At 46.0% G+C, this 71,106-nt stretch overlaps 4 protein-coding genes across 4 annotated transcripts; 2 read left to right on the top strand and 2 right to left on the bottom strand.

Annotated features, from left to right (window-relative positions):
- The first annotated feature begins 10,964 nt into the window (after positions 1-10,964).
- Positions 10,965-14,099, top strand: LOC127306432 (diacylglycerol O-acyltransferase 2D). Its single transcript, XM_051337068.2, has 9 exons — positions 10,965-11,522; positions 11,626-11,700; positions 11,794-11,879; positions 12,026-12,132; positions 12,254-12,409; positions 12,542-12,628; positions 12,885-12,982; positions 13,127-13,214; positions 13,645-14,099. Exons 1-9 carry the CDS (start codon positions 11,326-11,328, stop codon positions 13,744-13,746), a joined length of 996 nt encoding a protein of 331 aa, XP_051193028.1. The 5' UTR covers positions 10,965-11,325; the 3' UTR covers positions 13,747-14,099.
- Positions 14,100-17,541: 3,442 nt separating this feature from the next.
- On the bottom strand, positions 17,542-19,020 carry LOC127306433 (peroxidase 2). Its single transcript, XM_051337069.2, has 2 exons — positions 18,587-19,020; positions 17,542-18,475 (listed from the first exon to the last, which is right to left on the bottom strand). Exons 1-2 carry the CDS (start codon positions 18,860-18,862, stop codon positions 17,726-17,728), a joined length of 1,026 nt encoding a protein of 341 aa, XP_051193029.1. The 5' UTR covers positions 18,863-19,020; the 3' UTR covers positions 17,542-17,725.
- Positions 19,021-20,210: 1,190 nt separating this feature from the next.
- On the bottom strand, positions 20,211-24,527 carry LOC127306434 (uncharacterized). Its single transcript, XM_051337070.2, has 8 exons — positions 24,085-24,527; positions 23,837-23,960; positions 23,385-23,514; positions 22,741-22,777; positions 22,407-22,650; positions 21,418-21,535; positions 21,239-21,331; positions 20,211-21,049 (listed from the first exon to the last, which is right to left on the bottom strand). The coding sequence occupies exons 1-6, from the start codon at positions 24,328-24,330 to the stop codon at positions 21,447-21,449; spliced, it is 870 nt and encodes a 289-aa protein (XP_051193030.1). The 5' UTR covers positions 24,331-24,527; the 3' UTR covers positions 20,211-21,049; positions 21,239-21,331; positions 21,418-21,446.
- A 22,572-nt stretch (positions 24,528-47,099) lies between these two features.
- Positions 47,100-53,432, top strand: LOC127306435 (3-hydroxy-3-methylglutaryl-coenzyme A reductase 1). Its single transcript, XM_051337071.2, has 4 exons — positions 47,100-47,893; positions 51,643-51,824; positions 52,305-52,651; positions 52,903-53,432. Exons 1-4 carry the CDS (start codon positions 47,100-47,102, stop codon positions 53,143-53,145), a joined length of 1,566 nt encoding a protein of 521 aa, XP_051193031.1. The 3' UTR covers positions 53,146-53,432.
- The last annotated feature ends 17,674 nt before the right edge of the window (positions 53,433-71,106 follow it).

Below are 71,106 nucleotides of genomic sequence, written 5' to 3'. Positions count from 1 at the left end.
GTGTTGTTACTAACCATGTAGAGGAAATCAAAGAGCTCAAGGCCCAAGTCACTTCTTTGAAGAACGACTTGGTAAAGAGTCATGATGGGAAATGCAAACTTGACAAGATGTTGAGTGTGCAACAATCCCCCAATGACAAGAGTGGACTTGGATTCAAATCCAACAACAAGAACAAGTCCAACATCAACAACAACAAGAAGAAGAAGGGCCAAGTACAAGTCAAAGACCCGTCCAAGATTGTTTGCTTCAAGTTCAAAATTGAAGGGCATCATGTTAGATCGTGCCCTTTGAAGAAGAAGCAAAAAGGGAAGCGGCCTCAAGCTCAAACTCATATTCAACCTCAAGTTGAAGAAATGCCACTTCCCAAGAAGAATCAAGCCAATGCTCCATTGTGGATAAATCTAGTGAGAAGAAGGAGAGGAAAAGAACTTGCTACATATGCCGTGAGAAGGGCCACATCTCCTCCTTTTGCACTATTGGTACATCATCGAACTCTATCACCATTGATGATGTTTATTCTCTTCGTAAGGATGAGGGTGGCAATGTGTTTGCCAAATTTGTTGGTGCTCAAAGTGGTGTCAAGAAAAGAACCATTTGGGTTGCCAAGCCTATTGTGACTAACCTCTTAGGACCCAACTTAGTTGGGGACCAACAATCCAAAACTTGATCAATAGGTGCTTGTTGGAGGGCATTGGAGACTTGGCTACATCATGAAGAATTAAGGGGTCTTCATCATTTATATTATCTCAAGCCAAGTCTTTTAGTTATCTTGCTTCTATCATATATTCAATGTTCCTCCTTGCGGTAACATGTGCTCAACTCATTTATATTGAAAGTTACTCGCCCCTTTGCATGTGTTAGTTTTGTTCCTAACATGTGTTTGTATATGTTGTGCTTCCTACTTGATTTTCTTGAGAAATCAAGTCTATGTATGTTAGGTTGCACACCATGTATTTGTGTTTGTGTTGGAGCCTCTTTCCATCTTGTTGTATCTTATATGGCTCTTATGAGAGATTAATGGACTATCCCATTTTGGGGGAGTGATATTCCTTTGGGAATTTCATGATCCTAAACAATGTGTGTACATGAGGAGTATCACTTAGAATTGATATTGCGAGATTAGTCGCTATGTGGTATGTCATCTTCATGAGAAATTCAAATTCTAATGTCCACTAATATCTCTACTTGGATCTTATTTGCCTCTTGTGAAAATAAATTCCTTATCACATTATGAGGGAGTAATAAGCTTTGTGCATATTACAAGCCTAGAAAATGTGAACGTTTGAGGTTGTGTCACATAGAATTGATACCGTAAATTATCTCTCTCCTATGTGGCATGTTTGCTCAAACAAGTTCCAATTTGCTTAAATGGCTTCATTGCTAATACCTTTGTGGATCTTATTTGTGAAAGTTGTTCTTGGCATGGTCGTTCACAACTTGTCCCTCAATACATTTTTGGAAAACCATGTGCTTCAAGTCATACTATTAATTGCTTTGCATGTTGGTATGAATACTATTAATTGCTTTGCATGTTGGTATGAATACTATTAATTGCTTTGCATATTGGTATGACTAAATGAAGCTATCAAGAAACTATCTTTGCATGATGGTTAACTCTTATCTTTTACCATATGCTTTATTCGTTGTAAATATGATCTCATGAATTCTTACAAACTACCACCGGGAAATATTTCCTAATACCTCTTGTCCTAGGACAATTGGTAATCTTTATGAGGTAGATTTTTATTGATCATATTTATATTGGCTCTTGTGTTCGAATTGCCTTAGTTATTGCCATGAATTTGTTTTGCTTTGACTCCCATATGTCTTCCTTGCATCTTATGGATCTAATTTGTCTATTCAACTTTCTTGGCATTTTAGTATATATAGGTAGCGTGATGATCCTAGTTTTGTGCATTTTGTATCCATATTCTAAATCCTAGATAATGCACTAATCTTGGGGGAGCTCTCCTATATTTGTTATAATGCTTAAACTTCTCTTGATCTTTATCAAAAATTTGGTTTTGGGAGACATAAAATTTTCTTTTTGGTACTTTGTGCCATCATAAAAAGTTTCGAGGGTTTGGTTTATTTGTTGGAACCTTGCTCTCTTGGGAGTTGGTTATCTCATTCCTTTGTGTTTAGGTTTAATTAGCTTCTTATAATGAGATAATTCTTTGGAGTTAATCTTGTGTTGATTTGATTCTTTGATATAATTTGTGCAACCATTGTCTCTTGATTTATTTGGTGTTTTGTCCAAATTGTATCTTCCTTTGGTTCTTGAAAGTATTGTGCATGCATATTTAATATATGTATATCTTATGGCATGTGTTACTTTCTTTGATCCAATATATAGGGTAAACTCCATCAAATCCTAATTTGGCTAAGATGTGCATGAAATTCATTTTCATATCTATATGCACATAGAATTGTGGAATTTTTCCTATATGTTGTAGTGTGTCTAACTACTTCGGACCCAATTAGTTTGGGGACCATTTTGTACTTACCTTTGTGTTAGGTACAATGGATATGCATTGGATGCCTGTCTCACTCTTGGAAAGAAGTGGTGACTCTATGGTAACTTGAGGCAAGCTAGGATGGTCAACGAACACATATCTACTACATCCACACCAATGCTATCTTGGTAACAAGTATCTTCTCATGCATACTCTTCTTGTATCCAACCTTATGGTTGCATCTTGGCATGAATCTCTTGATTTGCAAATATTGTGCTTTTTGCAAAAGTCTTAATGAAACCTCTTTATTGTGAATGTGAGTAATTTGAGATGAGTGCATTTGTTGGGAAGTATACTAAATCATGCTCATGATTCATCCATCCCAACTATGCCTATCTAGCAATTTTATTGCATATCAATTCCTCAAGGCTCTCACATGTGCAATATCGATGAAAGTGCAAATTGAGTTATTTGTTGTGGTATCCTTTCTTTGTGATACTTGTTGCTCCTCTCAAAGTATCTCAACTATCTTCTTTCCCTTGTTGATATTTGTGATATCTTTGATGTGTTTGTGGTTGAAGTTCATGAATGTACAATAAGATAAAATTGAGCCTTTGGCAATGCTATTAAGCAAAAATTCTTATTGGTATATTGCATGACTTCATTTTGGATATCATGCTATATGTCTTGTGTGTCTATTTTGTGTGTGCATGTTTCTTTGTGGATAAATATCTTAGTGATGTTGTCCACTTAGAGAAACTTATACACATAAGAGATGATACATCTCCATTTGATATCTTATTTATTTGTTGCATGTTGATTGGTCATGCTAAGCAATATAATTCATTGAAGACTATGATGATGCTTTTTTGCTCATCCTTGTAATAGTCTTATAATATGCTTTATCATGCCTTTCATATATCCTCTTGGTTGAGCCTTTTATTATGGTGCCTCTTACTTGTTGCTCAACTATTTGTTTGTTGCAAGTGTTAAGCTTATTTTTCTATCTATGATCTATTGTAAATGATTGTGTTTTAAATGGTAATGAGGGAGTGAGGATTCCATTTTATGCATATTGTATTCAAATGCAACATTTTAATTTATGCATGTACCTTGGGGAGCTTCCTCATTTGATTTAGAGCACTATTTTATGGTGATCATTGGAGTTTGATTCACTTGGTACCTTTTGTTTTGAATGATATTATGGGGGTGATGATTCCATGTTTGTGCACTTTTTACTCCAATGCAAATTGTCTAGTTTTGTGCACAAACCTTGGGGAGCTTCCTCATATTATTTAGAGCAATCTTCTTGATCTTATCATAATATCTATCTTTCTTTTGGTATCTTCTTTGTGGTTCATTTGGTTGCTTACTTCATTTGTTGAAGCTTCTTGACTTTGTTATCTTTTTTGCAATCTTTGATCCTATCTATAGTGTGATTCCTTCCGAATATTCGTCATTGGATACGTGCATTTGATTCCTCTCAAATTATGAGAAATTCACACGCTATGGAGGAACTCTCACTATATCGGCCTTCTAAATTTTTCACCCATTTCGGCAATTGGTGCCAATGGGGGAGAAGTTTGGAGGGTTTAAGGGAATTTGGTTATATCTTTGCTTTGTGCTTAAACATGTGCCTTTATTGCATTGCATCTTGTTGCTTTGCATAGTTGAATATTTAGAGGAAACTCCACTAGGCTTTGAATGCCAATATATGCAATGAAAGTCAAGATCATTCACACATGCATATATTATGGGGGAGTTTGCTCTATATATTCAACTTGTTTGTTACTTCAATTCCTTATATAAACCCTCTCAAAGAGATTGTCATCAATTACCAAAATGGGGGAGATTGAAAGTGCATGGAGCCCCCATGTGTGGTTTTGGTAATTAATGACAATCCCTATGGACTAATGTTTGCATTGAGTTATATTTGTAGGAGTTGTCCATAGGCAATTCTTGAACCATATGTTGGCTTCAAGGTTGCAATAAGAAGAAATTGATGAAGGATATCAAGTGTCAAGTATGTCTTGAAGATGAAGATGAAGTGAGCCCTCAAGTTACTTCAAGACATCAACATGATGAAGAATGAAGAAATGAAGTGCAAGTTCAAGATGAGCCAACTCGAAGAGATCATAAGCTTGAAGCTTGCCATGGAGAAATGAAGTGCTAGTTCAAGATGAGCCATCTTGAAGAGATCCTTTGATTGACTCTTGCCATCCATATGGTGATCATGGATATGTGAAGTTGCGCCGAAGAAGAAGCTCTCCCATGGTGGTTTATGGGGGAGCAATCTACAAGATTTCGTCAAGCAAGCACAAGCAAGAAAGGCGTTCCATCTTGTTGCGGTCAAGATCGTCATCATCGAGCTCAAGTGGAATGCGCAAGTATAAGGTTTGCTCTTGATAGGGTTTCTTTCTCACCGGTCTCATAGTGTAGTTGGAGACCGGTTTATAGTTTAGTTGCCGTACTATCAAGAGGGCTCTCGAGTGAGTAACTCGATCGTATCCTTCGGAGAGCTCAAACCTTTGCATCCTTGCATCATCTTTCTTGGTTGTTATTTGTATCTTATCCATATGGTGTTTTAGAGCTTGTGCTTATTCTCATGACAAGCTCTAGTTCATCGAAAACGGATTCCGCATGAATCACTTGTTGCGTTTTCGATATTGGAGTTTTTCTCGGTTTCTCGTATTGAGAGGTTTCACTCTAAAATACATAGAAAACCTACCCCACTTGTTATTAAGATTTTCACTCTTTGTGGGGTAGCTCTTGTCATCTTCTTTACAACAAAATTGGTTTCACCTAAATCCGAGTTTCCTAACTCAAGTTGTTGCATTTTCGAGGTTGGAGGTTTTACCGGCATGTCTTTTTTAGATAGGTCAAACCTTTCATCATTTATTTCTATCCTACCTTGATGGACTGTGATGGTTCCCTGCATGATCTTGTAGAGCTTGTTACTAGCTTCGAAACGAGCCCAAGATCATCAAAATCGGAGTCCGGATGCAAAAGTTCTTGAAGTTTTCGTGAAGCAGTTTTTGGGCCGGAAGTTGGCCGGAAGTTCCGGTGGCCGGAACTTCCGCCCTACTTCCGGTGAACTTCCGGAAATGACGAATCTGCTCGCAGAAAACATACTGTAAGCTTTCCGGGGGCGCCCTACTTCACTCGGAAGTTGGCCGGAACTTCCGGGGGGCGGAAGTTCCGCCCCAAATGGCCGGAACTTCCGGTCTTGATGAGTTTTGTGCATAACGGGCAGATTTCTCTTGCCCTATTTAAGGGGTCTTCTTCCCCAAAGTTCCCCAACAGTTTTGAGCTCGTTTTTGCCTCCATTGTTGACCTTCTTTGAGCTTGCTATCTCCCTCTCCCTCCCATGAATCTTGCATCTATTTGAGAGAAAGATAGAGGAGATCTAGATCTACATCTTCACCAATCAAATCCCTCTCTTTGTGAGGGGAATCCACTAGATCTAGATCTTGGAGAAATTTGGTGTTCCTCCTCCTATTTGTTCTTCCTCTCTTATTCCCCCAATAGCTTTTGTAGCTTTGTTGGAATTTGAGAGAGAAGGACTTGAGCATCTTTGTGGTGTTCTTGCCATTGCATTTGGTGCATCGGTTTGAGTTCTCCACGGTGATTCGTGGTGGTGAAAACAAGGAAGTTGTTACTCTTGGGTTCTTGGAACCCTAGACGGATTCTAGGCCTTTGTGGCGATTTGTTGGGAGCCTCCAATTAAGTTGTGGATGTGTGCCCCAATCTTTGTGTAAGGCCCGGTTTCCGCCTCGAAGGAAATCCCTTGGTGGAACCGTGACCTAGGCCTTTGTGGCGAGGGTCACCGGAGATTTAGGTGAGGCGCCTTCGTGGCGTTCGGTGTGTGGTGTGAGTACCGCATCTTGGGGTGAGGCCTTTGTGGCGTTGGTGTGCATCGAGCAACCACACCTCAAGGTGAGCCTCTTGTGGCGTTCGGGGGCACTAAGCAACCGCACCTCTCCACCGGAGATTAGCACTCGCAAGAGTGTGAACTCCGGGATAAATCATTGTCTCCCGCGTGCCTCGGTTATCTCTATACCCGAGCTCTTTACTTATGCACTTTACCTTGTGATAGCCATCGTGCTTGAAGTTATATATATCTTGCTATCACATACTTGCTTGTATTGCTTAGCATAAGTTGTTGGTGCACATAGGTGAACTCTTGCTTAGAATAAGTTGTTGGTGCACATAGGTGAACCATAGTATATAGGCTTTGGGCTTGACAAAGTAAACGCTAGTTTTATTCCGCATTTGTTAAGCCCATCTCGTAAAAGTTTTAAATCGCCTATTCACCCCCCCCCCCCTCTAGGCGACATCCGTGTCCTTTCACCTTCTCCCCACAACAAGCAAGATCAAATGCTCAAGATGGAACCATTCAAGTTCCCCCTTCAGGACACTCGTCCGAAAATCCCAGCCATGATGCCCTCTGAGTGCCGTTCCAAGGAACGACATGATCCTGCAGCTAGCTCCAGCTACTCTAGGCGCCCCAAGCGCGGTGCCTCTCGCTTCTTCTCCAGCTTGTGACAGATGTGCAAGAATAGCAATGATGTTGCACATAAGAGTCTTGCTTTGAACCAGGAGACAAGGAGGCGCCAAAATGAGTTCATGGCTGCAAGGAATGCCCCTGTTCCTCCTTCTGGACCTGAGATGGAGCCTGTGGTTGCACCAGCTTGGGAGATGCCTCCCATTGGTGATGAGATGTTCCAGAACTTTGACCTCTCTATGTATGCTCATGGTGGTCTTCCTCCTAGACCTGCTCGTGCCCCTGCTGATGCTGATGATGATGAAGAAGAGAATGAAGGTGATGAGGATGATGATGGCGAGGATGATGATGACGAGCGTGATGGCGATAACTCTCCATCCACTGGGACCGAGTTATACTGATGGGAGCGCTAGCATCCCTACTCTTTTATTCGCCTTTTTGGTGTTCTGATGCCAAAGGGGGGGAAGAGAGTAGAGTCTAGGATCACGGGTTCTTTGGTTTGGTTGGCACAAGCCATGATTGTTACTTTATTTGCTTCTTATTTGGCTTGTGCTTATTTGCTTTGCTTTCTCAAGAACCATTTGCTACTTTGAATAATTCGTGTATGGACAAGTATTTGTATGCTTAATCACTCTATTAGGATGATCATGCTTTATGCTTATATATGTTGATATACATGTCCATACCATGCTTGTTTCCTAAAGATATTGGGGGAGCTTCTCATATTTCACAAATGGTGCACTTTGCATTCAAACGCAAATTCTCCAAGTGCACACATTATGGGGAAGTTGTCGTAATATCTTATATGGAATCAAGGTTTAGAGCTTATCATAATATCTATATGTGACCCTAGCTCGATTTGTCATCGTATACCAAAAAGGGGGAGATTGTAAGGGTATTTTACCCTTATCCATTATTTTGGTAACAATGACACCGTGCTAGAGTATTTGGCCTAATACATGTTTGTAAGGATAATCCCAGGTATTAGCCAAAGAGGCATAAATGGTGTATCAAAGGAACAAGAAGGCTAAAGGAGACCCCCACTTCGACAACAATCAAAAAGGGGTCTACAGCATCCTGCCGATCAGAGGCCCGGTCGGACCGGCCCCTGCGCCGGCCAGTTCCAGTTTGCCGCCCAGTCAACCGGGCGCAGGACCGGGCGCCCCGGCGCCAACCGGCCCCTGCGCTGATGCCATCCGTGAGGGCTACTGGAAGACACGGAGCTGCCCCGGTCAATGGTCCGATTTGGGCCGGGCACTTCCGGTCAGCCGCCCGGTCGGACCGGGTGCAGGACCGGGCGCCCCGACGCCAACCGGCTCCTGCGCTGATGCCTTACGGGAGGAGTATTGCGCGACACTTCACCGCTCCGGTCTCGGTCTGGTCTGCCGCCCGGTTTGGACCGGCCGGTCCGGTCCCTAGCCCGGTCGGACCGGGCCCTGCGCCGGACGGTCCGGTCTCTGGTCCGGTTGATCGGGAATCTCGGGGAGAAAGGTGAGGTGGCAAGTTGACAACGGCCACATTTCAAGTGACACTATATATACCCCTTCTTCTACCTCTGAAGGGGTAGGCACTACACTACAAGCTGTTCTTGAGCTCTCTCTCTCTCTCATACTCCATTGTTAGAAACACCAAAAGCCTCAGATCTCCCTCCTCCTCCACCCAAACTCAAATCCCTCCGGGGAAACGATAGAGGAGGGCCCGATCTACTGTTCTACCAAGCCAAATCTCATTCCCCCTTGTATTCATCAAGAAGCTTGCTCTCTAGGGTTCCTTGGAAACCCTAGGTGGGCAAGAGTGGTCCGGAAGCATCCGGGCTGTGGATTTGCTCCTGACAAGATTGTGAAAGTTTGGAGGCTACCTCAAAGTATACCACAAGTGAGTGAGCTATTCCTTCGTGGGATAGGCTCCGGAGAACAGGGTGAGCCTTCGTGGCGTGGGGAATCCTTCGTGGGACCTCCACCCCTCCAAACGTGACGTACCTTCTTGCAAAGGAAGGGAACACGGGAATAAACCCTCGTCTCCGCGTGCTATCGGTTATCTCTAACCGGACTCCTTACTTGTGATATAACTACCTGTGAGGGCCTTCGCATTAGGCTCACCTTTATATTCCGCAAAGCCTAATATTGCAAAGAAAAAATTAAAATCTGTAGAAACCTATTCACCCCCCTCTAGGTTTACCATCTCTGAACTTTCAAATACTCAACCCATATCATATAAAATCATGGCTATGAAATCATATGCCCTCTAGAACGCGGGGAACTAATCTCAACTCTTAAACATGAATATGATCACTGATATAATGAATACAACACAATCTAAAAATATAACTTCACCACCAAATAATCCCAAATAGCCAAGTACAATCATGCATAAATATTACACATATGACACAGGGTTCCAGCCTACCCAAATTCCAAATTGTGAGGTGGTGACGTTGATCTCAGAGATGGTGATAGTGATGGAGATGGTGAAGATGTTGCTGGAGAGATTCCCCTCCTACAGCAAGGAGGAGTTGGTGATGAGGATGGCTTCAATTTCCTCTCCAGGGCTGCTGCGGAGCAACAACATTTTCCTCTCCCGATAAGAGGACTTTCGCCTACGCCATCGCCTCAGAAAAGTCCCTAAAAATTACAACGTTCCCTTTTTCCCAAGACGAAGGACCTCGTAAAAAGGAGGGGCGAGGAATTGCACGAGGGCTAGATGGCCCCCCATGTCACGACTAGGAAGGTGGGCCACATAGTGGGGCCCACTCCCCTCTTGCCCGTCTAGTTTTCCATCTCTTGCTTCTGACGAAAATCTTTCGTTGTATTTTACCGTGAATTGTTTGAGCTTCTTAAGGTCCTTGAAATAGAAACATAAGAAAAAAGATGTTTTTTCTGCCTCCAAAAAGTAAATACCAAAACACTAGAACTTTGGAAGAAAACCTTGTAAATCATCTAAAACTTGATAAATAGCTTCATAATCATGCACATATATATAAGCGTAAACATGATCGTATGTCATATAAATGTGTGATGCAAAATGCATATATCAACTAACCATCGTTGTTGTCTATTCAGAGGGATGGAGTTCTCTCCCGTTTTTTTGGCATTATCCACCTTTAAGGACACATTTGGATGCCCGTCGCACCAACCCCCTACCAAGCATGCTCTATGCAATTTTTGTTGTTTGGTTGCCTATGCTAGGGGTCAGCCATGCCTGCGCAAAACGTGAATGGTCTTAGTCGCCCACGAGGAGTGACCTTGGTTCAGGGAAGCTCTCCTCTCCTTCTGTCCTCTATTGCTGAGGATGGAGAAGGAGGGCGGGTACCTCTTAAATAAGCTCGGCAGAGCTCAAATTCGAGGGGATCTAAAGGTTTGTCTACTTCAAACATGTTGTCACGGTAGTTGTAGCAACGGGGTGGATGGGCTTGCCTTGGTGAAGCCTGGATTTGTCCATCAACTGAAGTGCTCTGCCGAAGTTAGCCATGGCGATTGCAACCACTCCGCGCTCGGGGTGCGTTGGCGACTCGAGCTTTTTTCCTCCGGGTCCGGAGGATCTTCTATCTCGATGTTGGGCTCATTGATAGCTCTACCCTAAGTGGCCATGTCCCCGGTGGTATTGTTGTTGCTGACGTTTATAGGTATGTGGCGAAGAAGAACTAGATTGTAAGTGTATTTTTCGGTTGGGGTCATGTTTTCCAAGAGTGGGGACTTGTCTGTAATTATAGCTTATTCTAGGGTCCTTCATGAAATTGTGTACACACCGCTGTTTGAGCAATGTAGTTTCCAAAACCTTTGGGGTTTTTCCCGTAAAAAAGAAAGAGTGTTTTGTTACGGTAAATCACTAGGATGGATCGATGGACTCCACATGTTTTTGCGAGTCATTACTGTAGCTGTACCAACCAGCCTGGGCGGAGATCCGCTGGATGGAGTCCATCGGCATCGCGCGTGCCGCGTGCGGGGAAAATAAATAATAAGCCAACCGTGCCGCCCACACGACACGCCGCCGTGGGATCAAGCAAAAGGAGCCATCTTTACGCAGCAAAAAGGGTCAAACGTACAGCGGCGCACGAGCACGGCACCGGCTGCAAAGGCGGCCGCGTGGGCGGGGCGCGCCATCCGACGGCCCTCCGGCCTGCCTGCTGGCCGCGCGGCGAGGATCGGCACGGCGGCACGGCACGCGCAAGCAAGCTGCCAGGCAGGCAGGAAGGATCGAGGTGGACGACTCCGCCCGCGCGCGCGGACAAAATCTGCCGGAGAGGACGGGAGTCCAGAGAGCGCGCGACGCACGCGGGAGAACCGGGCTCCGCGCGAGAAGAAACCTCTCGCGCGCTCTCTCTCTCTCCCCCGACCCCGGCCTCGGAGCTCCCCCCCGTCGGGCGGGATGGACGCGGGGAACGGCCTGAGCAACGGCGGCGGGGCGGCCGAGGCAGCGCCCGATGGGACGACGGTGTTCCGGGCCACGGCCCACTCGCGGCTGCGCACCACGGTGGCGCTGGCGCTCTGGCTGGGGGCCATCCACTTCAACGTCCTCCTCCTCCTCGCCGCCCTCTTCCTCCTCCCACGCCGCATCGCCGCCATGTCAGTCCACCCTTCCCCTTCCCCTTCTCCTCTGCTTGCTGCCGCTGCTGCCGGTTAATCGTACTGAGCCAGCCCTCGCTCACCCTCGTGTTCGACGGTGCAGGGTCCTCGCCACGCAGCTCTTCTTCATGCTCGTGCCCGTCAGCGACAAGAGCAGGATCGGCCGCAAGATCGCCAGGTTCGCTCCCTCCCTCCTCCCTGTTCGATTCTTTCCTCAACCCGCCTGCATTGCTGGCTGGATCTCACATCCTGAGGACCGCATCTGCTGCAGGTTCGTAAGCCAAAACGTCATCGGCCACTTCCCCGTCACTCTACATGTGGAGGACTACCAAGCCTTTGACCCCAAAAGAGCCTACGGTGAGCTTTCCGTCTCCGGATGCTTGAATCGTCACATCTACCACCCTTTTTCAGTCTGCTAAACAAGTCAAGTACATAAAAGATGCGGAGAGAGATGGCAGCCTCCCCCGGATAGATTTCTGAATTCATTGTTCTGTTTCTTGCAGTGTTCGGCTATGAACCCCACTCTGTTCTGCCCATCGGCTTGGGAGCCCTTATTGACCTTGTTGGATTCATGCCATTGCCGAAAATAAAGGTTCTCGCAAGCAGCGCGGTGAGGACCCCTGATTTCCTTCCTACTCCACAAGCACATTGTCCGTGTCAAATTGAATTCTGTCTTCAAGTAAGCTGTTAGTAGCTGTGCTCTTAACTGGTGAGCGTCTGGTTGGTGTTAGGTGTTCTACACCCCGTTCTTGAGGCAGATATGGACGTGGCTGGGTCTGGTTCCTGCGTCCAGGAAGAGCTTCTACTCCTACCTTGGTGCTGGTTACACTTGCATCATTGTGCCTGGAGGTGTGCAGGAGATACTTCACATGGATCATGATTCAGAGGTCTGTGGCGCTGTTTTTTCTTTTTCTTGCGTGGTCAATGAGAATATTGCATTTTATCAAGTGTCACACTACGTGGAACCATATACATTTCCAGTGAGTGTGATAATGATGAACAAATTTTGCAATTGACAGGTTGTTTTTCTCAAATCAAGGAAAGGTTTTGTTAAGATAGCTATGGAGACAGGCTCTCCTTTAGTCCCCGTTTTCTGCTTCGGACAGGTAACGCCACCTCTTGCCACATGATACGCGATATTGTTGCTTTCATTCATGGGTGCCTAATAAATAGTGATGGGAGTGGATGGTTGCAAACTTGAAGAGGCTACCTAACTTTGGAAAGAATACGCCCTAAATTCAGTGAAATCGTTTAGCAGATCTTATGCCCTGAAGTTGATCGACTTTTGAATCTTTGTTTGCACCGTCAGTAAATTATTTCATGGTATTCAATCCGCTTATTCTTCATCCTATTGTCTATTAGGGCTCTGTGTATAAGTGGTGGAGGCCAGGTGGCAAGTTAATTGTCAAGATTGCTAGAGCAATTAAGTTTACTCCGATTATCTTCTGGGGTAAATTCGGGTATGCCAGTTCATCTACATGTCATCTTTTTTTTGTACATTACCACTGATTTGAATTTTTTATATATATGGAAAATAATTTCTGTTCAGCATTCTTATTGGCATTCAAGAGTTTGCATGGCCTAACTTGCACATTGTAACACAGGACCCCCATCCCTTTTGCCACACCGTTGCATCTGGTTGTTGGGAAACCAATTGAGGTTAAGAAAAATCCTCAGCCTACCTATGATGAGGTGAGAATCATTCTGGGTATTCTATCAATGATTGTTATTTTTCTAGCTTTCGACCAATTTTTATTTTTTGAGCAATGTGAATGTGCTTTGCCATCAAACATAACTGGAAAATGAGAGGATATGTACCAGTCATAACCCATACGTTCATTTGTGCATTCTATGGGTTAAATTCTCCGTTAATAAACAATAAAACAATGACACTGTTGGACCCCCTCATTGGTATTTTTTGTTTCTCATTTTGGACTCTATCTAAACCAAGGTCTTAATCTGTTAATCGCTGGGGACTGTTTTATATGAGTTCATCTCTTTAAAGTACTACAGTATGATATCATCATCTGACTTTCTATTGCTTCGCCACTGTGAAAACAAGTTTTGGAATCATGTACTGTATTGTTTAAGATTCTAAAGTGCAGTATGGATTGGTTTACAGATAAATGAGGTTCATGAACAGTTCGTTGTTGCGATACAAGAACTATTCGAAAAGTACAAGACGAAAGCTGGATATGACAAACTCAAATTAAGAGTACTATGACGGCTGTTCCATCATCCGACCATAAGCTCTTGCAAGCTGTGTTCACTGAAGCTGGAGTGTTTTTCATTTCAAGAGCCATCACAATGATACAGTAGCTTAGAATATGTGAAGTTCAAGCAGCTGGAATGACATATGCGCTCGTGGCTTGCTAAACACATAGGATGTAAAAAAATGTATATTTGTTTGCTCATAAAGCGCTCAGGAGTTCCTCTACTTTCAAGTACCATATGTTGGTTTCGGTGGGGAGTAGCAGAAAAGGATCAAACTTGATAGCATGTAGTAGCACCCCTTCCCTGAGCTTAATTCAGAGTTGCCTCAGCGCCTTCAGGGATTATTTTTCTCCCTTTATCTAAGCCACGTCTGTCTAGCAAGAGCTGAACACATTGAGCTTGCTCACTTTAGAGCAGAAATCACTCATATCTTTCTTACTCACAATATGCTGAAAGGCGAGAATGTCTTGTGGCGAGCAGTTCTTCGGTATTTGTTTCGTTTGTAAACATTTGGGGAAAACGGGCTGCCGCCTCTAGGAGGCTGCATCGCCTCCCTGTTGTGAGCTGCCGTGGCAATCTCCTTCGTCATGGAGGCACTTCTCCATTATACAACACATCTCTACCACATCCCACTATAATCTCTTTGCAAACATTATGATTGATGTAATATACACTACAAAAAAAAAAAACCTTACCGAGCTGAGATTTTGGACGGCACAAACCTTTGTCGCCTGCAGAAGTTTTCGCCTGGCATATACAGCTTCCGCATAAATTAAATAAGAAGGCGTATAATTATGCGTCGTGACTCGTGACTGAGTCCGTACCAACACATATTAGTGTCGTGGTTGGTATCAGAAAAGAGCGGCGCTTATTAATGTCGAGCTCGGGGAATTGAGGCATAAACATTTGAGCCGTGCATTGTAATCATTGTTAGAAGTTGGTTCCATGCTGAACAAAAACCAACTACGGGTCACGCTTTCTTTCAGACATGACTAGTTGACTGGTGTGTCCCACCACCGGCGCGCTCTTTTACTATCGAGTATTTATGGAGAGGCCACCAATACTCATCCTATCCAACAACCTCGATCTCGCATGCCACTCATCCTCTCTGACAACCTTTGTCTCGCCCGCCAGGCCTCAAATCTTCAGCCCTTGGCGGAGTCATCAACAATTGAGCCATGCATGAAAGGGAGTGTAGTGGTGGTGGTATTCGTATGCTTTCTTTTTTCATTCAATCTTTTTCCTCAAATATGTTTTCTTCAATCTAGATCCAATTGGGGTTTAATGCTTCACTAAAAAATAATTGGGTTTTTCCTCTGAGGATGACAAAGGTGCCTAGGTGGATCGAGACTGATTACTGAAATGACATCGATGAGAAGTGGCGGAAGAAGTGTGGTTGTGTCCTATTCCCGCGTCGCCTCGTGACATACGACAGCATAGATGTTGGCCACAAGTTCATGGGGTGCCACTACAAATTCCCGATGTGCACCTTCCTAGTGTTGGTCGGTAAATCAAACTGGACGCTAGTTTCTCAGGGCTTCGATGTGAAGGTTGGCCGAGGAGAAAGAAATGGAGGTGTTCGAGGAAGAGTCTCACAAGGCTCTTGAGGAAGCAAGGCAGGAAAAATGAGAACATGTCAACGCGATTAAGTCAACCTGGAAGTTGTGGCCAAGGCGCTTCCGACAATTTAGGAACACCTCGATGCCCTTAATCCATCTGATAATGAAGATTAAGGTCTTGTAAAATTTAATTATCAATTCTATGTTTTCTTTATTTTGTTTATTTGAATTACTTTATCTAAAAAAATGTATAATTCTCCTAGAGACTTCGATCTCGTGTTAGACATACTTGTATCTTTGTTGTTTTTCGTGAAATTAGTTGTTGCGTGGTATGGGTCAGTTATTGACCCTTTGAGAAATTGCTGTCCATACAAAACACCCATTCCTTAACACCCATACAAAACACCCACGGCTCTCGCGTATGCCTGAATTACAGCTACAAGGGTACCCGCTTGAAGAAATATCTTCTCGGCCTAGGCATTTTGATGTTGCAAAATTAGGAGCTAAATTGGCACGAATCTAAGCTAAACCGGCATGTTTCTACGCTAAACCATTAAAAGGAGGGGTGAAAGTAGGTTGCTCGAGCTTACAGTCTTTTTTGAAGCCGACCGCATCTTCCCGAAGCCGGAGACGAAGGGGATGGAGGCAGGGACGGGTGGCCGCTCCAGGAGATCTAGAACTCGCAAACCAGCTAGACAACGCGTCGGGGAGGTTGCAGGAGACGGTCCCGGAGATCTCTGCCGCAGATCTAGCTCGCCGCCGTCGTTGCAGATCCAGATCACCACTGCCACCACTGTCGCCTTCTTCGGTAAAGGGAATCTCGTTTTCGCTGGAGGTTGAACGAGTATGGCGGGCGGTGAGGCTACTTTGCGCCTAAATAGGGAGCTCTCGCCTTTTCCACCATGTTTCCCCCGCGCACGAATCCGACCGATTTGTGCTCGCCAGCGCCTGTCGCAGAAAAACGGACGAATCGAGCGTTCCTCGCGGACTAACTTCTGGTCCGCTTTAAAGTTCGTGCGATGCAATTTTTTCGTGCGACCTAGCCAACCAAACGAGCGATTTTTGGCCCACTAAAAACAAGAAACACCCTTTCGAGCAACCAAATAGGCCCCATAGTCTACCGTGGATTACAAAGTGATTGTATATTAAATACACAGGATGTTTTTAAAAAATAAGAAAAATGTAAGGAAAACCCCTATAGTGATTTGAAAAAAAGAACTTAAATCTATGTCTCTAGAGATTTGAATCTAGGTTGCTAGATTTAAATCTGAGCGGCTGAGTTGTACATCTGTTTCCCTAACCAAATGAGCTAGAGTTATTTCTTCAACATATTCAAATAAAATATATATTACAAAATCTTACGGTACCGCAAAAAAAATATTTTTTCGAAATGGGGAACAAAGTCCCGGCCCTTTGCATCCAGCAATGCACACAGCCTTACCACAAAAATATGTGGCTGTCAATCTATCCAAATAGACAGGCCATCCCAATTATGTATCACCTATGTCAAATCATAATGCAAGAGAGAAAAAGGTCTGGGTCTGTTCTCTTTTTTCAGCCTATTTTGGTTTTATTTACTGAAATAACTGTGGCAGGCACCTACGTTAGGGAAGAAGGAAACCACATATATTTTGGGGCGATTACTATCAGCACAAGGAAACCAAGGATTTGAGAACAGATCCCAACTTGAGAATTGAACAGAAAGTGAAGAAGAAAGGCACTACTAATACGCTGTAGACATCATCAAGAAACTACAAGCGAACACCAGAATTACACAACACGGTATCTTTCCAGACATTATTGCTGTCTAGAATCACAGGAATACATATATACACATGCAGAGACTTCTGTTTCCTAGTCCTGCACGATATGAAATGCTAGGTTCCGCAAAACAGGGAGCTCTATCCAGTAACTCTTCCTCATGCTTGCAACAGCAGCGTGATTAGACCACCCTATTCTGACCAGGGGGCAGGGCTAGCTAAGTAGCTAGACATCCACATGCTCTCACATAAAACTCGCACAAATGAAATTTATTTTGATCGTTCCTTTTGGATTATTAAGCTGAAATCTACAATCGGATCTGTGAACCACATGTACCCATAAATTTGCAGAGTTACCAATGACCACAGCCCAAAGCTTGTAAAGGAAAAAACTTAATTGTGAATGATGACAAAAACATATTTAATTAAAAATTCCCTTTACAGAAACACAATAAAGTTCTCATTAATTAATCAATAGAAGCACACATGTAATAATTCCAGTAAAATCAAATGTAAAACAAGAATGAATGAAAACCTTAGTAAAAAGTATATAAAGAAAAAATATAGTACATACAAAACCATGAAGTTATTCTGGTCGGTTTCCAAGCACCAGGAGCCATGATGACCAGGCATGCATCACCATAGTCTCGATTTCGTTGCATGAAGGTCACTAGTTGATAAGGCGACAATTCTTTCTGATCTCCCCATTAGCGCTGGTCTTCACCCCGATGCCGCCCATCTTCCTCATGGCTTGCTTGAACTTTGCCTCCCACAAATAAGGCTTCAAATTTTGTTTCACCAAATACTTTGTCTTGGACGACTCGAGTGCGGCGTCCGATGTAAACAACACTTCATGGTTGAGAACGTTCTTGTAGTAACGATTGTCTAGGGTATTAGGGGTATAGATATCCTGATCCACCGTAGAGCTACCGCTCTTGCACTTTCTTGTCACAGATTTGGCATACCTAGAGTTCATGGCCTTTGGGTCTGAGGCGTTGCGCGGGAGACGGTCACCGAAGGACGAGCAGTGGGAGATTCCAACAGTGTGCGCACCAGATAGGGTGACCATCTCGTCAAGGTTGAGCCCCTTTGCTGCAAACATAGCCTCGAGCAACGTGACATCGGCGAAAGGAGGGGGTAGGTTGAAGAGGGTCTCGTTCGCAGAAGAGATGCGCCCATCGTAGCGGCCGGCCGGCATTTCAAAGTATACCTTCTTATTACTGAGGAAGTAGGTGGCGTCACGTCCAGCATAGGCGACAATGTCTGCGCAAGAGACGACACCCTTGCACTTGGCCTCGAGCTTAGTCTTGATCTTATCGATTACTTCGAACCCGCGAAGGCTGCCTATGTTAGGGAGGCCGAACTTCTCAGTCTGTTCATTGGCTTGTGTCTTGTCAAGGAGAACCGACGCATCACAACCCTGAAATGAGGATATATGAATTCATCGTGTCAAATAGTAAACATCAACGCTAGCTACCTTCAGGAATGTTTCCTAGGTTAGAAGTGATAGATGGTGTGAGTATCTATGTACCTGGACAAAGCAGTCGTGGAAGAAGAGACGGATGAGTCCAGCGCCGATGCCGCGGTTGCGTTTGATCTCCGCCTGCACAACATCTCGCACGATCTTTTCTGCTCCTTTGCATGTCCTGTAGTAGTAAGCGTAGCTGAGTGCCGGGGCAGCAGGAGGAGTGCTCTTTGCGGGCACTGACGACGGATAGGGATATCCGTAGCTCGCTTGGCATGTGCAGGCCACGCAACCAAGCAATGCTAGCAGCAAAGCCAATGCGGCAAGCTTATCACTAGCCATGATTCTTATGTTGCTCTGAAAGACTACTACTGGAACCAGCCCAAGAGACCGTTGGAGGGAAACGATCGAAGTTGGGTGAAGAAAACTTAGTGTGTTGCATGCCTACTTATAGGCCTAAGCTGACCTTCAGAACATGCACGGATTGTGGTTCATCCGAAAATAAAAATTCTTTGTTGGTGGGTTGTATGTAGTTTGTTTGAGTCAAGCTGGAACATGGCGAGCACAATCTCACACACAACTCATTCGAGAAAAGAAAAGTCTCACATACAAGCTCAAATGATTGACATTGGCCTTTACTCTTTGTGTGGTTCTTCTAGTTGCTAGCCCGTGCATTTGATGACTAGGTGTCTTCTAATTTCTTTCTATCTAACAAACATAGTCGGATGAGAAAAAAAAATGTGAAATTAGTATTCTAAAAGTTATGTGGAAACAAGTGGTACAAACAGCTAAGATGGAACTATAGGACAGAATAATGCAAAAAGCATTTTTTGAAACAAAACCGTAGCTGGATCCTAGAAAAGGTTGGCAGCATAACTTGGTTGTGTAAATTGATTCATGCTGAGGCAGTATTACAATTAGCGCATTGTTAAAACGAAAGCATCACTTGGCCCAGATCAGAGAAGAGGAAAACACACCACATTAACTGAGTCTGCTGCGTCCCTGGAATCACTGGTCTTTGTCTCCTTCCAGCAAGTGCAAATCTCCTAAATTAGTCTAACCAAAGTACCCACAACCAGCTACGGCCACCAACCCGGTTAAGGCAGGATAATCATTGTGTGTCCACTGTCAGCTCAAACAACTCGAACCAAATTCTGTGTCCAGCTGGCTAGTTAAATGAAGAGGAGTCGTTGGAGACCTATACGGCATGAACCAGTCGTTGGAGACCTATACCCCATTCCTGCAAAACAGGGAACTCTTTACCTACTCTCCCTCCTCCATCCTTGCTCTCATGCATATTCTCAAAGAAACCTAGCATTTGAACACTAATTACGTGGACCCTCTTTATTAGTAGACAACAACCGATAAATCTTCAAACATAGTAATTGTATGTGGAAATAAAATATCACATACAAACAAGACATATGATCATTAGTGTGATAATTTGAAATAGCAAAACAAAAAATTGTTCACAAAGTTAAGATGATTTAAGATGTTACATGCATAAATATTTGGTTGTCAGAAAACCTATCATATCTTAGTACATAATATGAATATACATGATTATAAATAATCAAAGATGAAAGAGACTAAATAATTATAGAGAAACCCCAGCCAATGCTTACAGGTACCAAAAAAGCAAGAAATTGGAGGTTTGGAATAATTATCTTGTTCATAAATCAAAAGAACATAGGTACAATGTAGAATACAACAGACATTTTTTAGAACTTTTAGTGAATCCCTAGTTCACTCAATATACATGACTGCACAACCCAACGTCGCCAAGTTTGTGAATCCACAGTGATGCCACACCACATCACTGGATTCTCAGCAGACGGTTTTATTTTAAATACAACAAGACTCTTCTTGGAGCTGCCAAAGCTCAGAACAATGTAGAAGTAAATTAGAACTCCCAGGACATGGTAAATGTAGAATAACAGTTCTGGAACCGTTACCAACTGTACAACGGGTATGAATGCCTTTTGATCTTACTACCAGTCGCTTAGTAACGCAGAGAAGCTCTAATTACCAGTTGGGATACACAGGCAGGACTGTCTCCAAGACTCCACCACCCTTTGGGTAAACTGATCATCCTGCGTAAGCTCACCATAGATCCATAATTTGGCTATCAGTAGGTCTAGTGCGAACTTCCAGGATAGATCATGACAACGACAACAGACTAACACAAGACTTCTGCTTGTGCAAGACTCAGGACTTGTGACACTAAGCCACTCTAACTTGGTGATTCTTCAGATGGATAGTCATCTGAGTGCCATCACGACTAATCCAAGGGGATTAGTCAACCTTACAGGGTTGCTGGACTCCATTCCAGCATCCATTATACTCCATGACCTGTCAGATACAGAATCAATACTTCTGTATCTGGTGCTTCACGCTCCATCAATGATCACAGACAGGATTTGAACCAAGCCAAACTGACAAGAGCAACCGTTACTCTTGGGATATTGCCCCATCCATCGGGACACGTCATGATCTCCAGGTACATATGTCGATCATGGTAAGGACAGCCTGCAGAGTTTCATCCCAAAAATCATAATCAACAAGTAGTAACCAAATTGCAGGAACAGAACCAGTATCAACAAACGAACAAAAACAAACATATGTTTGCTCAAATGGAACCAGTTAGGAGACCATTATCCATGTGCATTTAAGCACTTTATCATGAATGCTAGGATGATTTTTCGATATGATACATACCTTATGAATACAAGGATGATTTTTGCGAGGTAAGAACAAGTGCTGCAAATGCAGCAGCACTGCTCTTTTAGTCCTGCTGCAAACTAAAGTTACCTGGTAGGAACAAAAAAAACTCCAGCGTCAGTTACAGCTAGACAGTCAACAAGCAAAAAGATAACAGTGACCCAGAGAAAGCAAACCTCAAGGTATAAATGTTTGGGGGCATAGTTCAGCTTGCTCTTTGGTCTGAACCACTAGCTTGTGTAAACTGTGGTGAGTGGGCTGGAACGACTAAGTGTGGATGGGAGGGAACCGGTGCTGCTCCAAAAGCCAAGTAACACATAATTATTCGTAAGATAAAAAAAAAATAGAAAGCCGCAAAAGGTTTAGGAAGAAAGATGGGAAATTGTGTTTATGTTATCATAATAGTTTAGTTTGAAAGAATATGTTATTGAATGCAACTGGAATCTAACAGACCCAGGTGAGTATCTCAACTAGACCACCAAGCACCAACTGCACATCAGATTGTCAAAAAGAAGTTTCAAGAAGCTGATGCAATATGCTAGACAGATACAACTTCAATAACACATTTGACAGTTGAAATCTATTTATAACGTAGTTGCATCAGTGAAAACTTCAGTGAAAAAGTATATAGATGGAACTTGTGATGCCTATGTGCTTTCAACTTACCTGGAGGAATGGATGTAATTCAATTACACTACAGCAAAGAACTAATTGTTGCTTCCCTAAAATACTTAAATACTCCCTCCGATCCAAATTACTTGTCGCAGATTTAGGCAAAATGTTGCCTAAAATCTGTATAGGTTCATGGACGCTGCGAAAAGTAACTTGGGTCGGAGGGAGTAGTTCTTTTCTCATTTGTTATGTTGATAGTTGGTCTTAAAATATGTAAAACAACATACAGTGGAGCATGTGTAAATACTTATGGCCATAAATGACACAAAAAATAACCACCTGCCAGCAAATATGAACAAAACTATATCCATGCTAAATGGAACTTGTGATGCTTAACAGAGCATGCAACACTGCATGGGAACCTAGAAACTGTCAGGATGCACACTTACTGAACACATATGATAAACTATATCGAGTTTTACTTGAAAGGATTTTCTTTACAAGAAAAAAAGGGCTAACATGTACTGGAAAATGGGATCTGGAGAAAGCTTACCTACTAAAAAGGGAGCCTGAATGGTGGGACGATGTGTTGGAGATGAATTATTAAAGTTTGACCCAGTGAGATGAACAAAATGATTTCCTGGCATATTGTAACCATGCATCGTCGGATAACCACTGAACCCACCAGAAATCGATGGGCTCAATTGGCTAAATGGCTGGTTAGCAGTATTAGCCGCCGCAGTTGAGACTCCATAAACTGGAACAAATTGCTGACCAACATATGGGTTTAATGTACCCTGCAAAGAGACATTTTCCAGAATATGTTAATGCCTTGTATGACATACATTCCACAAGAATATTTAAGTTTAACATTATCACACTTTAACCTGTGGATAGATGTACTCGGTCCCATATGTGGAGTAACTGCAAAATAAGAGAAAAATGAACTGAATGCACTTCTCAAGTTCTCATTGGCTTCGAACGGTGATATTTTGCTCCATGAACACAAATGAATTTGATGATTTGATCATTTCCAATGGAAGGGGGTAAAGGAGTGGGATCATTATGTTACATGGGGAAAAGCATATGAGCAACCTACACAAAGTGGGCAAAACAAATGCATCCAGTCATACTTATGTGCTCATGTGATAGATGGTGAAAGAGGGGAGTGGAAGAAAATAGAGAAAATATCTCGTGAAGTGTGGTGACATTTTAATTTGATGGTTCACATATGTTTCTCAATCAAGAACCTTGGTAGTTAAAAAATGCAAAAAAAAAAAAAAGGAAATGCAAGTGTTAACGGAATATAAGACATGCACAAGTTCATCTGAAACTATGTGACGAAGATGCCTAAAAACAACTTGAAAGTCGTGACCAGACAATCTAGGAACTAGATGAAAATTTTGAGCATAGTCGTCTTATATGCCAGTTTAATATGCCACTAAGATTGTTTAAAACTTGTGTTTTAACTTTCAACAAAGCTGTATCATCTGTAAAGTCAATGAGCCATACATCAGACAGATCATCTTACCTGTATTGTGGAACCGGCGTGAATCCCTGGTAGTACCCAAATGGAAGTGGTCGGTGCTGACCGTACCCCCCTACATAAACGCCCCTTGGAACGGGAACACCAAAGTAGGAGCCAGCTGATCTGGGCCGCCCTACAGAGAGTGCACGTTTTCAGACCACATGCATACAGAAAGAAGGCTATTATTACCGGCGCGAGCAACCTAGGTATGAAAGCCGTAGCCCTTTGCTTTCCCTAGTTGAATTGTTGATTTACTTTGCACAGGACAGGATAGGGGTTAACTGAATTACAGAGTAAGCAACTAAGCATCACGGGCTTGTGTATAATTTCTGTTAGGAGAGACTGGTGGTAGAACAACCTTGCTAGAAAAACTTGTGAAGATCGAATACTTGGACGCCGTGATCTAAAAATGTGCTTATAAGTTAATAGATACTCCGTAGAAGAGAATATAATACCAAGAGGCGTGGAGGGCTGGGCGCGACCTAGCGACGCGAGGTTACAGTTGGCCCGCCTGCCGTCGATCACAGGCGACGGGTCCTCGCAGGCCTTGGTTGCAGACTCGGGATCGCGGAAGGTCACCTGGGGAGGCGACCATGTAATAGCTCAGCAAACCAACACCGGTACAGCGCGTCCACAAAAGGCCAACACGAAGATGCAGCAGAATCAACAGAAGCGAAATAGAGTAGGAAGAGCGGGTACTGACGAAGCCGTATCCCTTGGAGCGGCCGGAGTGGCGGTCGGAGATTACGACGGCCTCGAGGATTTCCCCGAAGGGGTCGTAGAAGCGGCGGAGCCTCTCGCTGGTGGTCTCCCAGGCGAGGCCGCCGACGAAGAGCTTGGTGTGGGTGGTGTCCCCGAAGGGCGAGGCGGTGAGGTGCAGCCCGGAGCTGGAGCTCGACGCCGACGCCGAGCCGGACGCCGACCCCGCGTGCTGCTGCTGCTGCGCCATCTGGCAAGGAGCGGGGATTAGGAGGCGGGGATCGGAGGGGATCTTGGCCCGCGGCGACCCCGCTGCCTCTGGGTGGCGGCGCGAATGGATTGGGGCGGCGGCGGCGGGGAGAAGGGAATCGGGGGCGGAGTGGAAGGAAAAGGTGGGGGGCGACAATCGAGGGGAAAGAGAAGAGGGTTGTGATTGGGGCGGCGGGTTTTGGGTCCGGTTGGCGCCTCCACCTACGGGGACCAGACCACAAGGGAACAAAAGATCAGCCAACGACTCGACTTTTAGAAGGAAAGCACTGAGCGTCCCCCGGGGGATCAAATCCCCCGATCCCCCGGGTCCGTAGCCGTCCGATAAAACGGATCTAACCATTGGATACGGTCAACTATACAGTCTCACGGAATAAGAAAAGGAAAGTAGTCCCATCTCCTCCTCCCGACCCTTTACGTAGGCTGGGCAACACGGGCTTCGAGCAACGCCGACGACATCGCAAGGCCGGCTTGAAGCACCTCAGCCCCGCCAGCAGCACTGCCCCCGTTCGCGCAGATAAGCTCCGGTCGCCGGCGGCCCCGCTCCTCACAGTAGCACCACCCCTCTTGGCAGCATCTTCGTCGCTGTTCGCAGCAGCGCCCCTCGTCGGTCGTAGCACTGGCGTCGCCGGCCCGCGTCAGTAAGCGACGACGGTGGAAAGCTTGCGGCAACAAAGCCGGCAGAAGTATGTAGCAGAGCCGGCCGAAGATTGTAGCAGAGACGACAACCGCTTGTAGCAGAGCTAGCCAGAGATTGTAGCAGAGCCTGCCGGAGATTGTAGCAGAGCCGGCAGTCTCGTGTAGCAAAGCCGGCGGAAGGTTGTAGCAGAGCCGGCCGGAGCATGTAGCAGAGCTGGCCGGAGATTGTAGCAGAGCCGACGGACGCTTGTAGCAGAGGGAGCGGCTATTTGTAGCAGCAGGAGCCTATGGCGAGCGGTGGGGCGGCGCTGTCCCGCCGGCAGAAGCGTGGCGTCGGTAGGGGGAGGGGACAAATGAGGAAATGTTATGGGAAATGAGGGCTTGGGCAGCGGCCGCTCATGGATCTGCGGCAGTATCGGCTACACATGGTCGCCGCCCACGGCTCGCAGCGGCGGTTGCTGCTCTGCATCGTCGCCGTCGCCTCATCAGTTCCCCGGTTGCTCGCGATTTGGGGACAGCGAGATTCCGATGCGAGATGGGGGCACTGAGCGGAGGGGACGGCGGCATCACGGATCGGGAAAAGCAGCGACGCTGAGTGGGCATGGCGGCGGCGCTGCGTTGGGCACGGAGGCATGCGCGGTGGTTTTCGCTTTTCTAGATGCATCTAGTGAGGAAGACGATAGGCAGTGTTCTGTCGCTGATGAGAGGATGAGGACGTGGGGCGGGCCCAGCTCACGGCGGACGCGTGTCTCACGCAGGACCAGGAGGATGGAAGCGAAGTTATCCCCCGGGGGAATATAAGCGTTTCCCTTTTCGAATGCAAACCGCGGTTGATTGCGAGATTCGCGTCTTTGGTTTCTCCAAAACACATTTTCTCGCATCCATCGGGTCAAGTTCTGTGTGTTTGGATGGCAACAGAAAATTTTAAAGCAGCAAAAAAGTCACATGCATGTTATTCATGGTTATATTTTGCTCGATTGGCCCAAATGTAGTTTTTAGGAAGTATGAATGCTACATTTGAGGTTCTTATTGTTCATGTCGATGATCAAATTGTAGCACTGCGACATTAGGGGATGTTTCTCTCAAACCTAGTGGTGTAATCAAGGACCCTTATTTGATCAAGGCGGTTCAGTAGGATCATCTCTTACCTCTGTCTGTGTTATATGTGTTCTATGATGCTAACTGTTATCTATGCTTCTCATGTTCGTTGCTATCTTATTAGGCCAATGATTAAACTTGAAGGCGCGTGGAAGCAATGGCATTTTCCCCCCGATTTCTTAGTTGTGCTAAGTTTTACCCACGTAAAAAACTCAACTCAATTTTTCATCGAGTTAGGTCTAAAACTCAATGTATTGTTGGATAGTGATTGCCATTATATTCCGAGCAACATTTATTTCTTTTTTTTTAGCTTGGATGCTCAAGTTATTGGAGTTTTGGTTCTAGCTTTTTTGTTGTTGTTGCCTATTTCACAGTTTAGGAGGGCAAAACTGAGCAAAACTAAAAACCACGAGCATAAAGCTAATTACCCATTGTGTTCTCTTAGTCTAATGATTCAAATGTGACCTAAATCAAGGGATGGAGTAAGTGAACCATGTGCTAATAGTAATGGTTAGTCATGAACTAGGTTTGCCCACTTCGTCCCCGAGTTTTGTGTGTCCAATTTTAGTATGAGGACTAAATCTCTTGCAATTGTTGATGATTAAATTTGCTAGCACAATCCGATCTAAGGCTGCCTTAAAATACCTTCGGAGCATTGGCATTTCATTCTCCTTGGTCCTGGAGAGTTGGAGGTCATCTCCTTAGCTTACATCTGGGCATGGGCAGCCCGGCCCGAAAATCTGGGCCGGGTCGGGCTTGCGCTTCAGGCCGGGCTCGCGCTTCGGGCCGGGCTCGGGCCTGAAATCTGAGCCCGAACGTCGGGCCGGGCAGGGCTCGGGCCTTCATTTTCGTGCATTTTAGCCTGGTCGGGCCGGGCTTCTCGGGCCGGGCCGCGCTTTTTGGTCGTTCGGGCCAGGTTCAGGCTTAAATTACAAGCCCGACGGTCGGGTCGGGCCGGGCTCGGGCCTGACTTTTTACCTGTGGGCTTTTTTAAGCCCGGCCCGAACTTTGCCCAGGTGTACCTTAGCTTGTGGACGCTACCTTGTATGAGGCTCCCAACTTACTAATGTTTTTGATAGCTCCATTTTATATAGTGTTTCTTGGGATGTTCTCATTGAGTTTTGATTTGGTTTCAATGGTTTTCACTTTCCCACTAACAAGATTTTATCAAAAAAAAGAAACCTTGTATCTTCATGTGGATTTCAGGAATTAAGTGAAGACTAGCAAAAATGCCCGCGCGTTGCGGCGGGTTAACTTTACAAAAAATTACACATGTTCATTGACTTCTTCTTTTACGGACGGTCGGAATAAATAAGTACATTTGTAATAACAATTTATATGGTTGTTATACAAAGTAATTCTCACCTATTAGCAGTACAAAATCAAAACATCTGATGGAAAATACATTCCTTGAAGACACCAAGCATATAATCTGAAGAAAAAGAATCTATGAAGATCAAAAAATCCACGAGCGAAGCCTTCAGTCTGGAGGAAGGTTATTGTGTTCCTGCTCTATGTAAAATGTATAAATATACATGTGCAGGCAAAAAGATTAAATAATACTACCTCTGTCCATAAATAGATACCAAAAATTTATCTAAATTTGAATGTATCTAGCCATAATTTAGTGTATAGATACATCTAAATTTAGACAACTCTTTGGCATCTATTTATGGACGGAGGGAGTAGAAGTATCTAATAAGCTGGTTCAGCATGTTTCAGTAACAGACCATAAGCTTTAGACAGCTTTCCTGCATAGCAAAAAAGATCAACCATGACGAGTGTCCAATAATAGGGTTCATACTATAGGTAACGGCGCTAGTTCTCCTGCGCACCTGGCCGGTTGTCATTACGAATTTTATTCAGGCCGCTGGAGCAATGAATTGATCCAAATTCCTGCAATATAATCTATGCTAAACCATCCGATCAGTTTATTTGGCAAGGTGATATGCTGTTATATTAGTATCTACCACCTTGCCAAAATTGACAATTGACAATTGATAACCTACCACTGTTGTAGCGATATGATCCCAAAAGCAAGTGAGATCAACTAATTGAACAATTAGAATCCATCTGGGCCACTTAGATGGTTTAAGGCAATCCTATACTCCTAAAAGCACCATTGTTTTGTAAATCCAAACCCAACTCACAAAGTTGCAGGGCTGTCATTCTTTATCCATGGTGATTACAAGTCCACTCTCAACAACAACAAAAAAAACCCAAACATGTTACACAATGACACTACCACATTCTTTCCAAATGACTTAAACTATGCGAGTGGAGCCCCCAAGCTATTTTCAGTATACATTGCCATATCCTTCAGCTCAGAGGTGTTGGACTCATGGCACCAAGTTCCATCTTCGAGCTTCTGACCCGGTCTGTGTAATCTTTCATTCTTGTCTAGAATGCCTAAAATCATTGGCGTACCTTGCTGACCCAAGACCAGATGAACCACCACTAAACAGAATCAGAAGATGAGACCCCGACACACATCTAAGAAAAAATAATTCTCAGGACTGATGAAGTTTATAGGATATGATAGATATGGCCAGAATAAACTTACATCTGGCCAAACTTGGTGTCATGCTGAATCTGAAGGTCATAGACGGGACACATGCGTACCTGCGTAGGCCTGACATCGATGGTGCAGCTCAAGCTCTCGCCACGGTGCTTGAAATCGGCAATCGCCCCACGATCTCCAGTCGGTCAGAATCCGGCCGGAGCTTTTTCTCTTCCCGGAGCCACTCCATCTTTCTCCACCTTTAGCTACCTCTGCCCCTGCACAAGTGGTGCAGCGCTAGCCCCTCTCCTAGCGTCGCGCCCACCTCTGCCCCTCTTCATCGTAGCTGTGGCGCCCGCCCCCTCTGCCCCTTCCCATCTTAGGCCCCTCCGCGGCAAGAAGTGGACAAACGATAGCTGGATCTAACTGCGTTGGTTGGATCGATGCGGTCTCAATCTGGTCGTTGGGACGCTCGAGCAGGCCGCAGTGGAGCTCGCTCCGGTCCCGGAGCACTCGATGTGGTGGCAGTGGGGCTCTATTTGGTCAACGGGCGCTCGATCTTGCGGCACAGAGCAGAGATCGCTCCGTCGTCGCAGCGCTGCGTCGCGTTGGACCTCCGCCGCCACGGCCCTCAGGAACTATTGGCGGACCAACCGTTATTCACTTAATCGGTGGCATTGGCCGTAATTACCTCCGAAAAGTAGGGGCAATTTCTAAACGGACGAAAAATATGGGGAGAAACCTTCCTTCCTTTATTAGTAGGTATAGATATAGATATAGATATAGATTTGAAGGAAATCAATCAACTTCCTATTTGGATGAATCATCATAGGCACTGGCGGACCTATGTTAAGGCAAACCCGGGCCATGGCCCGCCCAACAGAAAAGTGGATTTTTTTTAAGCCTATGCCTCATGTGTAAAGCCCAATAAACCAGCCCAACTGATATGTTACGAGCAGTTCCGATTCACTTCCTTCGTTCCTCGCCTCAGTCGCCTGCTCGCCTTCTTCTCTGCTCGTAGATTAGGGCTGCTGACCTGCCGCCGGTGACTGCGCGATGGAGGCGGAGGTAGCAGCCGAAACGCCGGAGGCCGGAGTTGATTTGGCGAGTAGCAACCATCTAGCAGGCAGCCCAGGCCGGGACATGCCCCACGCTACCCAGCCCTGGCCAGCAGCACTGGGCACGGACAGCAACTGCTCCAATTCCATCGAGGCAGGGCGCACAACAAAAGTCACGGTAGATAATTCAGTTTTCCCAATTCCAAGCCAGACACTCTCTCCCGGGTCGCTCTCGCGCGAGCGGCTCCGGAGAGCACCAAACCCTAACAGAAAAAAGCCCCACCCAGATCTCCTCCTCCCGGCCGCTGCCGCCGCCGGCGCCGGTGGTGGCGGCCGCGCCCGGCCGTCGAAGGCGGCGGGCAGGGTCGGCGCGCCCCGACGGGTTCTCTTAGCGCGGAGGGAGACGTCTCCCGGGCGGCGCAGGAGGTGGGTCGGCGCGAGGTCGGCGGAGCTCGCCGGCGCATGGCGGGGAGGCGTTGAGGAGCGGAGCTCGACGGAGATGCAGGCGAGGAGGGAGCGTGGTGGTCGACGGCGCGGGACCTGGCGGCGGCGGCGCGGCCCAACCTTGGAGGCGGCGGTCATGGAGTGCTGCCAGGAGGGAGCTCCTAGTGCGGCGGCCGGCTACCTTCGGGCTTGGGATGCGGCGACGTCCTCCCGGTTGCTCGCTGCTGCGGGGGAGATCGATGGAGGCACGGGAGTTCCTGGGCCCGATCTGGGCTTCGAGGGCCCGATCTGGGCCCCAGGGCCGGGCGCAGGCGTTGCTGTCAACCCGGAGTGGGATGGCGGCGCGTTGAGGCGGCCTGGTACGTGCTGGAGGTGGTCGGAGGGCGGAGGCTGCATCCTCGTTCGGGGTGGAGTGGAGGTGAGCGTCTTCTCTGCTATGCGCGGCGTTGGTGGACCACGATATGCCGGCTTCTTGGCGAGGTGCTGCGGCGGCGGCGGTGTGAATGACAAGGACAGCTGCCTCATTCCGGCGGGTAGGGTGGGAGGTGTGCGACTACACGGACGAAAGTCTTGCCCGTCTTCGGTCGGCGCTGGCGGCGACGGCGCCTGTGGGCGTCGTTCCCCTCCTTGGAGGCGTCGCTGAGTGTGTCGGCACTTCCCAGCTCTCTCTACGGTTTGGTGGAGGACTCCGGGTGAAAACCTAGGTTCGGAGTGAACCGGCGCGATGGCGGCGTTCTCGACGTCGTCACTCTGTTGAGAGCATTGCGTTTGGAGACTCAGCGTTGCAGGTACCTTGTTGCGTTCCTCCGGTGTTCGTCGTTGTCCAAGCTCGACCTTCACGGGCGCCATGTACGCCATCGCCCGCGAGTCCAAGGCGACGTTTCTCCGGAACGATCAAGTCCCGCCATTCTCCTGCCACCTCCTTTTCGGCATCAAGGGTGCATGGTGCGTTGACAAGTGAAGTCCTTTTGGAGCTGTCGTTCTTCGGTGGTGATCGGCGTTGGTCGAGACGCGGTTGTGTAGTTTAGCTTGGATAGGCTCTTTTGCTTTGGAGTTGTTTTGTCGGTGGTGGTTGTCTTCGGGTGACCCGGTGTGGAGTTCGTACTGCACTCGTTGTTTGCAGCGAGATGTAGTCGTCTTGTATCTATATTCTGCCTTCTATAAAGATAAGGCACGCCTTTGGTGTGCTCTCGAAAAAAAAAAAAGTTTTCCCAATTCCCTTCACGGCAGAAAAATTGCATCTTTAAATTGTTTGTTAGCTCGTCTGTTAGAAAAAAAATTACATCTTAAAATTCGTTGCTGTTTACAAATGCAATTTAGGTACCATGAGCAAGGTCAATCAGAGAAGAATTGATCTGGTTTTTAAAAGAAAACGAGATGATGCAAATGAAGTTGAGGAAGACCGGTTGGTACCAGCTGATCATCCGTTACCTTTACTTGAATTAGAGCAGCAAGCACAACACAGTCAAGATGGAAGACGACTATCTTGCAAATAGTTTGCTTGTGAATATAGAGGGTGAAATTTTGGAGACTTACAGCTATGAAGATGTCATTGAAGATTTTAGAAAAAAAAATCGGAAAGCAGATCTGTAGTATGTAAGTCCATGTCTCCATAGCTGCTCCATACCATATTGTCAAACTGAAATTCTGATAATTTGGTACGCTTTATTTTGTTTTGGAGCAATTCATCATATATGTATAATCTGATGTATAAAATGCACCCACTGATCAAATGTATGCACTATTGACCAATTCCTAGTTGGCTACAAAAGTACATGATTAGATTTAGAATTATCTGTGTTTGGCTTTAGCTTGGCCCGCCCAAGAATTTTTTTGTAGGTCCACCACTGATCATAGGCGTTCCAGAACTCCTTAACGACCAATGGTATGGTCGTGGCCGCCCGTACGGTATGACCGTGCCGCGTGCCGCCACCTTTGCATCATCAAAGGGAACAACTTTCGTAAAGAGGCACCAGAGATTAGAGACACACATCAGCCGCCATTCACCTCTCATGAACAAAAGAGAAGAGATATGGAGAAGATGAACTCATCCTTCGATCTTTACTGCGGTTCTCAGCTTCAGCCTCCATCACTTCCCGACTGACATAGGAATACCTAAGGAGTATGTCGCATATATACCCCTGGTTAATTGGTATAGCCGAAGGCCCGTTGGACTCGAAGCTTTGGAGACCCAGGAGATTGGAGAGGATCGGATTAGGGAAGTTCTAGGTATTATAGAAGTTTGTATTAATATCGGGAAAAGCACAATGTGGCCCGAAAAAAGATAGTACTTGTATGTGTTGCCGTCAGAAACCCACCGGCGAGCAGCGACGAGCAACACCGTAGAGCCGGGAGGCTCCCAGGACTGCGGTTGGCCCTGGTCCCTCGGGCGACGGCCCACAATGCTTCTGGTACACACGTCCGATGCTGATGCAAGGGCGTGCCACCTGACCTATACCTGGTCAGGAAGGTGATGGATTGCTTCGACTTAATTTCCTGCATGGCAAACATGTAAACATTAAATACGAGCCCCGATCGGCTCTTAGGTTGCTCTGTGGATCGGCTCTAAGAGCCGATTGCCCCATGAAACACGTTGGATTTTACATTAACATGGGGGTCCTGCTTAATCAAAATCAAGCTAAACTAATCTACGACAGTCTGGGGTTTTCACCGCATAATCGGAACATCCTATGCGTAGTTGAGCCTAGCAGATACGTAAGATGATAGGAAAACTAGCCCTGAAGAGGCCTAAAAACCAACATGAAGCTGATCCCCGGAACAATCCCTTTAGGACTTCATTAACCACACCTTACGCAGTACCGGATCGTTCAACCCGTTTATAAGGCCTAACCATGCGGATATCAAACCAATCCTTGAAGAACAAGGAGCAACTATAACAGATTAGATCTACTAGCTAATGAACAAGCAAGATGCTGCCCTTACACCTAGTATAGGTGTAAGGGCAGCCAGATATTGAGGGATAGCGTAGCTAAACAAGTACATCGTGAAAGCATCGACGTCAACCCCAAAACACCTGAGATAAGGGTGTTGCTCGCCATCAAAAAGGCTTCAGCACGAGCAACACCAAGAACGAATAAACCGATACTGCCTAGATCGCGCAATGCGATCTAGGCAGCATGATGCTTACCCGGGAGAAACCCTCGAAACAAGGGGTGGCGATGCGCCTAGATTGATTTGTTGTGAACGTGATCGTCCTCTTTCTCAAATAACCCTAGATACATATTTATAGTCTGTAGACTTTCTAAGTTGGGAACAATCCCAACCGTGCACGAGCTAAACTCTGTCTTAATCCTAACCGACACGGAATCTACTATAAATTACAGATACACGGGCCACTTGCCCCAAATTCTCGTACAAGGCCGATTCATGACCGTTTTACATACATAGCTTCCAAGCCCATTTAAATCACGGCCCACCTTCTGATCTGGTTAAATTCTGGTGATAACACATGCCCCCCTGGTTTTGGCAATGGTAATTCCAAAACCACTCTGGTTTTTCTTCGTCGGGTCATGTCGTGGCAGAGCAGAACCGTCGCAGTATCCTTCATGATGATGCCTTGCCTTCTCAACTTCTCCGCGTGACCTGGCAGTTTTTTTTTTCTTTGGGCACCACTTCCTCGGAAACTGCTGTGGCATTGAATCCCCACTATATCCCCCTTTTATTTAACCGCTCCGAACAGTTCGCCACTTCATCCCCTTGCTCTGTACTAGCCATCGGCACCAAGAAACCCCAATCTCAATAGTAATGTCTTCCTCCTCTTCCTCCTCCGCCTCGTCGGATCTCTCCTCCCAGTCCTTCTCCTCCTCCTCCTCCTCCTCCTCCCGCGAACCCACGCCGGAGTGGGATCCGATGGCGGCGCACGACGAGCGCGCCCCAGAGGAGTGGGACCAGGAGGACCACGCCTCCTCCGTCTGGTCCGAGGACGACAAGTCCTTGACCAGCGGAGACGAAGACCTCCAGTTCCTCGCCGATGGGGAACTGGAATCGGAGAGCGAGGACGACTCGTTCTCCTGGGACGGCTATACTTCCTCCGAAGAAGAGGAGGAAGAAGACGACGACGACTCCCTCGAGGATTACCCGCCGGCGAAGCGCTTCCGCGCCGGGTCAGACGACGACGACGACGACGATGATGAAGATGAGGAGGCCCCCAATGAGGGCCACTGGAGCAGCGACGAGGAGCCCACCGGCAGCAGCACCGACGAGAGCTCCGATGGCGACGACGAGGGCAGCAACGGCCCGTAGAATAGGATCTACTAGCATAGGTCTAGTAGTAGTAGTAGCAGATTGGCCAATAGGCCTTTCTTTTGTTCTTCCTTCCTTGAGAAATCGGCTCTTTCTTTGTAAGAAATCCTTTATTAATGAAGAAAATATTCCTCTATTAATTTTGCTTTCTTGTCAATTTTGCCGATTGCCAAACGAAGTCAATGCACCAAGGGCCGATGGCAGGGCATCGGCTTGCACCATAAACACGATTTAAGGCCAAACCAGTTGCCTATTCACGCGATCAAACAGGTCCAATCCGTGTCCACGCCATCCTCCAGTCTCAAACGCGCAGATTCAACTCCTCAGCAAATCCAATGGGAGAATCATCCCAGATGTCATGGTCTCTGGCCTGAAACTGATCTGTTAACCGGCTCAATTAAGCTTGTTTCTCTAGAGTCGATGGCTATGCATCGGCTTTTTAGTCTTCTCAAGTCGATGTCTGCGCATCGGCTGTGATTCGTATAAATTTTTTTTTACTGGCCGATTTTATGCATCGGCCCCCCATATTTCACTGTCCATCATCCCACATGCTTGGGAAATATTTCTTGAGATGTTATCCATTGACAGCTACTGGGAATTTAACCCCATCCAACTGCTCGAGCATGTATGCATTACCCTTCAAGACCTGGTCGACTCTGTACGGACCGTGCCAATTAGGAGACCATTTGCCATATGCTTTATCCTTAGTTCCTAATGGCAATACAGCTTCCCACACTAGATCACCAACCTGAAACTCCTTTGGTCTCACCTTCTTATTATATGCGCGAGCTACCTTGGCTTTATTCTCTTTAATTTTCTCAAGTGACCAAAGTCTGAGTTCCGTCAGATCCTCAATAGTATCACTCATCAGGGCCGCATATTCTTCAGATGTTAGGTCATTCTGAAACGTAACACGTCTCGATTCAGCCGTAATTTCCCAAGGCAATACGGCTTCTTGTCCATAGACCAACTGGTACGGCGACGTTTTTATAGCCCCATGACATGACATACGATAAACCCACAAAGCTTCTGACAATACTTCATGCCAACGTCTAGGGTGCTCGTCAACTTTCCTCTTAATCAACTTGATGAGGCTCTGGTTGGACGCTTCAGCTTGCCCATTTGCTTGAGCATAGTATGGAGACGATCGGATCAACTTAATTCCCATGTCGTCACAGAACTTTCTGAACTCTTTAGAAATAAAGACCGAACCTCCATCGGTCGTAATAGTCTGGGGAATTCCGAATCTATGAATGACGTGTTCTTTCACAAAATTGACAACATCTTCCGATTTTACCTTCTTCATAGGGACGGCCTCCACCCACTTAGTGAAGTAATCTGTAACGGCCAAAATCCACTCGTGGCCTTTGCTTGATGCAGGATGGATCCTGCCGATCATATCCATGCCCCAACCCCTAAATGGCCAAGGCTTGATGATAGGGTTCATTGCTGACGCACGCACCATCTGCATCTTACCAAACATCTGACATGCTTGGCATCCCTTATAATACCTGAAGCAGTCCTCAAGCATGGTGGGCCAGAAAAACCCTGATCGTCTGATCAGCCACTTCATCTTATGAGCCGATTGGTGAGTTCCACATGCGCCTTCATGTACTTCGTGTAAAAGCCGATTCGACTCGGCTGGTCCCAAGCATTTGAGAAGTAATCCCTCCAAAGTCCTGTAGAACATGTCATCTCCTATAAGGACATATTTCATGGCCTTGTACCTTATCCGTTTAGGTGCCCCCCGAGCCGAATCTCTCAAGTAATTGAAGATATCGGCTCTCCAATCATCCTGTTCCAGGAACTGCACTTGAACATCGTCTTTATCTGTTACATCCTTGCAGCCTGATGCTACCTGTGCAAGGTCGTTGGCCTCAGTATTTTGTGACCTTGGGATCCAATTAAAGTTCATGTACCTAAATTGTGCCATCAGCTCACGGCATTGCACCCATAATGAAAAGAGTGATTCACTTTCGCACTTGTATTCCTCTGTGAGCTGGGAAATCACCAGCTTGGAATCTCCAAAGATTTCCACCGCTTCTGCCCCGGCTTCCAAAAGCAACTCCATTCCTTTGCGTATTGCCTCATATTCAGTGACATTATTGGTGCAAGGGGTGGATAACCTGATTGAGAAGGAGTACGTTGCCCCCCGAGGCGACACGAGTAGAATGCCGATGCCACAACCATCACTACAAGCCGATCCATCGAAGAACATGGCCCATGCACGTACAGATAGTGCGGCTATGTCAGTGTTGATTCGTTCAGCAATTAAATCGGCCAATGCTTGTCCCTTGAATGCCTTCGCAGGCTGATACCGGAGATCAAATTCTGATAATGCGAACATCCATTTGCCGAGTCGGCCTTTCAACACAGGAGCCGACAACATGTGTTTGATGACGTCTGATTTGCATATAATGATAACCTCCGCGTTCAGCAGTACGTGACGAAGCTTGGTGCAGGTAAAGAACAGGCGGAGGCATAACTTTTCAATCTCAGGGTACCTGGTTTCTGCATCCAACATCCTTCTGCTAAGGTAGAACGCGACTTTCTCTAGACCATGATGTCTACGGGAGCTTCTATTCTTGTAGACAGTGTTGGGCCTCCAAGAGCAGAGGTTTGTAGAACAGCAGCAAGTTTCCCTTAAGTGGATCACCCAAGGTTTATCGAACTCAGGGAGGAAGAGGTCAAAGATATCCCTCTCAAGCAACCCTGCAACCACAAAGCAAGAAGTCTCTTGTGTCCCCAACACACCTAATAGGTGCACTAGTTCGGCGAAGAGATAGTGAAATACAGGTGGTATGAATATATATGAGCAGTAGTAACAGTGCCAGAAAAGTGCTTGCTGGCGTGTAGTAAGTAAAGATGTAGCAGAACAGTAAACAAGCAGCGATAGCAGTATTGGAAACAAGGCCTAGGGATCGTACTTTCACTAGTGGACACTCTCAACATTGATCACATAATAAAACCACTCTACACTCTCTTGTTGGATGATGAACACCGCTATTTGTGTAGGGCTACAAGAGCACCTCAATGCCGGAGTTAACAAGCTCCACAACATTCGATATTCATGTTTAATTAACCTTAGAGTGCATGATAGATCAACACAACTATACCAAGTACTAACATAGCATGCACACTGTCACCTTCATACTATGAAAGGAGGAATAGATCACATTAATACCATCATAGTAATAGTTAACTTCATAATCTACAAGAGATCATAATCATAAACTATGCCAAGTACTACATGATGCACACACTGTCACCATTACATCATGGAGGAGGAATAGAGTACTTTAATAACTTCACTAGAGTAGCACATAGATGAATAGTGATACAAAACACATTGCAATCATAAAGGGATATAAATAAGCACTTCACTATGCCATTCATAACAGTGAATAAGTATTCTGTGAAATATAGCCTAAGAGACCCACACGGTGCACACACTGTCACCTTTACACACGTGGGACAAGGAGTCTCCGGAGATCACATAAGTAAAATTCACTTGACTAGCATAACGACATCTAAATTACAATCATCATCATATGGATCTCAATCATGTAAGGCAGCTCATGAGATCATTGTATTGAAGTACATAGAGAGAGAGATGAACCACATAGCTACCGGTACAGCCCTTAGCCTCGATGGAGAACTACTCCCTCCTCATGGGAGACAGCAGCGTTGATGAAGATGGCGGTGGAGATGGCAGCGGTGTCGATGGAGAAGCCTTCCGGGGGCACTTCCCCGTCCCGGCAGCGTGCCGGAACAGAGACTCCTGTCCCCCAGATCTTGGCTTCGCGATGGCGGCGGCTCTGGAAGGTTTTTGCGGGTTTCGTCAATCGTTATAGGGTTTTCGCGACGGAGACCTTAAGTAGGCGGAAGGGCAGCCTCGGAGAAGCTCTGGTGGGGCCACACCATAGGGTGGCGCGCCCACCCCCCTGGCCGCGCCAGGGTGGCGTGTGGGGCCCCCAGGGCTTCCCTCTGGCGGCTCTCGGGTGTTCTGGAAGCTTCGTCCAATTATAAGACTCTGGGCGTTGATTTCGTCCAATTCCGAGAATATTTCCTTGCTAGGATTTCTGAAACCAAAAACAGCAAAAAACAGGAACTGGCCCTTCGGCATCTCGTCAATAGGTTAGTTCCGGAAAACGCATAAATATGACATAAAGTATGCATAAAACATGTAGATATCATCAATAATGTGGCATGGAACATAAGAAATTATCGATACGTCGGAGACGTATCAGACCATCGTAGACTTGCACCACTACTGAGGCGATAGAAGTATCGGCTACTAACAGATAGATAAAGAATGGTCTGTCTTGCTGAGGCGGCACCAACACAGGTGGCTTCGTTAGATACTCTTTAATCTCATCGAATGCTTGATGTTGCTCTGCCCCCAGTGAAACTCCTCATCGGCTTTGATTTTCACCAATCCCATGAACGGCTCGATCCGTCCCGACAAGTTGGAGATGAACCTTCTGACGAAGTTGATTTTGCCGATAAGACATTGCAGTTCCTTCTTCGTGGTAGGCGGCTTCATTGTGCGCACTGCCTCCTGACTCTTCAGGCCGATCTCGATTCCTCGTTCATGAACCAAGAAGCCCAGGAATTGACCGGCCGTCACACCAAATGCACATTTCTTGGGATTCATTCTTAGTCCGAACTTCCTAGTTCGGTCCAAAATACGTCGTAAGTCCTCCAAGTGTCCTTCTATCGAGACAGACTTGACTACCACATCATCGATGTAGATTTCCACCAATTTGCCGATCAGATCATGAAAGATGTAATTCGTGGCTCGTTGATATGTTGCGCCGGCGTTCTTCAATCCAAAAGTCATGACCACATACTCAAACAAGCCCACTGCTCCTGGTACTCTAAATGCAGTCTTATGTATATCTTCTGGAGCCATAAAAATCTGGTTGTAACCGGCGTTGCCATCCATGAAACTCAACACTTTATGACCAGCAGCTGCATTGATCAACGTTTCTGCTACCGGCATTGGATACTCATCCTTTGGAGTGGCTCTGTTGAGATCCCGAAAATCTATGGCGACGCGCATTCGGCCGTCCTTTTTCTCCACAGGTACGACACTGGAAATCCACTCAGCGTACCTGCATGGCCTGATGAACCCTGCAGCCAACATTTTCTCGATCTCCTTTTTGACTTCTTCTAAGACTTCGGCCTTCATCTGTCGCGCTCGTTGCTGGAACGGCCGAAATCCTTTCTTAAGAGGGAGCCGATGCTCGATGATGCTCCTGTCTAACCCGGGCATCTCTGTATAATCCCAGGCAAAACAATCTGGGTATTCTCTTAACAGAGCTATCATCAGACTCCTCAGATGTGGATCCAACTTCTTGCTGATAAATGTTGGTCGTGGCTTATCCCCAGGACCAATGTCGATTTCTTCTAGCTCATCAGCCGATGTAAACCCATACCCTAGCTTTCCATCACCTGCTAGATCAATGCTGAACACAGGCATAAAATATGATAAGGATAATATGGGCCGATTGCCTGAATCGGCCTCCTTTTTCATTGCACTGCTTAATGCGGATTTACAACTTATTTTTATTTTTTGGGGCTGATCGCAGGGATCGGCCTTGCTACACATATCTAGTAACTTTGGTGCGGTTACACTGTCAGGCCAGTGGATAAGACCAGCCTCACCCCGTTTTTTGTAACCTCAATGCGCTCACACCCGTCCAGACTGACTCCAGAGAGCGGCTCTTGGTCCACCGCGTCCCAAATGTTCATACCAGCCGTTGAAATTTCGGCTGTGTCATCTGCCTGGACGACCTCAACTTCATCGCCATCCCACTGTATCAAGCATTGGTGCATTGTGGATGGAATGCAGCAATTGGCGTGAATCCAATCTCTCCCTAGCAGGACGGCGTAGGTGCTCTTGCAATCGACGATGAAGAACGACGTAGGGATGGTTTTTCGGCCTACTGTCAGATCCACGCTTAGAACACCTTGCGCTTCTGATGCTTGGCCGTTGAAGTCGCTCAATGTGACGTTGGTTTTGATCAGATCTGCGCTAGAGCGTCCTAAGCGACATAGCATGGAGTACGACATTATGTTGACTGCCGCTCCCGTGTCGACCAGCATCTTGTTGACAGGCTGCCCGTTGATATATCCTTTCACGTACAAGGCCTTCAGATGTCTGTAGCTTCTTTCTTGTGGCTTTTCGAAGACAACTGGCCATGGGCCGCAGTCGAGTTGTGCCACAGATGCCTCCTCTGATCTTGGAGCGCAAAACTCTGACGGAAGTATGAACACCATGTTGGCGCCAGCCGACGTCTTATCATCGGCTTTCTTTGGTTTGGGACGCCACTCTTGCTTCTGTGGGCGGCCCTCCTCGTCCAAAGTTTGCTGAATTTTCGCGGCCAGATCGGGCCGTGCCTTCCTCAATGTGTGCAGGTATAACCTCTCGGCTTCCTCCAAGCTGCGTAACCGCTGTACCCTGCGTTTCTGAGAATGACTGAGTCCGTCAGGGCACCACCTTGGCCGGTGGTATCTGTCCTCTTCTTCTTCATCGTCGTCTAACTCCTCAAGATCTTCCTCTCGAGAGGATTCAGCTTGTTTGTTCCGACGCGGGAGAGGCCCTAGACGTTTGAACACTGACACATCTGCCGCGTACTTCTTCTTTGATCTACACTCTGGGCAGCTTTCGATTGTCGGCAATCGGCTCATTCCTGAGTCCCAGCAATGTTTAAAGAACGAGCAGTCCCAGTGACGGTCCATGTCCTCTTGCTCGTTTGACCTTCCCCTGGTACGGCGCTCATATCTTTCGTCATCTCTATTATGCCGACGATACTTTCTATCGTTTACGTTAGGCCGATGAGCTACGTCATCGGCTGTATCATACCGTCGGCGTTGGTCATACTGATGTTCATATTTGTTAAGAAGGTGCTCTGAGAGTGGTCGCTGGTACCGCACGCTTCTCACTTGATCCTCGGTCATGTACCGTTTGTCATCGTATCGGGGCCGATCGCGAGAACCGGCCTCCTCCTTGTCCTTGCCACGAGAACGACTGCTCTCTTCTTTGTCACTGCCAGAGTGGTATACAGGCCCTGCCATGTTGATACTGAACGAGAAATCTGGCTGACGCCTCGTAGGGTAACTATACTCCACCATGTTGACAGCAGGGAACGGTTGCGTGTCCACTTTCATGGCATACTGGCTGAAAATAAGATGGCCTTGTTCTATCGCCATTTGGATCTGCTGACGCAACACTTTGCAGTCGCTGGTGGTATGTGTGAACGAATGATGCCACTTGCAGTATGGCCTTCCGTTCATCTCTTGGGCCGTAGGGACTCTATGGCCTTCGGGTAACTTCAGCTGCTTCTCTTTAAGCAAGAGATCGAAAATCAGCTCAGCTTTGCTCACGTCGAAGTCGAACCCTCTTGCAGGACCTTGTGGTTTAACCCACTTGCAGGATACGGGGTTTGCCCCCCGAGCCCATTCAGCCACAGCCACTTCCTGATCTCCTGCCGAATCTTCATCTTCTTCTACCTCGATCAGGCTTACTGGGCGTTTGAACTTGTCCTGGTACAATTCTGGATGGCGCTGTTCATATAATGATAGTTTCTGCACCATATGCGCCAGGGAGGTATACTCTGCCTGAGAAGCCATGTCCTTGATTGGCGATGCAAGACCTACCACTGCCAGATCAACGGCCTCTTTCTCATTTAAACGAGCCGAATAGCATCGGTTCCTCACAGTTCTGAAGCGCTGAATGTACTATGACACTGTCTCTCCATGCCTCTGTCGCACTTGTGCCAAATCGGCAATGCTAGCTTCGGAAGAATCTGAGTGATATTGTATGTGGAACTGTTCTTCCATCTGCTTCCACGTTCGGATTGAGTCTGGGGGCAGCGAGGTGTACCACCCAAAAGCCGATCCTGTGAGAGACTGCGCGAAAAATCTCACGCGTAGCTGGTCCGATGCTGAGATCATGCCCAACTGTGCCAAATATCGGCTCACGTGTTCAATTGAGCTAGAGCCTTCTGACCCACTGAACTTTGAGAATTCTGGGAGCCGATATTTAGGTGGCAGTGGTATTAGATCATACTCATTAGGATACGGCTTGGAATAGCCGATTGCCCTTCTCTTTGGCACCATGCCGAACTGGTCTCTCAAGATCGCACTGATCTGGTCCACTGTAGGAGCTGCAGGGGCTGAACTTTGCTGATCTGCTGCAGTGGCGTACTTGGCTAGCCACGCCTGTTTATCGGCGTCTCCTCCAGCAATTCCTCCTGTGACTCCAGAAATTCCTCCTGTGGCTCCAGAAATTCCTCCTGCAGTAATCTGGTTCGTGCGCGCCAAAATGTTGCAATCTGGCACATACATGCACGTGTATCCGTGCGGGATTTCCTTAGGTGGTTCCAGCATGAACTGGTAATCAGCAGGATCGCCTCCAATCTTGTGGACGACGAAAGCCGGCGAACCCCGTGGCTCTGGAGCTGTAAGCGCGAACGGTAGCGGCGGTCTGGTCTGGAACGGCAGTTCTCCCTGGTGAGTCCCTAGGACCGGGCCTGACGGGGAGTATTGGTGCTTCATTATTTTCTGAACCACGCGGACCGCGATGCGCTCCAAAGTGTTCACCAGGCTCTCAGAGTGCCGATGAAGGGAATGAGCTGCCATGTAATTAACTTCTTGGCGCAGAGCTCTGGTGCGTTCCTCTGAAGGGGTAGACAGATCTACTCCATCGAGAGCACCGTCGGGTGAGAACCCTTTCCACCTGATGCCATGTGAACGGGTCTTTGTGAAAGAGCCGATGAGATCGGCTTCGAAGATGGCTTTGATCTCATCATATTTCTTCTTAAAATCCTCAGGCAGCTCTTCGTACTTGACCGGCTCGTCCGCCATCTCAGAGGAAGATGTCGATGCCGTTGTTGCTGACTGTCCCACCGGGCGTGCCAGAATGTGTTGCCGTCAGAAACCCACCGGCGAGCAGCGACGAGCAACACCGTAGAGCCGGGAGGCTCCCAGGACTGCGGTTGGCCCTGGTCCCTCGGGCGACGGCCCGCAATGCTTCTGGTACACACGTCCGATGCTGATGCAAGGGCGTGCCACCTGACCTATACCTGGTCAGGAAGGTGATGGATTGCTTCGACTTAATTTCCTGCATGGCAAACATGTAAACATTAAATACGAGCCCCGATCGGCTCTTAGGTTGCTCTGTGGATCGGCTCTAAGAGCCGATTGCCCCATGAAACACGTTGGATTTTACATTAACATGGGGGTCCTGCTTAATCAAAATCAAGCTAAACTAATCTACGACAGTCTGGGGTTTTCACCGCATAATCGGAACATCCTATGCGTAGTTGAGCCTAGCAGATACGTAAGATGATAGGAAAACTAGCCCTGAAGAGGCCTAAAAACCAACATGAAGTTGATCCCCGGAACAATCCCTTTAGGACTTCATTAACCACACCTTACGCACTACCGGATCGTTCCACCCGTTTATAAGGCCTAACCATGCGGATATCAAACCAATCCTTGAAGAACAAGGAGCAACTATAACAGATTAGATCTACTAGCTAATGAACAAGGAAGATGCTGCCCTTACACCTAGTATAGGTGTAAGGGCAGCTAGATATTGAGGGATAGCGTAGCTAAACAAGTACATCGTGAAAGCATCGACGTCAACCCCAAAACACCTGAGATAAGGGTGTTGCTCGCCATCAAAAAGGCTTCAGCACGAGCAACACCAAGAACGAATAAACCGATACTGCCTAGATCGCGCAATGCGATCTAGGCAGCATGATGCTTACCCGGGAGAAACCCTCGAAACAAGGGGTGGCGATGCGCCTAGATTGATTTGTTGTGAACGTGATCGTCCTCTTTCTCAAATAACCCTAGATACATATTTATAGTCCGTAGACTTTCTAAGTTGGGAACAATCCCAACCGTGCACGAGCTAAACTCTGTCTTAATCCTAACCGACACGGAATCTACTATAAATTACAGATACACGGGCCACTTGCCCCAAATTCTCGTACAAGGCCGATTCATGACCGTTTTACGTACATAGCTTCCAAGCCCGTTTAAATCACGGCCCACCTTCTGATCCGGTTAAATTCTGGTGATAACAGTATGACATGTTGTAAATCCTCAGTATCTCTTCCTATATAAAGGGGACGCTGAGGTCGGCATAGGACCGAATTATTGTAACCTTAGCCACCGTAAAATTGAGTTGAGCACCTTTGTTCGGTTGAAACCTTCGAGATCTACTTGCCATCTACTTTCTACGAAACCCTAAGTCTACAATTTGTAGGCATTGACGAGTTAATCCCTCGTCACCGACCATAGACCTTGCATAGAGAGGGAGAGAGGGATTGATCTTTGTAATCTCTATTCACATGGAGACTTGAGATTGAGTTTGGTTTGATTCTTATTCTTGTGTCTTGCTACGGTAATATCGAGATGAACCCTAATCTTATTATCAATATTATTATCCTCTCATGTGCGAGTAAATTCCCTTAGGCGTGGAAGATGTAAGGGATTGGTGATATGTGATGTGCCATAGTTCCACGCCATAACCTTGTGATAATTATTCTTATTATTGCTTATGAGTTTAATTATCTACATTTTGTGTAATGCTTATTGTCTAATGAAGGGCCTAGACATCATGATCCTAAGACCTACATAGACGGTGATGGTGGCGTATGACCCATCGGGCCACCCAGTTGCTGTTGATCAAGATGGAGGAAATCCAGCCCAGGAACAAGGAGCCGGATCCATCGACCTACCCTGGAAGTCGGATCCGGCCTGGCCCATCAGGGGTAATCAGATCCAGTACGGCGTTTAAGGAAATGCGGATCCTTGACGTGCACGTCAATGTAATTCCGTAGTTAGGCAACTTGTATTCCGGCTAGGACTCTCCGTGTAAACCCTAGATCTTGGCGCCTTTATAAGCCGGATCTCGGGAGCCCTAGAGGCACAACCACAACTCATTGTAACAACGCGAAAGCGCCCAGATAATTCCAGACAAGTAGCAGTAGGCCCTGTCATCGTGCAGGTGTTCCGAAGCTGGGTAAATCGCGTACCACCATCCTGAGGACTCTCCGCCCTATGGCCCCTACTTCTTTCCCCCTCGTGAGGATCCCTGCTCCGAGGTACCGTCGAATAGGCAACATCAGGCACGGAGCAAGATTTGACAGGAGTCCACTTTGGCTGAACATTGCATATTGCATCGGAACCATTTGATTAGATCCCAGATAATCAGGGTGATTTGGACTATTGATATCATCAAGGGAAAATATCTTACAATGCTAGTTAAGTTGTGTATGCAAAGTTTGGTGGACGTAAGAAAGTTCATGTTTACTCTTTTGTAAGTAGTGTAGAGGAGCTGAGGCGCATAAAGAGGCAACAACCCACACATGTACGATGGCGTCCAGTGAGGATCCACGCGAGGAAGAGGCGGCGGAGTCGCATGCGCTGTGGCGTAGGGAAGCCGCGGCCTACCGGCAGCATCACATAAGGGGCAACAACGTCCAATGGACCGGCGTTATGAGGGGCAAGTAGAGAAGTGGATCGAGGATGCTAGCAATGTGAGGGAGGATAAAAGAAGGAGCATGCAAGCGAGGGTGGGGGCGACAAGCAGGGAATGAGGAGAGGAATTGCAGCATTGATTTGATGGTAATTGATCCGCCAAATCAGGGCGTGCGGAGGGGGACGCGGAGCAAGATTTTGCAGGAGTCTGCTCGGTTGAACATTACATTGGAACTATTTGATTAGAGCACAGATAATCAGAGTGATTTAGACTATCGAATATCATTAATGGAAAAGATTTTCCTGTGCTGGTTAAGCTGCGTATGCAAAGTTTGGTGGGCGTAAGAAAGTTTATGTTTGCTCTTTTGTAAGTAGTGTAGACGGAGATGGGCTATTCTTAGAGTGTGGCGGATTTAACTGTTGCATGTTTGCGGAAGAAGGTGGGAGATCAGGTCATTTGAAGAATAGGTGGCGCTGGCCTTTGATCGGTGTGAAGAGGCTTGGAGGGCTCCTTCAGCCGATGTTCTTTATCCGGTTAGATCCAGTCCTACGAGATTGGTGACTATCACGGCTCGTTAGCGCATTATTGCAAGAGATTTCTTCAGCATCAAAGAATGGATCAGGTGCTGATGCTATTCTTCCATGCCGACGGTGAAGGACGTGTGTGCTTGGTAGTTGCAGCAGTATAACCATGTGTTTCTATTGATTGTACACGTGCCAATTTTACATTGTTATGTTTATGAATACAAGTAACGTATTCCATAAGATCCATGTTATCAAGATAACCAAGATATGTATTTGGTGACGAGGATACCGTGGGGTAGTAGTTGTATTTGGTTCGTCTCTTCGTCCACGGGAATGGATACGACCAAACGTGCTGGTCCTGGTCGTCTTCTTGCAAGAAAAGAAAGGGGAAGAAGAGCATACGTCGGCCGCGAGGGCACCGTGCCTGCTTTGGTCCGTGTCACGCCGAACATCTCCGCACTTGCATTTTCCGTGCACACCAAGATCCCCGCCGTCCACTCCCAGCCGTCCGATCCCATCGCCGGCAACCGACCATCTCTTCCCTTCCCCCGCACACGGCACACGCGCTTCCCGACCCCCGAACCAACAACACAGACGGCACACATTGCAGGCACTCACACAGGTGCTCCGCCTCCGGTCTCGCTCGCTGCTAACTGCCTGGGTCCTCGCTCGCTCGCCCCACCCCCCGCGCGCGGCGAGCGACCCGGCTCCGCCTACCCGGACATGGTCGCGCGCCGGATCGCCGGCCGCATCGCGGCCGCGCGCCGGGCCCTCCCGATGCGGATCACCAACGGCCTCGCCATGGCCTCGCTCCTGCTCTCCTCCTGCGACCTCCTCCGCCTCTGCAGCCACCCGGACCGCCACCTCAGCTTCCCCCTCGGCGGCCGCGAGTTCGTCACCGTCGTCTGCCAGCTCGGCTCCGTCCTCTACCTCATCAGCCTCATCGCCATCCCCCTCGCGCACTCCGACGCGCCGCCCGCCAGCTCGCCTGCGGCTCCGCCCATCACCCCGAATTCAAAGCCCGACCGGCCGGTCGACGGCGACGAGGAGATCGTGGCCGCCGTGGTGTCCGGGGCGCTCCCGTCGCACCGCCTCGAGGCGCAGCTCAAGGACTGCCGCCGCGCCGCCCGGCTGCGGCGGGAGGCGCTGCGCCGGATCACTGGGCGGGGCGTCGAGGGGCTCCCGTTCGACGGGATGGACTACCAGGCCATCCTCGGCCAATGCTGCGAGATGCCCGTCGGGTTCGTGCAGCTGCCCGTCGGGGTCGCCGGCCCGCTGCTCCTGGACGGCCGCCACTACCACGTCCCCATGGCCACCACCGAGGGCTGCCTCGTCGCCAGCGTCAACCGCGGGTGCAGGGCCATCGCCGCGTCCGGGGGCGCCGCCAGCGTGCTGCTCAGGGACGCCATGTCCCGCGCGCCCGTCATCAAGCTGCCCACCGCCAAGCGGGCCGCCGAGCTCAAGATGTTCGTCGAGGAGCCTGCCAATTTTCAGGCGCTGGCTGCCCAGTTCAATAAGTAGGTCTCTCACTCTCGGTCTTTGATTAATTACTATTCTCTGAGTGCTCATAAAAAAATGCATTCTTTTTTGCTTGCCATGTGATGTTCTCGATCAGTATGGTGTGTGATGCTCATAGCTAGACGTAGGTAGAACTGCATGTTTGTTTTTAAAAGTTCAGGTGATTGCACACCAAAGCAGGTCCCTTTCTCATACAGTTGATGATGATGGGGTAGAGGCCACAATGCATTATTATTGCCTTATTGCACATGCACTTGTTAGGGCAACTACAACGGCTTTACCGGCTAGGTATCACCTGATCCATCCTTTTCGTAGTAGCTATCTGCGATAAATGCCAGTTTATACCTTTTCGATAGTATCGACCGTGAATTGTCGCTTTGCGTTTCCTCAAACCTTGGGGAACGGCAACGCAGTGTCGGTTTGCGCCTCTCAAACTTCAGAGCATGTGAAATAATGTCATCCTCTGCACTTTGAACGTTTAGCGAGTGCACGCCTCCTCGATCCATCCTTTTGGTAGTAGCTATCAGCGATAAATGCCAGTTTATACCTTTTCGACGATGTCAATCCTGAATTGTCGCTTTCCGTTTCCTCAAACCTTGGGGAATGGCAACCAAGTGTCGTTTTGCGCCTATCAAACTTCTGAGCATGTGAAATTGATGTCATCCTGTGCGCTTTGAATGTTTAGCGAGTGCACGTGTATCCTTGATCCATCCTTTTGGTAGTAGCTATCTGCGATAAATGCCAGTTTCGATAGTATCGACCCTGAATTGTCACTTTGCATTTCCTCAAACCTTGGAGAACGGCAACGAAGTGTCGGTTTGCGCCTCTCAAACATCTGAGCATGTCAACTTGGTGTCATCCTTTGCACTTTGAACGTTTAGCGAGTGCACGTGTATCCTTGATCCATCCTTTTCGTAGTAGCTATCTGCGATAAATGTCAGTTTATACCTTTTCGAGTATCGACCCTGAATTGTCGCTTTGCGTTTCCTCAAACCTTGGGGAATGACTACCAAGTGTCGGTTTGCGCCTATCAAACTTCTGAGCATGTGAAATTGATGTCATCCTGTGCGCTTTGAATGTTTAGCGAGTGCACGGTATCCTTGATCCATCCTTTTGGTAGTAGCTATCTGCGATAAATGCCAGTTTTGACAGTATCGACCCTGAATTGTCGCTTTGCGTTTCCTCAAACCTTGGGGAACGGCAACGAAATGTCGGTTTGTGCCTGTCAAATTTCTGAGCATGTCAAATTGGTGTCATCCTGTGCACTTTGAACGTTTAGCGAGTGCACGTGTATCCTTGATCCACCCTTTTGGTAGTAGCTATCTGTGATAAATGCCACTTTATACCTTTTTGACAGTATCGACCCTGAATTGTCGCTTTGCGTTTCCTCAAACCTTGGGGAACGGCAACGAAGTGTCGGTTTGCGCCACCCAAACTTGTGAGCATGTCAAATATGGCGTCATCCTGGGCACTTTGAACGTTTAGCGAGTGCACCTGTATGCTTGATCCATCCATTTGCTAGTAGCTATCTGCGATAAATGCCAGTTTCATGCCTTTTCGACAGTATCGACCCTGTCTTGTCTCTTTGTGTTTCCTCAAATCTTGGGGAATGACAACAAAGTGTGGGTTTGCGTTTCTCAAACTTCAGAGCATGTAAAATTGATGTCATCCTGTGCACTTTGAACGTTTAGCGAGTGCACGTGTATCCTCGATCCATCCTTTTGGAGTTTTGGTAGTACCTATCTGCGATAAATGCCAGTTTATACCTTTTCGACAGTCTTGGCCCCAAATTGTCGCGGTGTGTTTCCTCAAACCTTGGGCAACAACAACAAAGTTTCGGTTTGCGCCTCTCAAACTTCAGAGCATGTGAAATTGATGTCATCTTGTGCACTTTGAATGTTTAGCGAATGCACGTGTTTCCTCTTTCAGAGATTCAGAATGCATATGTTCTGTCGACTTATGGTGTTCAGAATAATCAATCATCTCATTTTGTTGATGACGGGCTTATTGCAATTGCAAATGCACTTGTTAAGGCAACTACAACGGATTTACTGGCCTACTGCGGTAGCATCATTAGCATTACATATATTGCCTTATTCATCTGGTACTAGCTACCTGCGATAAATGCCAAATTATACCTTTTCTACAATATTGACTCTGAATTGTCGCTTTGTGTTTCCTCAAAACTTCGAGGAATGACAAAGAAGTGTTGCTGTGTGCTTCTCAAACTTCAGAGCATGAAATTGATGTCATCTTGTGCACTTTGAACCTTTAGCGCCTGCACGTGTATCCTCCTTCAGAGGTTCAGGATGCATATGTTATGTCGATTTATGGTGTGTAGAATAATCAATCATCTCATATGGTTGATGACAGGCTTATTTCACATGCACTTGTTAAGACAACTTGAGTGCCGATATTGCTCAATCCATCCTTTTGGTACTAGCTAACCACAACAAATGCCAGTTTATACCTTTTCTGCAGTAACTGTCGCTTTGTGTTTCCTAAAACCTCAGCAAATGGCAACAGTGTCTGTTTGCGCTTTTCAAACTTCAGAGCATGTGAATTTGATGTCATTTTGTGAACTTTGAACCTTTAGCGGTTGCACGTGTATTCCTCCTTCAGAGTTTTGCCCGATTCATCCTTTTGGTTCTTGCTAAACGCGACAAATGCCAGTTTATACCCTAAAACTTCAGGGAACGGCAACAAAGTGTCGTTTTGCGCTTCACAAACTTCAGAGCCTGTGCAATCGATGTCATCTTGTGCCCTTTGAACCTTTATCTGGTGCACATGTATCCTCTTTCAGGATGCACATTACACATGTTCTGTCAGTTTAGGGTTTGTGTAGAATATTCAGCATAGTATTACTTGCTGTTTGGAAGGTCTTATTGTCGGCCTAGTAAATGTAACTATTTTTCAGTTTATGTTGTGTAGAAGCTTAGACAGTTATTCTTTCCGTTGTTTGGAACCTCTAGATAACTGCCGGTCCACGTGTAGAAGTTTTTAATGTTGTCATTTAGTACTCTTCAGAATTAGGGTATTGTTAGTTCACATCGTTTCATAGGGCGTTCTTTATGTTATTATTTTCTGTCAGTTCAAAGTCTTCAGAAATCATGGAAATATTTTGTTGCCATCGCCAGATGTTAGCTTAGATCATTCCTTACCAATTGTTGCATTTGTGAGCATCCATGGGAACTTTAGAATTGGTACTAATAAGTTTGACAACTGGCATCTTTATTAGCTTGTGTTTTAGCATTTGGGTTCTCTCATTCAGATTAATGGTGCAGTGTATATTTTCCTAATTCTGCATTTACTTTGATTTCTGAAATACATAAGGTCACTACCATGTAAGCCCTATGACCCTATCTAAGCTTTCCCCCACTTTGATCCTTTGGTTTTTATCTATCAAGTCATTCACAGGTTAGAGACATGGGCTGTTATTTGTACCAAACAGATGGCTCTTTGGTTCTTATACAATGTTTGCTCCTTTGGTGCAAATGTTTGGACACTAGTTGCATTTTCTGCAAACGTCTTTTACCCCTTGTGTGATTTCTGTCATCAGTACCGAAGCTCGTTATCCTATTGCATATCTATTAATTATGAATCAAGCATATGTATACTATAAATCCTCCAATATTCTGTATGTTTCATTGACCTCATTTCTTAGCTGAATTGATAATACAGTTAATGTAATGATAAACTTTTGTAGCAGTTTAACAACCAAGTTGTTCAAAATGTTCTCTATCCACAGATCAAGCAGATTTGGTAGACTTCAAGGTATTCAGTGTGCACTAGCTGGAAGAAACCTTTACATGAGGTTCACCTGCAGTACTGGTGATGCTATGGGGATGAATATGGTGTCCAAAGGTGTCGAGAATGTCTTGGGATATCTGCTGAACAACTTCCCCGACATGGACGTCATCAGCATATCTGGTTTCAACTCTTTCCTCTGTTATGGCAAACTGCACCAAATTTTGCATTCTTTCCCTGAAAACCAATACATCATTTTAGCAGATAACTAAAACATTGTTGTTCTGGAGTTCGTAGTAGAATGTTGGGCAATAAGCATGACATACTGAAGGAACTGTTTGATCAATCCATCCAAGATATATTTTGTCCCCGTCTGGTGAAGCTGTAACATGAGAAAATTGTTCCAGCAGCATATGTTACTAGGTGGACTTTTATTTTTCCATGTACTCATTTCCTGTTAGCTTCAGTACCCTGAGTGTAGAATAGAAGCTGCTGTGACGAAAGGAAACTATGAATCTTCTAATTTTCTTGTCTTGGAGCAAACTTATAATTAGTCTTATTTATGACATATTTTCTAGTGTACTTGTCAGGATGTATAGTGCCTATTATCACCATTGTTCTCTTCCCAGCATTCACAAAATGAATTAACTTTGGGTATATCAGGTAACTACTGTTCAGATAAGAAGCCTACTGCTGTAAATTGGATAGAAGGTCGGGGGAAATCTGTTGTTTGTGAGGCTACAATTAAAGGAAGTGCCGTACAGAGTGTTCTAAAGACAACCGTGGAAAAACTTGTCGAGCTTAACATTGTCAAAAATCTTGCTGGATCAGCTGTAGCTGGAGCTCTTGGAGGTTTCAATGCTCATGCAAGCAATATCGTAACTGCCCTATTCATTGCGACTGGCCAAGATCCTGCGCAAAATGTTGAAAGCTCGCAGTGCATCACCATGTTGGAGGCAGTGAATGACGGAAATGATCTCCACATCTCTGTGACCATGCCGTCCATTGAGGTGATCTATTTTTCCTTTTTTCTTTGCGAAATCTCTTTCCCCTTTCAGTTCTTGGTAACTAGGATCAAGTTCCTATTCTGCGTAGATCGTAGCGCAGTCTGTCATCACGAATCATCATTGAAATGATTAATTCTTTAGCCAAGATGTCTCGCTGAATCATTCATTTATTTTCTTGCGTTATGCTTCATGAGGACACTGCTCTTTTCACATAATGTTGTCATGTTAAATGGTTCAGTTTTGTGTTTCTTCAGGTTGGCACAGTCGGGGGTGGAACTTGCCTTGCCTCACAGTCCGCCTGTTTGAACCTGCTTGGTGTGAAAGGTCCCAATCATGACTCACCCGGTGCAAATGCTAAACTTTTGGCCACCATTGTAGCTGGCAGCGTACTCGCCGGCGAGCTCTCCCTCCTCGCTGCTCTAGCCGCTGGCCAGCTTGTGAAGAGCCACATGAAGTACAACCGATCCAGCAAAGATGTTGCCAAGGCTGCTTCTTGAGCAGCCCCCCGTCCAGTGCTGAACATATTTGGACAGGAGAATCACCAGACAGCAAGCGTGTCGACAAGCAAAGCAAATCAGCAGAGTAGAGAAACTTACCTGTACATACTGCTGATTAAGCGAGCGAAACTTGTCTAGGGTCGTCTCAGGTTGCGGGTGTCAGTCGCAGCCTGTGTTTCTAGCATAAATTTGTGGAGAAAAAACACCTGACTTATCGTGCAGCTTGTGATTGTAATTTTGTTTGCGTGACATTGCAGATGCTTATGTTTGTATTGTGTAACAACTTAGACCCCCTTTTCGGCTCTTTTAGATAGCAGCAGATTGGAATGTCAGGTTATTGTGAGTTGTGATTGCTGTTACTGTTCCTTTCATGTCTGCGGCATGCATGAAGCGTTGGGCCAACACTGCTTTTGTTGTTGTCGATCGATTTCTGCGATGAGCACAAAAGCAAGCACCGATTCTCTGGGCGTTTGGCGCACGGACTAGCATAAGAAGAGGGAAACTGTACAAGACACATAAAAGCAAGACTAAATCTTGCTGGCTAAGACAAAGGAAATCAAATCCTCGCGGACTAACTAAACAGCAACACTAGAATCAGCAGATTTAGATTAAAAAATTCGCCTGTTTCGCTCTTTCCACAGGTTCCACGCCCGTAGAGCGCCGCAGTGGCCTACAATCTCGTTGCCTTCAATATACCTTCAGCTCACGGACTTGGGTTAGAGAAATTGCTTGCGAATACCAATCTCTTGTCGCTTTCTGTGTTTCGGCAAACGAATATCCTCGCCGACCATGCCGGTTCTTAAGCGGCACTAGGAACAACTTGAATCATTTTTCCCTGGAAATGCTGGACTTACAGACTGGGCAAGCTACGGAAAGCCTACGGACTGACGTGTAGTGCTTAGGTTGGTTGAAATTTTTATCTGCGCTAAAAATCCGGGCCACAATCTAATTACTAGGCTGCGCACTGTGTAGCATTTCCGGTCCGTAAGAAATTTTTGTAACAAACCGTCCATAAGAAATTTTCTTTCTCATTAAATAGAAAAACGAATTAGTGCGCCTCGCTTTCTCACGCAAGAAGTGAGAACATATTGAACCAAATCATCAAGCTGTACAAAATCTCCATCCGTACCTATTAGTACAAAGTTCTCATCCAGTTACTTTCTATGAATCTCCGTCCGTAAAATAATAGGGGCACCAAGGAGCTTGGGCTACCAAATCACTAGCCGTAGGATCGCGTCAAAATTCACACAAGAAAACTCGTTTAGTTTTCTTGGAATTCGGGTCCAACCCGTTAAAATCGTCCATTTTAAGCAAGACTGGACAATATTTTTTTTTTCTTTTCGCGGAAACGCGATGCATTGATAGAAAAGAAGGTCATAAGTACAAGCCCGAAGCCGGACGAACACCACGCCGTACAACTCGACCCAAGAAAAGGAAAAAGAAACCTAGTCTAGGGGAGCAGCAGGCGCACACCCCGGGCTCCCGCGTCCGCCCATAGCCACGCCTCCGCCACGATGTCGTTGAATAGGGACGTCACCGAAGGTCGCGCGTTGTCGAAGACCACCGCGTTTCGATGCTTCCATATCCACCATGCCGTAAGCATGATAACCGACGAAGTGCCTTTGCGAAGCTGGCGAGGGGCGGTCCGCACTGCCAGGGACCACCACTCCGCGAAGTCGCCCTCAGCCAAGGGAGGGCTTGAAGTGGATCGGATCCACGACAACACCTCAAACCAAACCATCCTGGAGAACGAGCAGCCTGTGAGAAGATGGCGCATGGTCTCCGTAGACTGGTCGCAGAGCGGGCAGTTGGGGGTATGCGGCAGCCCCCGTCTGGCCAGCCTCTCCCCCGTCCAACATCTGTCAAGACAGGCCAGCCACAAGAAGAATTTCACCCTTGGCGGCGCCCAGGATTTCCAGTTCAGTTTCCAGAAGCCTGCAGTTATCGCCCCTTGGAAGAGGGCGTCATAGCAGGAACTGGAGGAGTACTGGCCATCCGGCGTCCAACGCCAAACCATCCTATCCGGATCCGCCGAGAGTTGGGTATCCCTGAGCCGGCTCCACAGCTGCACGTACTGCCATAGTGCCAGGGCGCTTGGCGCCCCTACTATGTCAGCGATCCAGGTGCGGTCCATCAGGGCTTGGCGGACCGTACGCGCCTTTCTCCGGCGCTTTGGTACCAGCGCATATACCTCTGGCGCCACCTCCTTCATGGCTTTGCCGTCCAACCATCTGTCCTCCCAGAAGAGGGCGGATTCCCCATTCCCGGTCACCATGGTGGTGGAGACCGCGAAGGCATCCAACTCCGCCTTCGAGAAGTTCATGTCCAGCCCGCGCCAGGGTCGCAGGGGATCAGTATGCATCCTCCAAATCCACCTCACCCTCAGGCTGGTAGCAGTGCGAGCCAGGTCCGGAATCCCAAGGCCCCCAAGCCTCAGAGGTCGACAGACCCGTGCCCAATTGACATGGCAATGCCCGCCATTGGCATCAGCTCTGCCGGCCCAGAGGAAGCCCCTCAGGATTTTGTTGACCTGCTTCAGAGCGGTTTTGTTGACCCCCAACACCATCAGCTGGTGCAGCGGGATCACTGCGAGGACCGAGCGAATAAGCGTCAGACGCCCCGCCCTCGGCATCATAGCCGCCCTCCAAGTGGGAAGTTTGTCAGCAATCCGGTCTACCAGAGGCTGGAAAGAGGCAGCCGTCAACCTCCTGATAGACAGTGGTATGCCGAGGTACTTCACCGGGAACGGCGCTAGTTGACACCCCATGCGCTCAGCAGCGCCAGCAGCCTCCTCATCCGAGCACCCGATCGGGGATACCGAACATTTTGGCGAAGTTGGTATGCAACCCAGAGGCCATCCCAAAGAGCTCTAGGATACCACGAACAGCTCGTAGCTCCGTCTCATCCGGGTGGCAGAAGATCACCACATCGTCCGCATAGAAGGAGACCGAAGTCATCAAGTCTCGTCTTGCCAGACGCCTTAGGACCCCCAGCTCAATAGCCTTCGCCAAAAGCCCGTTGAGCGAGTTCATCACCAGAACAAACAGCGATGGCGACAGGGGATCTCCCTGTCTCAGGCCCCTCCGATGCCAGATGGGGGGGCCTGGCTCGCCATTGAGCAACACCCTAGTACTTGCTGTGGAAAGCAGGATGGACACGATCTCGCGAAACCTAGGGCCGAACCCGAGTTTGCGCAGGATCTCCAGAAGGAAACCCCACGAAACAGAGTCGAAGGCGCGAGCTATATCCAGCTTGAGCATCACTCTCGGCTGCTTTTCCCGATGGAGGAATCTAGCGGTCTGCTGGACCAACATAAAGTTATCATGTATGCAACGTCTGCGAATGAACGCGCACTGGTTGCGATCCACAAGAGATTCCATCCGGGGGGCAAGGCGGGTAGCCAACGTTTTCGCCACCAACTTGGCGAAGATGTGGATAAGGCTGATCGGCCGGTAGTCACCCAAAGCTGCCGCATCAGGGCGCTTAGGCAGCAGGGTTAAAAGGGCCTGGTTAAGACCCTGGAACCCGCGCCCACACATCGTGTACATCTTGTCGAAGGCCGCCATGAAATCCCCCTTGACCACGCTCCAGCATTTCTGTAGAAACTCAGCCGTGAAGCCGTCCGGTCCGGGCGCCTTGCCAACTGGCAGTCGCCGAACCACCTCCCAGACCTCGTCCTCGGTGAATGCTCTCTCGAGCTCGGATAGATCCTCCGGGTGAGTGCCCAGGAAATCCAAGTCCAGCGAGTGCAGCCTATCGACCGATGTGCCCAACAGGCTCTCAAAGTGCGAGAAAGCCGCTCCAGCCATGGCCGCATGGTCAGAGATGACCGCGCCTTCAACCTGTAGGCTATGGTCACATTTTTCTGGCGCCTGGACGCCGCGTGCTGGTGGAAGAAGGCCGTGTTGGCGTCCCCCTCCTTGAGCCAGGCAATCTTGGCCCGTTGCCGAGCCATAGTGCGCTCGAGGGAGGCCAGACCCAGGTAAGCGTGTTTGAGGTGGGCCCTGAGTCGACGTTCATCCGGAGACAAGCGTCGTGATTCCATGGCAACGTCCAGCCTTAACACCACCTCCCGCGCTATCCTGGACAATATTTTGATTGTTTCTTAATTATTATCTGGAACACACGGCATTCTATACATGGTAAAGCAAATCAATAGATTGGACTATTTCCTAATCAGACACGCATGTCGGGCTCCTCTTATTCTCTCTACCACCCATCCACCGTCATATGCATATGCATGTATGAAGGTTCAGATGTGAGCATACCTGCGCCGGTCTCGCGGATGTCGCCGCCGGCCGGCCGATGCATCTTCTACCTCTAGAGGTGCGTCTACGTAGCCTGATACTGTTCAACATCAAGGCAAATGTGCTTGTGGTTCTAGACTAACTTTTCAAATCAATTTAATTGAATGAGGTATGTATTTTTATGTTATCTAATTTCCATTTTTATGTTATCTAATTTCCGTTGATGAAAATATGGATTTATTTGTGTACTTACGTCAGGTATATCTCTTTCTTCTCACACAAGTACAATTTTGAGATTACTTCAATGCATTTGGTATCCTCCTATTTCCTTATCGGTTTGAATCTTCTTTTATCAACTTTGGTATGTGTTCATAATTTGAATTATTTCGTCTGCACTTGTTTTTTGTGCCGTTCTATTGTGATAGGTCGACAAGGCGGATGATTTTTAAGAGAGGGAGCTACAAGATAAAATTGATCACTGAAGTATATGTGCTGTGGTTGAATGTGAAGCTTTTGTGTGATGGATCCAAAGATACAAGCATGCGATAAAAGAGCGCATGAAGGCATCTGATTTGATAGATCTCATTTTCATTGTGGATCCTACTTGCAGAGTTGTAATTTTGAGTGTAAATACCAAATATTAATTTCAGTGATATGTAGATTATGATGTAATAATACCATGTATATGTATTCCCAAAATAAGTATAAGAGATTCATATGAATGAAATAATATTTGATCTAATACTTGCGAATAAAACCTATGTACAAGATAAGTATAAGAGATTCATTCCCAAAATAAGTATAAGAGATTCATACCCAAAATCTCTTGACAATAAAAATATGAGAATTTCTTGGGGTTTTAAAATTCTAGGTATGTAGTATCCACAGACGAAGCAACAATATACATATGGTCGCACATTCTTAAAATTATTCACCCTATGTACAAGATACACATCGATAAGGATAGTTTGTGTTTTGTTATCGATCTTCAGTTTAGGTAACCCATGTACCTCGACGGATTATACCCACTGAAGTTATAAGTGACATATTAATTATATATTCATGTATTCCTATGCCCAAGATATCACTTGGCATGTGAAATTTAGTGAGTCTATACCTAACAAATGTCCTAATACATACCCGAGGTATATAGGTATGTAGTCCCCACGAAACGAAGCACCGGCAATGCATGTGGTCGCACTTTCTTACAAACTCATTCTTATATCCTGATTTTGTTTTGGGTATCGGATACCCATGTACATGTACTTCAATGGTTTATACACACCAAATTTTAAAAGGTGTATTAGTTACATTTTCAGGTATTCCTATGTCTAAGTTATTTCGGGTATGTAAACTTTACTGGGTACATACCTAACAGTTGTGTAAATACATACCTATGGTTTCTAGGTATGTAGTATCCATAGATTAAGCAACAATACGCATGGGCGCACATAGTTACAATTTTTCCCTTCTTTTATCGATCTTCAGTTTAGGTATTGGATACCCATGTATCTCGATAGATTATACCCACACTGAAGTTATAAATGGCGTATTAACTATGTATTCATGTATTCCTGTGCCCAAGATATCATTGGGTGTGTGAAATTATTGAGTACATACCTAACAAATGTTTGAATACATGCACGAGGTATATAGGTATGTAGTTCCCATGAACGAGGCACCGCCAATGCACGTGGTCGTACTTTCTTACAATCTCATTTTACTATCCTGAATTTTTTAGGTGTTAGATACTATGTACATGTACTTCGACGGTTTATACCCACCAAATTTTAAAATGTGTATTAGTTACATTTTCAGATATTCCTATGCCTAAGATATTGTTGGGTATGTAAACTTTACAGAGTACATACCTAACAATTGTTTAAATGCATACCTATGGTATCTAGGTATGTATTGCCCACAGGCGAGGCACCAATAATAGGCGTTGTCACACTTTCTAAAATTTGCATTTTCATACCATTCTTTGATTTTAGGTATCGTACGCCCGTGTACATGTACTTTGATGACTTATAACCACCAAAGTTAAAAGGAATACTAATTAGGTTTTCAAGTATTTATATGCATAAGATATCTTTGAGTATGTGAATTTTACTGAGAACTACCTCCATTAAAAAGTAAGTGTTTCACTTTTATCTAGATATGGATGTATCAAGATACATTTTAGTTCTAGATACCTTTGTATCTAGAAAAAGCCGAGACACTTATCTATTTTTCAATGCATTAAATCTATTTTCAGCAACATTCAGTTGTAAATTATGGGCTAAAATCAATACAAACGACAAGTTTGCTTCATGGAAAAGTATCCTGCCCCAAGTTTATAACGCGTTCCACTTTATGTTGCAGCAAGCAGAATCAAGTTAATGATAACAGATCGTCAAAAGAAGTTAAAGATCACAGAATTTGCACCCACACCCTAGCTAGTGAAATATTAGCAAGAAAGAACAGAAAAACAGAGGAAAGAGACAAGCGTGGAGGATAGTGTGAAGTCACGTGGGATCGTAGCTTTAGGACTTCTTTAATTCATAGGATTCGTATAGAAATTGTGTAGGATTAAGATTCTATGAATTTTTTTTCTACACTAGTTATTTGATTTATAGAAATATACCCTATAAGAAATAATCCTATAGGAATCTTGTAGTGCAAATCCTATAGGAATAAAACATTATGTCATATCTTATGAATTTTTTTCTTTGCCACAATCAAACACAACTCATTTTCCAATAGAATTCAACTAGCCATGACATTCAATCCTATGTTTTTCCTATTCATATGATTTTCATATCCTATGAATCAAAGGAGTCCTTAGCCTAGGATTCTCTCTCTCTCTCTCTCTCCCTCTCCCTCTCCCTCTCCCTCTCTCCCTCTCCCTCTCCCTCTCCCTCTCCCTCTCTCTCTCTCTCTGGGAGTAACTAGCGTAACTAGATGATACCCCACACATTGCTGTGGGGATTTATAAAGAAGTTATAGACAGAAATTTAGAAAGCATGCAAAATTTCCGATGGAGTAAAAGCATTGTATAGTGGATAACTTGCGTGAAATGAGTCAACATATGCTGATGCTACAGACAAAGTATTTGGCTAATAGGTCACCCTAATTGAATAACTAAAATGCTTGGTAAACCATAGTAATGAGCATTACTTACAAAAAAACCATGGGAATAGTTCTAACTTGCCTGATATGGGTAACTTACTTGAGTAAGTAAATTTTGTAAAGTTGTGCCCAGTAGTTAATGTCAAAATGAGAAGTGAATGTATCGGAAAGCATTTGCATATGTCTCCACATAATCCACAATCATTGCATTTATAGAGATTTTTTTTCACGGGGTATGGAGAAAACCGTTTGAGCAGCCTCAGTGCCGGGATAATCGTAGTTTGCAGATTCAGTGAACATAAAAAAATCAAATGACGTGGCTAGCTTGTATGGCCTAGAAAATAAGTTAGTGCAGATGATCTTTCTTCTTAGTTAGCATATTATTTGAAATGTAGTTTTACTATGGAGAAAACCGTTTGAGCGGCCTCAGCGCCATGATAATCGTAGTTAGCAGATCCAGTGAACATAAAAATTAAGATAACGTGGCTAGCTTGCATGGCCTAGAAAATTAGTTAGTGGGAATGATTTTTCTTCCTAGTTAGCATAGTATTTCAAATGTAGTTTGACTGGAGGGCAATATTTTAGAGGATGAGCTACATGTAGCTCGTTTTCATGGAAAATTTGAAAATCATATTTTGATGTTTCAGAAAATATCGAAATAAATCTACATGTAGTTGGTGATATATACCACGAAACTCTGTAGAATTTCAGTACGAAATACGTTGTGATCTGGTCCATACAAAAATGACAAAAGTGTAGATCTGAGAATAGTGAAAGTAAACGTTTTCAAAATCCCCAAAACAATTTTTTTATTTCTGTATAGCCCAGAATACAATGAGTTTTGGATTGAAACTTTGCACGATTGTGGAATACGTAGTACTGTACATAATTAGCTACAGCCAGATTTCTTTTAACAATTTTTTGAAACTTGGAAATACCGATTTCGATTTTTTTAAAAACAAGCTATGTATAGACCGATCTACTACTCGAGGGATCGGAGTACAAAGTGAGTTTTCGGTTTGACTCAATTTATTTTCTTTTAAGGAGTCGAGGCATCGGCACACAGCGGTTGCTCTACTCGAGGGAACGGCCAATTTGGCCGGACGCAACCATTAGTCCCCAGTTTCCCATGCGACGGATCGACAATTAATTCTCTTCGACTTCATCTTCCATGCATGCACGTACTCGATCCTATATAACTCCGGCTTAAAAGTCCTTGCAGATCACTTGTCAATCTTTCATGCTCTCTTCCTCCAGGCCTTTCCGCAAGACCGCAACGCAAACTTCAGCCAAAGCATGGGAAACACAACGACAAAGGTTGCCCTTGGGGTGTTGTATGGACCGACGATCGCCGGCGTAATAGCTAAATTTGTTGCAGCGGCTCTGGACAGCACTCCTCCACTTCCACCTCCTCGTCGTCGTCCCGACGTCTTCGAGGCTGCGAAGAAGGCCGCACGTGAGGCAGCCGAAGCAGTATTTGAGGCCATCGCCCAAGCGGCGGAGGCCGCGTCAAACTACATGACATCCCTATACAACGCGGTGGCTTCAGCTGCCGCCATGACCTACGATGCCATCAAGCGCTTCGCCGACAAGGCCTACGACGCTGTCAAGCGTGCCGCCGCGTCCGTCAGCAGCCTCGTCGTGGAGCTGATCGAGCGCATGCTCGGCACCCGTTCGGCAATATTGGCGAAGGCAAAGCTGGAGGGCGTGCTTGGGCTGCTAGGCGCGGCCGGTGATGTTTCATCGTTCGTCTCCGCACTGCTTGATGACATCAAGCAGGCTTCTGCACCAGCCTTCCCAGACAAGTCATTCGGACAGCTCGTGCAGCCAGAATCGCTGACGGCGAAGAGGGCGAAATCAAGCACTGTGAAGTTGGAGGACATTCTCCGTATGATCTCGAAGGTGGAAGAGATGCTGGGTTACAAGATTCCGCCGGTGGTCAAGGATGCCATCGGCGTCATATTGGCCGCGGCGATGTTAGCCTTCGACCTTTGCTGTCCTCCGGCCTCGCCTGCATGCTGATAACTCTGGTCCTGCGCTACACATGTCCCAGATGTTCGCGGTCGTTCGTGCGCACTCTGTTCTCCTTCAATTAATTTGCTTGATGTGTATGTTTTCATCTATCTGATGCGGCTTAACCGCACTATTAGTCTATTACCATCCACCATCGTTTGTCCCACTGATTAGGATGATGCGTGCTCTTAAAATGTGATGTTTCACTTCAATCTGTACGCAACAATTACTTGTTCGTTTTCCTTGTTTTGAAGTCAATCCTAACGAATTGTTTCCGTCGCGGATGAAGCAAAAATTTGTGTAAGGTACGCTCTTTGAGTATGCTAAGTCGCATGTGAGCATGTCCACCACTGCTTTCATTTGAATAGGTGGAAAACATGTACAATTACAATTTTTACAGGCCAAGCAGAGTTGTACCTGTTCTTAAAACAGTACTGACGCTAAAAAACTCCTACACGGGGAAAAGCACAGAAATTGGGCACATACATTTCACAAATACGTTTGATAACATTTGCAAAAGTTAAAACATGAACCATCTCCGTAATATACACCTTAATTTTAAAGGGCTGAAAACAGGTGGACATGGCAGCTGATATGGATAAGTCATTGTGCACGTGGGATCATTCGTTTTTTTTTTCATTTCAAAGCTGCCACATCCATGGTCTCGAGGTTAACAAAGAACATCGATGTCTTACCCACCGGAGAAGGATGGCAGTCCTAATGTCGGCCCTAACAATCTTCAAAATACGGTTGCCAAAGTACTTCTCGTCGTACCCTACCTGCCCAAGGTAACTTCCATCAACTCGAATCACACTTGCATAACCTTTCGGGTGCAGAGGTTGGGAAGTGTATTTTTTCCTATTTTTAAGCTTTCTCTCCCCCTCTAGGGTCGCTCGCGTGGCGGTGGCTCCGGAGGGCCAAGGATCCCAAGCCAACCCCTATCCCGAGGCTCTTCTTGCCGATGCCGGCAATCGGTGGAGGGCTAGGAGGTGCCCCTTGCTGACCCTCACCGCGCGTAGGTGACACTGCGATGGGTGGCGTGGACACTGGCATCTAGCCGCCAGGGCGGCGTTGAAGGGCGGTGCGGCGGCCAACCCAACGCGCCAGCAGTGCGCTCTGTGCCCAGGCGTTCAGGTTCGATCTAGGCCTCGCGGGCCCGATATGGGAGGTGGGCTTTTGCCTGCTGCATTGCTTCTTTGGCTCATGGGGACGTGTACCACGACGATCTAGTCATTGTGCGTGTTGCTAATGGCGGCTATTAGCAACAATAAAAGATCTTGATACGTTGGGACTCCAAGTGCAGAGTGTTGTATCAGCAGAGTATTTTCCCCACAAGGGTGACTCGAAGATTTATATCGAACTCTCGGGGAACTGGATAAAGAGTATACGCTTCTCGCTTCTTCTAACAATCCTGTAAGTAAAAGCCTTGTGTCACCAACTCCATCGTGTGGTTGTTAAGCACAAGGTTTCACCTAAGTAAATAAACACAACTAGAAACAAAACAAATAAAACTAGACCAGATAAAATAATTAAATAAAAATGTAAACGGGTTGATTGTTTTTGACGTTTTGGATGCAAATAATTTTTTAAATATTTTAGTATTTTTGGATTAAAATAGTGCAGCAAATAGAAAACAAGATAAATGCAATATAAATGTGTTTTTTATGATAAAAAATGGACCGGAGTTCATGGGTTCACTTGACTATTCTCTCTTCAAGTTGCGGTGGACAAATAACAATTCATCAATAAGATATGAAGGTGCAAATAATAGTATATGTAAGAGTAGAATTAATATGGGCATCACGTCCTAACATAGATATGATGCAACACATCTCTCTTATACTCCACAGGAAATAACTTCATCAATCTTGTATTAAGAATTAACAGAGCGTAGCCATAATTACTTTGACATGAAGTTTGAATATTAAATATGCTACCATGAACAAACAAGATCATTACTACTGTCATGTGATGAACATAACACATGCATTCACTTTATCCCCAGTGAGGTAGCAAAAGAAAAAGGAAAAGCCATAATAGATCCTGAACATATTGTCACTATCCAATCACTAAAACCATGCTACTCCATCTAATACACACATCACCCCACACACGCTCTTGCATAAATGTTGGATCAGAACAAATACTTAAGAAAGGGGTACATAATATGCATCTATCAATACATCTCACACATAATATGATTAGATCTCATAGCACAATATCATAGAATAAGGATCTACCACATAGGTATTACAAATATGGCCATAATCATGTTCGGCTGCTCATATGTCACTAAGAACTATGAAGAACATGAGAGAAATAGATCAAGCTACTGCCACAAATCCATAGTCTAGAGGTGGACTACTCTCCCTTGATCATGGTGATGATTATTAAGACATTAGAGAAGGTGGAGATCCATCCAGCGGTGATCCCGGCGGAGTTCCCCCCTCCAATCTTCTCTACAACAGCCTCTGTTTTCGTGTTTCTGCGGCGCTCTCTTTCCGAGAACTCTTCGGGGCCATATATATAGTGATTTTTAGGGAAAAATATGTCGGTGGGTGAAAGAATCAGGGAAAACGGACGATCGACGACTGAAAGAACCTAGGTGGCGCGCCCTCCCTTGTTGGGCGTGCCAGCTGGTCTCTTTTGGCCCTCGAGCCTCTCCAGGTGTGCTTTCAGGGCCTAGGGTGCTTCTCCCGATGAAAAAAATGATGCTCCATTAATGCCAGGTCAATTTGACTCCGTATAGGTCTCTGAAAGTGAAAAATACGCAAAACAGGGTTTTCCTGTTCTGCAGAGTTATAAACCAAATAAAGGGGATCATTGGTAAACTCCCATAAATCAATGTAAAACATGGTATTATCATCATATATGTTGCAAATATATGAGAATTCAATATGATAAAGGACAAAGTTCATGTATGCATTTTACATGCATCAACATCCCCAAGCTTAACATATGCTCGTCCTGAGCATGAAGGTAATAAAACTAACATGAACTTTGGAGTTTATAATATATAACTTCTAAATAATCATGCAAAGTATCACAAGATTCACTCAATAAATAATGACAATAAGTAATATGAACTCATCAAGTGATAACTCTTACATTTTACATACCTTGCATAAAAGTAAATAGCATTGTAAAAAAACATGAATGATAAATATTATGAATCATAAAGCATGCTTAGAAAAATCCTATAAAATTATTGGAAGACTCTTTGTCCTCTCTTTTTAGGAATATTTTTTTTTGACTCTTGAACACAAGAAAGTAAGCAGATAATGTATGTGCGGTGACCCAGCATACCACTGCATGTTGTAGTATACAAGTCGTTGATATGATCTTCATGAAGGGACTTCTTCACAAATATCACATCCCTCAGAGTGGCACAACAGAAACATTGCAGGTCATGACACTCGAGATTATAGTACAATCATGGTCTTAACAAGCTGGTATTCTCATAGGTCCGATGAGAACATCCTAAGATACTACTAAAGACTTACTACAACTCAACATAAAGATTAAACTGAGGTCATCAACTTATTTAGGTAAGCTACTACGTTTCCCGGCTCTAAGATAACTAAGGTAAGATACTACTCCTCCACCTCATTGTTGTCAGGTCCGTAGACTATCCCATAGTTCACGCCTTCCGCTCCTCCTGACAGATCAGGTTTCTCGTAGACCAGCTCGTAATCTCCTTCTGGTGCTCCGTCGGTGGTCTCCACTTCATTGTCACAGTCTAGCAAGGGCGTCGAAAGAAAGTGAGTACAGAGGTACTCAACACGTTCAAAAGAGAAAATGTGTTTGATGCACTAGCTACGACCATTGATCAGTAAATCTCAGGTCAATGCATGTTTCGAAAACATTTCTTCAAAATGTTGATTTTATTCTGAAAACTATGCCCGCCAGTCTTCACAGGTTGAACAGAACTTCACGGAGTTCCTTTCCTACCGCATTCGTAGTTTCCTTCCCAGAACGGGAGTGACAACCACAATTTGATACACTCTACAGAGGTGTGTTACTTTTTCCATAAGAGAACTTATCCTTGATACCAACCGAGACGCGTTTCTCGTCCACACTTCCTTGGTGTGGGGCCAGGTGTAAGATCCAAGCCAATCACTGCCTTCTCCGCGACCTTGTATACCCACCCTTTTGTCCATCCGTACACCCCCGGTAGACATCTCTGATGGGATTCGTAGCATAGAAAACAAAAAATTTCCTACCGCAAGAACGAATAACAAGCCAAGATCCAATCTAGAAGATGGTAGCAACGAGAAGATCATGAGACTAACCCTCGAAGATTTCCAAAGCCTACAAGATTAGATCTCGTTGTTGCTGTAGTCGATCACTTGCCGCTTTCAAAAAGCGTAGAAGATCTTGACGGTGCCACAGTCGGGCAGCACCTCCGTACTCGGTCACACGTTCGGTGTTGATGACGACGTCCTTCTCCCCGTTCCAGTGGGCAGCGGATGTAGTAGATCCTCCTCGGAATCCCGCCAGCACGACGGCGTGGTGACGGTGGTGGTGGAGATCTCCGGCAGGGCTTCGCCGTAAGCGCTACGGGAGAAGAAGGAGGAGGGAGTAGCTAGGGTTTGGGAGAGGGGGTGCTCTTGGGGCACCGGCCAGGGGGCCCCTTTGGTGGTGCGGCCAAGGGTGGCTGGCCCCCTCCCTCTCTCCCTCGTTATATAGGTGGAATCCCCCTAGGGTTTTCCCCAAAACCAATCTGAAGTCCAACTCCAAAACTGCCATAATAGGGAAACCTAGGTGGAGTGGGATTGCTCCCCTTCCTTGTCTTCATGGCCGGCCAACTAGGTGGAGTCCATCATGGACTCCACCTTCCCACTTGGTGGGTTGGCTAGGGTTGGTGGAGTCCCTCCGGGACTCCTCCTTCCATAGTGACTTATTCCGGATGATTCTAGAAACAACCTTCCATAAATTCACCGGACCATTCCCAAACTTGGAAAGTGACTTCCTATATATGAATCTTATTCTCCGGACCATTTCAGAACTCCTCGTGATGTCCTGGATCCCATCCGAGACTCCGAACAACATTCAAACTCCATTCCATATTCCATATCTACTTAAAACAACATCAAACCTTAAGTGTGTCACCCTACGGTTCGTGAACTATGCACACATGGTTGAGACTCCTCTCCGACCAATAACCAATAGCAGGATCTGGAGATCCATAATGGCTCCCACACATTCAACGATAACTTAGTGATCAATTGAACCATTTACATACGATACCGATTCCCTTTGTCACGCGATACTTTACTTGTCCGAGGTTCGATCATCGGTATCTCGATACCTTGTTCAACCTCGTTACCGACAAGTACTCTTTACTCGTACCGTGGTATGTCATCTCGTGTGACCTAGTCACATGCTTGCAAGCTAATCAGACGACATTCCACCGAGAGGGCCCAGAGTATATCTATCCGTCATCGGGATGGACAAATCCCACTCTTGATCCATATGCCTCAACTCACACTTTCTAAATACTTAATCCCATCTTTATAACCTCCCATTTACGCAGTGGCGTTTGATGTAATCAAAGTACCCTTCCGGTATAAGTGATTTACATGATCTCATGGTCGAAGGACTAGGTAACTATGTATCGAAAGCTTATAGCAAGTTGAACTTAAATGACTTGATCTTATGCTACGCTTATTTGGGTGTATGTCCATTATATCATTCATCTAATGACATAACCTTGTTATTAATAACATCCAATGTTCATGATCACGAAACCATGATCATCTATTAATCAACAAGCTAGTTATACAAGAGGCTTACTAGGGACTCCTTGTTGTTTACATAACACACATGTATCAATGTTTCAGTTAATACAATTATAGCATGGTATGTAAACATTTATCATAAACACAAATATATATTATAATAACCACTTTATTATTGCCTCTTGGGCATCCAACAGTCTCCCACTTGCACTAGAGTCAATAATCTAGTTTACATTTGTAAAGATATAACACCTTGGCCTTCTGGTGCTTTATCATGTTTTGCTCATGAGAGAGGTTTCAGTTAACAGATCTGACACGCTCAGAAACGTATGTATTTTGCAATTCATTTGCGTCTCAACGCATCACTCATTTTCCAAATGAGTCGGCATTAATCATATATGTTCAGTCTTCTGGTGGAACCTTAATTCCGCTATCTGAAATATGTCACTAATATTGTCACACACAATATAGCTTCAAAGTTCTGACACTATCAGAACTACACCAAGTTCTCAAAGAACTTCTTGACTTAACATCCTCAGTCATTTGTCAAAACAATGACATACTCTGCCTTCATTTGTAGAATCCGTCACAATATTTAGAACTCATCTAAAACTAGCATAGACTTCTTCTAGATCATTGTGCTACCTTTTAAACAACACTTAGCCTAATTGAGATTGAAATTTTATTTTTATATGTGACCAAACTAATATCGGTGCAACACCTTACAACGATTTGTTTGTCATTACCCCATACAAAACTATATATATCCTTGGTTCTTCTAAAGCACTCAGGGATATTCTTACTGTTGTCCAATGATCATTACATGAATCATTCTGGTATATGCTCGTAACACTTTAGAGCATAGGACATCTGATTTTGTACATATTATTCGTGATCTAAAATCACTCATGTGTTTTTACTCATCGAGTGTCAAAATACACTCAAGTCTTGTTAAACCTTCACATGGAAAAGAACACCTTCTTAATATTTTATATTGAACTACTTCAATATTCATTCTATGTACTTTTAACTTAAACTTATTATGTGTTTCAATCTATCTTCATAGATCTTGACACTAAATATGTTTCAGTCCATATCCTTTCATTGAAGTTAATTCTCAATGAAACCTTTTAATCACATCAAGTATATAATTACATCATTTATAATCAACGATATGTCATCTACATAAAGTATTATAAATATGTCTTAGCGCTCCCACTTAACTTCTTGCAAATGCAAGCATCTTCATCGTTTCTGATGAAATCAATTTTTTTTGACTATTTCATCCGGTGAAGATTCCAACTCTGTGATACTCACTTCATCCAATTGAAGTTTGTATACTTATCTAGTATTCCATGGACTAGCAAAACTCTCAGTTGTATCTTGTATACACCTTTAATACACACTTATGTTAAGTAATGTATTTTGCCATCCTACTAGCATATCTCATAAAAGAAATATGTAGCGATTACTAGAACAATCCGCATAGACAATAAGCATCCACTACAAGAAAAGTTCTGATAGACAGCGTCTCAAAATCGTCCGCTAAGGGGTATTTTTCGTCGCCTATGGGCCTAACCCGACGATATGGGTTCTGTTGTCGAAACTGCGTCAGGCAAAGTCCTACGACGATTTTTTCGGTCCGTCGCGCTTGGGCGTCCTTCCGCCACGGAAAATCGGACCGTTGCCCAAGTGTTTCCGGGAGCCCGTTGATCGCCGACGTCATGCAACCGACACGTGGCGTACGCCGTTAGACGCGATTAACGGCGTTAACCGCTTGAAACCCCGTGGTAGATGGTAGGCCCACACGTGGCACCGCCACGTCTTAAGCGGGCCGGCCCATTAAGTTTGCGTCGGAGACCGACTTAGTTTGACCGGTCAACTATATAGCCGGGCTGGTCCATTAGTTACGTGGGCCGGGCCTAACCTCTAAGGTTGATCGGTCAAAACTTTAATGGGCCGCCCACTAAGCATGTGGGCCGGCCGAATGCACTCGTTTTACTACCAACAAAGCAAAAGGGCCGGCCCACAAGACATGTGGGACCCACTTTCCTGTTATCGGGCCGACCCATTTAACTAGTGGGGTCCACCTTAAAGCAACTGGGCCGGCCCAAGAAGTTATTGGGCCGGCCCAATTAGCATGTGGGTCCCACTTTCCTGCTATCGGGCCGGCCCATTTAGTACGTGGGGTCCACAATATATCAAATGGGATGACCCAACAAGAAAGTGGGCCGGGCCAAAAACACAGGTGGGTCCCACTTTCCTGTTAAAGGGCCGGCCCATTTAGTATGTGGGGTCCACCATATAGCAAGTGGGCCGGCCCAACAAGATAGTGGGCCGGGCCAAAAACACAGGTGGGTCCCACTTTCCAGTTAAAGGGCCGGCCCATTTAGTATGTGGGGTCCACCATATAGCAATTGGGCTGGCCCAACAAGATAGTGGGCCGGGCCAAAAACACAGGTGGGTCCCACTTTCGTGTTAAAGGGCCAGCCCATTTAGTATGTGGGGTCCACCATATAGCAAGTGGGCCGGGCCAACAAGATAGTGGGCCGGGCCAAAAACACATGTGGGTCCCACTTTCCTGTTAAAGGGCCGGCCCATTTAGTATGTGGGGTCCACCATATAGCAAGTGGGCTGGCCCAACAAGATAGTGGGCCGGCCCAATAAGCAGGTGGGGCCCACTTTCCTGTTAACGGGCCGGCCCAATAAGTAGGTAGCCGACCCAAAATGAAAGTGGGTCCCACACTACTGTAAGTGGGCCGGCCCAATCTGTTGTAGGGCCCTGGTTGTTTGACTAGTCAACTTGCATTAAATTTCATGAGCCTAAAATCTGGTATCAATGATACACA

The sequence above is a fragment of the Lolium perenne genome, chromosome 6, assembly GCF_019359855.2.
Source record: "Lolium perenne isolate Kyuss_39 chromosome 6, Kyuss_2.0, whole genome shotgun sequence".
Lineage (NCBI taxonomy): Eukaryota > Viridiplantae > Streptophyta > Magnoliopsida > Poales > Poaceae > Lolium > Lolium perenne.
This window is presented reverse-complemented; position numbering and strand designations above follow the sequence as displayed.

Bases quoted from the DNA above. Each gene is read 5' to 3' on its own strand.
- LOC127306432 (XM_051337068.2), top strand. From the start codon at position 11,326: ATGGACGCGGGGAACGGCCTGAGCAACGGCGGCGGGGCGGCCGAGGCA. The intron at 12,629-12,884 runs GTAACGCCACCT...ATTGTCTATTAG, and splicing joins CCGTTTTCTGCTTCGGACAG to GGCTCTGTGTATAAGTGGTG. The intron at 13,215-13,644 runs GTGAGAATCATT...ATTGGTTTACAG, and splicing joins CTCAGCCTACCTATGATGAG to ATAAATGAGGTTCATGAACA.
- LOC127306433 (XM_051337069.2), bottom strand. From the start codon at position 18,862: ATGGCTAGTGATAAGCTTGCCGCATTGGCTTTGCTGCTAGCATTGCTT. The intron at 18,476-18,586 runs GTACATAGATAC...TCCTCATTTCAG, and splicing joins TCCACGACTGCTTTGTCCAG to GGTTGTGATGCGTCGGTTCT.
- LOC127306434 (XM_051337070.2), bottom strand. From the start codon at position 24,330: ATGGCGCAGCAGCAGCAGCACGCGGGGTCGGCGTCCGGCTCGGCGTCG. The intron at 23,515-23,836 runs GTATTATATTCT...CACTCTCTGTAG, and splicing joins CCAGCCCTCCACGCCTCTTG to GGCGGCCCAGATCAGCTGGC. The intron at 22,651-22,740 runs GTTAAAGTGTGA...GTCTCTTTGCAG, and splicing joins CCGAGTACATCTATCCACAG to GGTACATTAAACCCATATGT.
- LOC127306435 (XM_051337071.2), top strand. From the start codon at position 47,100: ATGGTCGCGCGCCGGATCGCCGGCCGCATCGCGGCCGCGCGCCGGGCC. The intron at 47,894-51,642 runs GTAGGTCTCTCA...CTCTATCCACAG, and splicing joins CTGGCTGCCCAGTTCAATAA to ATCAAGCAGATTTGGTAGAC. The intron at 52,652-52,902 runs GTGATCTATTTT...GTGTTTCTTCAG, and splicing joins TGACCATGCCGTCCATTGAG to GTTGGCACAGTCGGGGGTGG.